At 29.6% G+C, this 72,089-nt stretch overlaps 1 protein-coding gene across 1 annotated transcript; it reads right to left on the bottom strand.

Moving 5' to 3' along the window:
* Positions 1–32,434: 32,434 nt before the first annotated feature.
* LOC119662660 lies at positions 32,435–36,571 on the bottom strand. The gene is made up of 2 exons (XM_038072335.1): positions 35,391–36,571; positions 32,435–32,528 (listed from the first exon to the last, which is right to left on the bottom strand). The coding sequence occupies exons 1-2, from the start codon at positions 36,427–36,429 to the stop codon at positions 32,458–32,460; spliced, it is 1,110 nt and encodes a 369-aa protein (XP_037928263.1). The 5' UTR covers positions 36,430–36,571; the 3' UTR covers positions 32,435–32,457.
* Between the last annotated feature and the right edge of the window lie 35,518 nt (positions 36,572–72,089).

The following is a 72,089-nucleotide window of genomic DNA, read 5'->3' as shown; positions in this document are numbered from 1 at the left end:
GTATATGCTTTTATATAGGCTTGGAATTGATTTGAATTGAAAATTCATTTCCACGATTTTCCGTCGCACAACATTTTTTTTCATGTACGCAAAGTGCGTGTGAATGTGTTTGTGTCTGTTTGGCGCATACTTTTTGATGTTGCGTTACAGTAACATTTTCAAAAGCAAAGGATGGTATACTCTGTTGCATATTTGCTCTAATTTTTCAGTTATTTTCAATTTCGATCAATTATTCTGCAAATAATAATTTTTTCACAACATAATTTTAAAATTACCAAAAAGACTACTGTGATTTCAGTTTTGGTCAATGGGCGTCCATGATAATATATAATTTTAACTATTTTTTGCTATAGTCTTATTGCTGGAAAATTATTGAAAAATTTTTTTTTTATTAAATTTTGTATTATCAGAGCTCTATTGCAATTCTTAAGAGAGATACAAAATTAAATGTTATTTAAATTAACATTAACATTTATATATAATATATATCAAAAATTCTATTCGAAAATAATGTCATTTTTCCTATTTTAATTATTTTTGGCTTTAAATAATATTTTAACTGATTGAATATTATAGCTATTTATTGTCTTCAAAAATGAAGATCGGCATTACATATGTATTTTCTCTTCGAGTTTATCGGGTGCAGCATATAAAGTATTCCACACACACAAAAATCATAAATCTCACAGACGTTTCGAGTTGAAACGGAAGTTCAACAAGGATGATTTCTGTCACGTACCGAGACAAAAATAATGTTAAATATTGGGTGCCAGCAGATAAACCATACGACATGCTAAGAAACCTTAGAATAGACCCGATCAAAAAATACATAAGGGACAGAGCCCTGAAATTATATGCGAAAACTGACAGGCTATCCTACTTACCACTATCTAATCTTAGAGTAATCACTCTCCGCACTGGGAGGTACGCAGATCTTAGATCAATCACTGAATAATTATAAAGCTTATAGGCAATACATAAATTAGTCAATGAGATGGGTGGGACCCTGTAGTGGGGTACTACTATCAAAGAGTAAACTACAGCTATCAAAGAGTAAAAGTGCCCAGTTGCGCTGACTCCGAAAAAAGGTTCAACAAACATACTACACACACCATTAATTTTAATTTTTATAATAATGTATATAACTATGTCTCTTTGAAATACTTTTTTTTATTAAAAAAATTCTATGTTTAAGCATATTTTATCTATACAGGATTCTATTCAGGTCGATTCAGGTTTGAATGATCCTGTATTCAGATAAAAACTTCAGTTTCTAGATTTCACCAATGTATAGTTTATTGCAGAAGACTACTTTAGACACGCTTCATTTATTTTTAGGAAATTAAGAAAAACCTGTATAATATTTTTCTAAAATCTCTTCTATTTTATAATATTTTTTGGCATTCATATATAATTGCAAGTATTCTTACCAAGTGCTACTTTCTACAAAGAAAGTTGAGTCTATCCACGAGTGACTATTTTTGTTTCACATACAAAACCTTTAAAAAAGTGATTTAGGTAACTATTCTTTTAATTAATCTACTACATTAAATGCCAATAATGTTACAGATTTTTTTGTATATTCATTTAAATAATAAAATTAATAATAAATATAACAAAAAAAAAATATTTTGGCATATATGTTTATAAAAGACTGAATTAGATTACAGTTTTAATTTATTCAATTTATTTCATTTTAAATTCATTCACAAGTATAACATGTATATTATATTCATTGACTATAATTTTATATTCATCAATAATTAAAATAAAAAAATAATATAACAATATAATATACCTCATATAATATATCTAATATATTAGTGAAATAATCAAAAAAAAACTCTACTCTATAAAAAACATTAAATATAATTACGCATAATAAACATAAATAAACATATATAACATATATAAACATTATAAATATAATTTTAGGAATATATATAAATGTTGAAAATATAATTTTAGGAATATATATATATAAGTGTTATTAAAATATAGTAAGAAATGTACAACAAAAATTACTGTAAAATATATTTAACATTTATAATAATACATTTAAAATTTAGTTAAATAATATTTTAAAACAATAATATTTGACAAAACAAATTTTTTATATGATACATAATCTATTCTGTATGGTTCGGGAGGTGATTCGTTGGTTCGGGTGGTGATTCGATGGTTCGAGAGGGGATTCTATGGTTCGAGATGGAATTCTATGGTTTGGGTGGTGATACTATGATTCGGGAAGTGATTCTATGATTCGGGAGGTGATTCTATTATTCGGGAAACTAAACTTTTAACTTAACTTGATAACTCTGAATATAAATTTTAATCATTATAATATATATTATTATATTACAAATTTAAAATAAATTCAGATAACTTAACTCATTCATTAGATTCGAATTTATTAAATTTCGTATTTGTATAGACTTTTTTCTCTAACAAACTTTCTTTGTCAATATATGTACATATAAATTGGATCAGAACGCTTTTGTTCGTTCCTTGATAAAAAAAAAATCATGGACTAAGTTATAAAATATTGAAATAAAACATCCAGTATAATTGATATCTTCAACATACATACATTTCGAGAGTAATTAATAAGTCAAATATTAATATTTTAGTAAAACTGATTATTTTTAAAGCTTATGGTAATACTAACATCCATTTAGCAAGAAAATATGACAAAAACCTACATTTAAGAAAATATCTATATTGAAAAAATTTTAATATATGAAAAACTAATTTTGGGTCAGTTGGCTAATTTAGCTTTAAATTTGACATGGTATAGACAGAGTATGTTGCAAAGAGATATGGCCCTTTATCTAGCTCCTGACATCAAAAAAATATGAAAAATATATATATATATTATATATATATTATATATATATTATATATATGTTATATATATATTATATGTATATTATATATTGAGTATTTACTTGCTAGAGTCAAGTGATCATTTGTCTAGCAAATTTGAGGTTAATTATGTCATACGATTCTTCTATCATATTTTTGAACTGATAGCGATGTTTAACTATATGAAGATACTTGCTATTGCTGAACACAGCCTATTCTTATCTCTGGTATATTGAATGAGTTCAATATTTTATCAATAAGTGCTTGTTTTTTACATGTTACTACTATTGTGTGTTAGTTGGCATACAGTAGAACTACTTCATCTAAGGAAGATTAACCCACCGATGTAAGATAAGGTATATATAATAGATATAACCATGTTCACTTGTAGTACACCTACTTCACAAAAAAAAAAAATGTTAATACTGTTGTAAGGTTTCTATTGCTATAATAGCTCTTGGATAATTCCAGGAAATTTTTGAAGTTACATTTATATTCAGTAATTATATATTAGTAATACATAACTAAAGTCGTGAAAGGGTTTTCAAATGTTATTTCTTATTACCTAATATTCCTTAAAAAGTTAGAGTTGTCCGGTATTGTAAGATTTGCAGTGAAGAACATTTAAGTGTTGTTGTATATCATACCTATTAACAATATTCAAAGAACATACCGATATAAAAATTTTTATTATTATTATTAAAGTTTTGACGTGAAAGCGCCCAGCAGCCGGTACTACGGTCAGAAGAGTCCTATTGTACCAATAATATACTAATTTGATATAAAAATTTGATTGATTATTAATTCAAATTTAATTTAAAAAATCAATTATAACGAAAAAAACCATGTTATTTAATTGAAACTATTGCTTTAATAAAAAAGTTTTTTGAATTACAACAACAAAATGTTATTATTTATCACTTAATTTAATTACTCATCATATCTATCATCAGTAGTATTGGTAAATAACTTTTAGAGACTGGAAGCACCAAAGATTGAACTCGTGACCTGAAAAATTTTAATTTCAGAGTCAGTGTTAGTTTACGTTTATGTTTATGTGTTAAGGGTTATCTTCAAAGTGGATAATCGTGTACATATAATATAATATAATATAAGTTTAATATTTAAAATGACTTAATATACGTCAAATTTCGGAATATTGTTTTTATAATTACATATTAAAATATTCTCTACTTCTGTTAAGTAGAAAGATGATTGCCAACAAATATTTGACCACTGGAAGGCATGTCCTTCTTTAGAATATCGGAGAATAAAGTGTATATGGATATCTTAAAATAAAATATTTGAATTTTTCGCACTTGTAACAGAAAAAAAAATAATAACTCAGTTTAAAAGGAAAGCTTATCATTGTTACAATTTTGAACAAATAATTTTCAGATTTGTGTTATATTTTTTATTTCCTGTTAATAAATTAAAAAAATAAAATGAGTAACGTGAAATGATTATTTTCTTTTTCTTTTATATAATTTGAAACGAAATATTTGTTAACTTAGTTACTTAATTGGGTATTAGAAGCATATGTTACACTGTTGGTTAAGTGTCCTTAGTCAGCGATGATATCAGTCAGATACAGCGAATTGTGATAGGTTAATATAGGTACGTAAATCAAAAACTTCGTTTCTTACTATATTTTTCATAGTTAAAGTGAAATTAAAAGCTTTCGTTTGAACCTCTTTAAAAATATTGATTTATATCTAAAAAATTTGTACTTGGAAGTAAAACAAGGTGCGAAACCAAAATTTCAATAGCCTCCTATTGAATTGTCTAAGTTCGAGGGGATGGATTTAATATGTATTTTCATTTCTTAAAGTTTGTTACTAGAGATATAGTAGTAAAATGCCGAAATATCGTTTATTGACGTTAGCCGAAATGTCATCTCTTGACCTGTCACTGCAATCAGCATCATTTTTTCAGCAATTTTCTCCTCCATTACAATATTCCACAATTTTTAAGGTGAACTATTATCTTCCATTAAATATTAATATATTTTTTATAATTTATTTAATTTACGTCACTTATTTATTTTTCTCATAGAGCAAGATTTCTTAAAGTAGAATTTATTTTGAAGTTTTTTATTATTATATGATTTATTATTTTTAATTCAGTTAAACAATCTTAATAATATTAAAATAGATCAAGAAAATTATAAATGCTTGTATATTACCTATATTAAATGGTTTTTAATTTTATTTATAAATTTATAAAATATGGATTATGTTAAAAATTGTTTATTTAAATGTACCGCTATCCATTATAAATCAATAGATACACCCATATATATATATATATATATATATATATATATATTGTATATACGATTTTAACATAATAAAGCGAATATTTTTAATATTAAAGAAAATTATGTATTATTATATTATATGAAATATTATTTATACTATAATATATTAATTATATAATAAGTTAATTGATCAAATAGTTGAGTAATTGTTGTTTTTTTTTATTTATTACTTTTTATTTATTACTATTTTTGTCACTATTTTACAATGGACTAGTTGGTAAATTGTTAAATTAATAAATGACTTCAAATTATTTTTAAATATTTTATATTATTTTTATTAATATTTCAGTTAGAGTGTATAGTCTTCTACAGGGTACTTACTATATAGACTATTGTTGAAATATTGGTAAAAATAAAATATAATTATAAAATTTTTTAAAATTATTTTTCGACCTGTTAAAAAGTTTTTTTTATATATTTTTAAACTAGCTGTAGATTCCTTCTTGGCAAATAATTCAAACGTTTAATATTTTTTATTGTACTCTATAATTCGACTCTCTTTGAGAGTCATCGTCAGGATTACGATCTACTATAAGTTAATATTATTGAAACTACATATAAGTCATTCTCTTTGTTCTATCGTCTATATTGCACTTAATAGAACAAAGACGATAGAACAAAGAGTATGACGTATATATATGTAGTTTTAATAACATTAACTTATAGTAGATCGTATTTGTGATGATGACTCTCAAGTGGAAAAATATTATATGTTAAATTATTTAACAAGTGGAGACCTATTGCCAGTTTAAAAATATATAAAAAAACCATAATATATAGTTTTTAATATAAAAACAAAACGTTTGCTGAAATATAAATTATAAAAAAAAAAATTTTTGTTTTTCTTTTTAACAGTGGGTTTTATGCAAATTATTTTAATTTATATATATATAGAATAAAATATATATATATATAATTTATTTATTTATTATAATTTGATTTTATTAAATAATTAGTTAGTTTGTTTCATAATTAATATTAAAAAAAATAATATAAATAAATAAATATTTTATATCTACTTATTTTATAAAATTTTTCTTAATCCTTAACCCCTCTACTTTCTGTCAAGTGAGATCAAGTCATTAATCAGCTCTGAAGCTTTTCGCAAAAAGTTTAATAAATTCGTATTTGATCGTAACAGGCGTGCACTGTGATTGGCTATTAGCAGCTGTTAAATCACGACTGGAAAACGACGATGCCTAACATATATACGACAGTCCGCCATTACTTAAAATCAAATCCAACTACAAATTATTAAATATTTTATAACAAAACTATAAATAATTATAAAACTATTATAAATATAAAAGTGAATATTAAATATTAAAATTCCAAAAAAAAAAACACAAAAAAAAAAATTCCCAAACGACCGTCCTGCTGTGACGAATCATTGCAATAACAGTAACAGCAACAGTACGAACAGTACCAACACTAACAGCCAGCAATAGCAACAATAATTATAACAGTCACAACAACAACAACAACAACAATGAAAACAGCAAAACCAACAAAAACAACAAATATAAGAGAATGTACGAATATACGAAAAATGGTAATAACAGTGTCATCATCCGGAGAATAGAAGTTCAAAAGTTAACGAAGTTTTCAGTTTCCTTAGCTCTTTTCGGTTTGTTATATTTGCACTCGTAACTTTATTTCTCGTTTCGTTAAGTTGGCAGCATAATTTTACTCGATGCGTGTGCAAATTTTATGTTATTTTAAAACAGTTGATTGAGTAAAACGGTCCGTGTTGGTTGGCTACACCATAATGTAGCCATTAAAATTGTTATGTTGTGTTGTGTTGTGTTGAGTTTTGTGTGTTTGGTTGATTGTGGTGAATAAAGTTTAGACTATTTTGATTCATATAAATTTGGTCTAAAGATCAACAAAACGAGTTAGTAGTACGCGTCTTGTCAACGATGCGAAATGTCAATATTGTGCCGTGCTTTTGATATTAATTTATTAACAAATTTCAATAAGAAACTGAATTGCATAAAACTTTTTGACATATTCAAATAAATAAAATATTAAATATTAATTAATGATGAATTTCATTACAAAATAAAATAAAAAAAATAAAAAAATAAAAAAAATTTGGAAGTTAATAAAAATATAATTGAAATAACTATATCACTCATATATATGATATATAAAACTTTATTAAAATTTTCAAATTTATTTTAAAAACAAAATTAAATTGAAATGCAATTAACTCTAAATGTTTATGTGTGTTTGTGTGTGCAAAGATTAATAATAAAGTAATAAGTAACACTTATAATAATATTTAAAAATTAGATGTTTATTAATTATAGTGCAATTAAAAATAAGTTATTCTGTGTTTTATCTCAGTGTACATGTTAAAAAATAAAATTAATTACTAAAGTATTAAGACAATACAAAATTACATTAAATTAATTTTCTGCGTTACTAATAGAATCATTAAAAAGAATTAAGCGAAACCCATAAATTAAAAATTAAAGGTAAATTTAAAGCTAGTTATACGAGATTAAACTAGTTTTAATTTTCTAAAAATTAATCAAATCATAATTGTAATATCAAAATATTTTATTTTCGAAAATAATTAGCGCGGAATAACAATAAATTGAGCTAAATTAATTTTTTTTTGAAAGCAAAATTATTAAAATAATTTTTATATATAATGCTTTCCAAAAAAAAAAAAAATCAAAATTTTATTTTATCACAAATTTAGTATCCAATAACTTAATCAAATGAAACGATTAATAATACTAAACAATATTTGCGGTGTTATTTTAGTTGAATCCATTATTTAGTAAGTTTGTAAAATAACTTATAAAAAAAATTTAAGGTAAAATTTAAGTATATTTAATACACTTATTCAACTTCACGAGTTAAACATTCATTTTGAGACATCCTTTTCAAAAGTAGGCCTCAATTATGGCAACCCCTTCTTCATTGGTATTAATTTTTTTAACTTGGTTCATTATTTTTAGGTTTTCATATAAGCACTAGTCGTAGGAAATCTGATTCGGAGCTTGCAATAGTTGGGGAACCAAATCAAAATGCATGTTGTGGCTTGCGATAAACTGCATTGAAACAGCACTTTTTTCTAATTCACTTATATTCATATACAAAATTACTATTTAACAATTACTGATTGTACTTTCTTTCTTCAAAAAAAATAAATAAAAATTGTGTGAAATTTAAAATATGGTAGGTAAAACCTTGCAATTTGATATTTGCTTTTTTGATAACTATGGACGGTTTTCGCCGGTTGCAATTAACTCACCCGACTCAGGATTTATTATTAGAACTACTGCCTAAAAACTTATACTTGATCGAAATTGATCGAATTGATCGAAAACTTTTTGAAAGAAACTAGCACTTAGGAATGTATGAAAGTGTAATAAAATAAAATTAAAATAATGCTGCAATAAGGCACTATACGGAACAAATTAACAGCAAACTAACAACACTTGTTGATGTTTTATTTTGTGAGAAATGTATAAAGCACATAACCAATGCAACATTAGTGAAAAACAAAATTATAGCAATCAAAAAATATATATTTTGAGTACTAAACTAGACTCAGCAATATTTAGTGTTTGTTAGCTACCTCGTCGACTTTCACTTCAGAGTCGACTAATATAATATCATTGATTTTTCAGCTTTTTCTGCAGTTATGACCAAATTCGGAAGTCTATAGTGTTTAACATTATCAGCGCTTGTGCGGTTCAGTCTAATTCAGAAAATCACGTAAAAATAGCTATTTTTGATAGTGTGAAATCCACTTAACTGGAATCAAGTTATAGTTATGTTCTACATGAATTTTTTCTATTGAAAAACAAATGCTTTGTTAATGTAGGAAATTCTGATTTTTCTATTGCTTTTTTTATTATATTTCTATTTTTATTTTTCAATTCTATTGTTATTTGAAATATAGCAACTCTTCAGAAATGATTCGATTTGTGTATAGCGAAGTTATCTAAATATCATACTAAGAATTGAATGATTAATATATAATAATAGATAAATTATGTATTTTCCGTAAAAAGTGGTTCTATTTAATTGATTCTAAGTAATAAGGACAAAAATTAAATGTTGACTAAATTGTTAAATAATTGTATATCTCTAAAAAATTTCATAAATCTTTTGAAGCATTTCTATTTAATTAAAAAACTTTATTAAGTTAACATTTAAAACTAATTAACCACTCAAAAATAAATTATATAAGTATTTGTCTATTAAAGTACTATTAATAAAAAATTTGATTTCTTATCTATTTCGAATAGAAAATAAAGTAATAGGTAGATAATAGAATTTTTAAGCTCATTATTACATAGACTTTGGAAACATTTATTGGTTTAATTGCCTGTATATAATTGAGGGATTAGTAGTGTTAGGAATTGAGTCCTGTGAACTGAACTTGATGGATATTGATATGGATATGGATATTATTAATCCGGTTATTTTGTTTAAACTTGATTGAAAGTATTTGACGCTCATATTTTCACTTTCTGGACTTAGATTTATTTAAGAATTAATTGTGATTAAATCCTTATTCCTTATTTGAGGTCTTATCTCTGCATTAAAAACAATGTTATGATTCGAGCAAAGTTAATTAAGGTTTAAAATTTAGTCTGATTAAAAATTTAGCAATCTGTGTTCATCGTACAGACTTAAGATTTTGTAGACCTACCCCAAGTATGGATATATAGTGTCACATAGTGTCATGTGTCATTAGTGAACATATTTTTTCTTTCTATTAATTATTTGAAAATAAATTATTTTAGTTAAAAGTGTTTATATTTTTATAATATCACTTACTCTATCTCAAAAGGTTTAAATGTTTGAGGTGGTTTTAATGAAGAAAACTTCACTCTATACAAGATATTTGCGTGCTTTAATATCTGAAGCTGATTTCTTTATTCGGAAAACGAAAAAAATTATAAATATATTTAGGGTATTTATTTGTAGTTTATTCATCGATATTTTTTTAATTGTTTAACTTAACTAATATGTCATCGGTCTTAAATGGGCTCAAAGGTTTAGGTGCCGTCATTTTACTCAAATTGTTTGTTTGCGATATATTTATTATAATCTTTCAATCTTTTCTGTGGCAGTAATTTTTCTTCTATCTTCTTCTTCTTTTTTGACACTAGAGTCCAGTGTGAACCTTGGCCTTCTTAACGATTTTCCTTCTACCATGCACCGTTTTTCTGTGATTGCCACTAGAAGGAATCCAGCTACGTTTATTGAAATATTAATGTACAATACTATTTAATTCATATTTACTTATATTTAATATTTTATAATATTTAATAAATATTTATTTATATATAATATTTTTTAAAATTTAATAAATATTTAAATAAATATTTTTTAAAAAATAAATATATATTAATTATTAATGTATTTATCCTCATACGAACATATAAAGTGTTATTTACACTCCACTTAGAGTCAATATGTAGAAAGATTGCATTATATTTTAGATTGTGGGCCTGACCCCTTCGTATTTGCCCATATTTCACGTTCTGTGCTAAATCTCATCGAATTAAAGATGATAATTTTGGTACTTTTTACGTTCCTTTAATACAGTGGCAGCAGAATAGATCATTTTTATTATTAAATCGAAGTAGCAGTCTACTTAGACTAAGTAGGTATACATTTAATAGCAATGTCCACCAGTCGGTTACGAATTCCGTTGTCTCATGTATATTTTTTCTAATCATACTACAGTTTGGAATTTTAGAGAAATGCCCTTCAGAGTTTCGTTACATTTCTGTTATCCGTTTCTGATAGTTGTTCGGATTTTCTAAGATTTTCAGTTCTGCTTCTTACTAATATTGGGTACCCAAACAATTGGTAAGAGTCTTGAAATCTTCTCTCCTAATCTTGACAGAGGCCGCAATTTTCGCCAAGTACAGGTCTCTGTGCGTGGTTAGATCTCCATAACGTCGAGGTCTTTCTAATTTTTTTTTTTTGCTAATACAGGTCAACATTTTTTTATTGTTTTTGCATTTGCAATAGTTTTTATTTTAATTGTTATTAAATTTGAATTCAGTAATTTTATTGATGCACTTTTTTATCTATATAGATATTGTAACTATCATGTTTTTGTCAATCTTTATGGGAATTTGTTTTTCTCTAAAGTGTGATAAATATTAATACTTTACGCTTTATTTCTACTTCTATTATTGAATGGAAATAAGCGATAACACTTTTTTTTAATAATCAATAAAACATAAAATTAGGTTGCCTACAAAACTAAAATTTTTTAGTAATTATTCTTAAATTTTAAACCTACCCATCAGCTTCACGAGATATGGGTTTCTATGATTTCTTATAATCATATCCTAATATTTGCAACATTTTTTGTTGCTGATGCGCTGTGTGGACGTTCTTTACGTGAATCGTCTGTGAGACCTTTAGAACCACTTATACGAGTCCACATTCATTGGCCATTAATGTTGTTTTGGTGAAGAGTTAATTATTGGATTTGTTAAAAATGCACTGATATATTATTTTAATACTAACTAAACTTTGATTATGTTATTATAAAATATATATCAATTATATTATAATAAATATATCAAATAGTTGTTAAAAATGTATGACAGTTTAATAAAATAAAATTAAAATAGTGCTATAATGCTGCAAACTTATACCAGTTTTTAATGATTTATTTTGTGAAAAATATATAAAAGGACATTACTATTACAACCTCAATAAAATTTTTAATAATCAAAAAATATATATTCTAAGTTCTAAACTAGATCCAGTTTTGACTTTGTAGTGGTCTCTACCTATATATAAAAAATTTATAACATATTTACAGTAAATTGTTGAAGGATATTGACCAGGAAATTATTTACTTTTTATAGATTTCTTTGGGCAGTGACTTCAATACCTTCGTATAATATGATTAGATATTATAAATATATAATAATAATATGTAATATATACTATTACTTAATAGTTTTGCTTATTATAAAACAATATGTATTGTTCACTTTACTCAACCACGCGTAAATATAATTTCACCTTCTAGATCGTCACTAATTTTGCTATAAATTATTTGCCGTTCCTCTCTAGAATTAGATATTTTGCGGTTTTGTGTGTTCTCATGGTATAAATAAGGAAGAAATTAAAAAGCTTCTGCTTTTTCTATTCTTCTGCTGTAGTCATCACATTTAAATATTATAATACCTCCCTGAAGTCCTTGAATTTAGCGTCCCAATTACTACAGTTTATGTATACTGGTATAATGAAAACTTTTTGTCCTTCTATTTTTAACTCAACCACCATAACATTTGCCACCTTACTAAATTGAGTTGTATACATATTTTTTAAATACCATAGAGCATAATATTTTTGGCACCCTTTTGTTGGTTTCTTTAATGTTGAACCTTTTTCGAGTTAGTGCATTTATGCACTTTTACTCTTTGATAGCTAGGGAGTATCTGCAGATTTCCACCCATCTCACTGTCTCATTTGTGTATTCCTCATAATCTTCGTGATTATTTAATGACTGATCTAAAATCTGCGTACCGCCCCGTGCGGTTAGTGATTACTCTGAGATTAGATAGTGTTAAGTAAGACAGCCTATCGGTTTTTACTTATAGCTTCAGAGCTCTATTCCTTACGTATTTTTTGACCGAATCTATTCTAAGGTATCTTAGCATGTTATATGGTTTGTCTGCTGGCACCCAATGTTTAACATTATTTTCGTCTCGAGTTAGAATAACTAGGTAGGTGACAGAAAACATCCTTGTTGAACTTCCGTTTCAACTCGAAACGTCTGCGAGATTTATGATTTTTTAGGCATACCATTTTCTATAACACATACCAAATAAATTTGCTGTTGATGCTGACAAAAGAAAATTGTATATATGGGTGCTCGAAACTCATTACTTTGTTAAAAGATGATTTTAACAGTTTTAAGGAATTTTGAAATTTATCAAAATATTTTGAACGCTAACTCTGAGCTTTAAATTTGGCAGGAGACGAGTACTGGGTCCTGGGTACTTATAGTCTAAAAAAATTATTTGCGAATATTTAAACACAAGAAATAATTTTTTGACCACTAATAGGTCAAATGACAGTACTAGAAACAGCTATATGTTTAGCCAAAAGTTTTATTAATTAAAATAATATATAAAAAATTTTTGTTGTTGTAGTTCACTGCTTTTCGACATCTCTTTACAAAAATATTTTATCCAAATATTCTGCTCAGAATATCCAAATTTCCCATATATATAGGTATATCAAATTTTTTATTAAAAATTCTTGTAAATCGTGAGAGTTTTTAGGCACATTTTTATTTATATATTATATATTGCATTTATATTGCACATTTATTTATTTATTTATATAAATATTCATACATATATAAATACACATATATTAATATATACATTTATTATTATGTTGAGGATAGTTGAGTCAGTACACATGAGCACTTTTACTCTCTATTAATAGCGAGGTTTCTTCATAATCCGTCTCTAAGCCTTGAATAGTGCATTGTTTATCACTTCATCAGACTATCTGCATACCTCCCTGAGGAGCCTGTAACCATTCTTTGATTTGATTTGATAACGCGGTGTTGGTAACTCTGTCAGTTATCCTAAATAATTTAAGAGCTCTATCCTTTATGTATTCTTTGATCGAATTCATTTTGAGGTCGCTGAGGATATCATTCGTCCTAATGTAACATGGTACCATGGAACCTTTGTGCAAGTTTTAGCTGGCGAATAGTAGTGTTTGAGGCTTTGCTAAACGCTGCACATCTATATAGAAGTGACGAATTATTTGGTCATATAATAGCTTCTTGTTCTTAGTAATGAGATTTTCATTTTTGAATAGTGGTTGGAAGTGATGAAGAATTTTGGTACAACTAATTCTTTTCAATTGAACATATTTAAGCCATGTGAATCATTTGTCCACAGTGATGCCTAGATATTTAATACTATCATATATACATTATTGTGTGTATAATCACATATATATTTATTACATATATATATATATTCATGTATATATTTTTATATATATTTATACGTGTATTAATATATACTTGTATATATTCATATGTATAAATATATTTATATATACCTATATATATATAAAATTTTTCAGTTTCTAGCATATACTCTGCATTGAAACCTGGTTAAGACCTGATATATTTTGTTATGTACCTCGTTTAAAGTTAAAAAGTTACTCAATTCTATTCACAAATTAACATTGGCGTGTTTAACAACGGACCTTTTGTTTCGGAATGTCCGATATTTGCAAAGTCAATTTGATGTAACATCCCCAGCCTATTTGAGTATGAAAAAGATGTTGCTCTGCATTGTCTTCTCGGGCCAACTAAATGAGCCAACATTAGCTTTAGTATTAAATAAAATTTTGATACATTAAAACAAAGTACAATTTTATTACATATCTTTACAGAAAACGCAAAAGCAAACCAGAGATATACACCGTAATAAAAAAAAACGACAGAACGGACATCCGGGAGGAAAACGGACAAAAGTAAAAGCATAAACAAAATAGAATAAATTACAAGAAAATTGCTAAAGTAAAGCACTAAGAAGCTGCATTTAATAGTGAAGAAATGGCATGAAACAATGGCATAAAGTGAAATGGGCAAAGTAGGTGGAAGGAGGAAGGTGGAGTAGAAGCAGATACAGCGGAAGAAGTACATAAAATGGTTGCAGTGAGAAACCGGATAAACTCATTTATTTAAAAAATTACCAAAAACAAAGCATAAACTTAAAAATAGTTCGGAGGAATAAAAAAAAATATAATTACAAAACAATTATCGCGAGAATCGTCTAAAGTGTTTAAGTGAAATGTTGTGAAAAACTGAGTAAACTGAGTAAATTGAGTAAATCTGGATGTGTATTCCAAACCTAAATCATATTGTAAATAAGTACTTTTCAAAGGACACAATTATATGAACTCATATTGCATTTGTATGTGAGAGAACAATTATTATTACAAGCTAATGTGTAAGGATTTTGTAATATTTTTCAATTATCTAGATACACTAAGTGCAGCAGCAACGTTTAAATTAGTTATTCAAGTTCATAAACTAATTGAAGCATTATCAGTGTTTTTAATTAAATTCATTAATAATATAAACTTACAACTGAGGTTATAAATTATAAATTATCAATTATAAATTATAAATTTTGCAGTTGTTATCCTATTTGGCATTTATAGAATTCCCATTACAGGCAGAGAATTACATAGTAAACATTTCGTAATAAGTAAGCAGCACTCGCATTATAATTAATTAAATTGGTACTAGAGAAAAGGAAGATATACTAGATATACTAAAATTGACTTAATCACGCACAACACATATTGCTCATCATCAATATAAAATATAATATATAAAATATAAAATATAAAATAATTACAAATTAAAAATAACATATAATTGATAAAAATAATAAATTTGCATTTGCATTTGCATTTACTTCTCCCTTTAAACATTTAATATTTTAACATTATATCGCATTGTAAGTGTTAGTAACTTGGAAGTGTGTATCTCTATATATACATGTATATATATATATGCACATATGTATATATATGTGTGTGTATGTATGTATATAAAAAGGATAATAATAAAGAAAATTAAGATTTTCCACTACATTAATAGCAAAAGTTGAAAACAACAGAAAAAAAAAATAATAGTTAAATTACCTCTACGTGTCTCTTAATTACATTTAATTACTGCAAGCGCATTAAAAATCTTTTTATCACATAAAAACCATATAAAAACAATTAAAAAAAAGTTAAGAACGAGTCCTCTTAGCGATATTTGCAGCATTTTAAGATTTAAAAAAATAGCATTGATTAAAATATATAATTGCCATTCATTTTGTTCTAAAGTCTATAGTGACAAACTGAAGACACATCATTTAGCATTGCATTAAATCATATTTTTAATTAAATAAATTCAATAAATTTAAAATAAATAAAATCAATAGGAAGGCAATTCAACTCCTGGGAACAGCACAAATATTTATACCGAAACGATTAAATTACATCAATTTTATAAAATCACTAAAATTGGTTAAAAAACAATAACGAAAATCTATACAAGCAAATAAATTTCATTATTGTATAATTAAAAAACAAACAAATTATATAAATTTTACAAATTTATAACTGAAATTTGAATTAATTAAAATTTTATCACACGTCACAAGCACAAAAAAGTTTGGAAAACGAATTACATTATAGATAAAAATACAAGGTAAGTCACACAAATTACAAATAAATATATTTAAAAAAAAATTAAAATAAAAAAAAAAATAACTAATATTTTATATACTTATATAATACTTCCATTTTATTTTGTACATACATTTTTGTACAATACATATGAAAATACTATATACATATATATTAATAATATATTATATACTAATATATATATTATATATATATATAATTATATATATAATATATATATTATATTATATACATATATATTAATATATATATTATATATATATATAATTATATATATAATATATATATACTTATATACATCCTTATTATATATTAATACGTTTATTATATTAATGTTTGTTATAATTATATTAATACATATCATATAATATTATTATAATACTAACCATAATTATTATTATTATAATTATTATGCATAATAATAATTATATTATATATTATATTAATATATTTTACATTGTTATATATTATTATTGTACATGTATAATATATATAATATAATATTTATTGATAATAATAATAGAATAATTATATTATATATTATATTAATATATTTTACATTGTTATATATTATTATTGTACATGTATAATATATATAATATAATATTTATTGATATATATATATATATTAATTAATATATTATTTTTATATATATTATGTATACATTATATTATAAAAATAATATATTAATAAATATATATATATATCAATAAATATTATATTATATATATTATACGTATACAATAATAATATATAACAATATAAAATATATTAATATATACATATATATATATTGAAATATGTTACATTATATTATTTATATTATATATATATATATAATAATGATGTACAATAATCTAAAATATATTAATATATAATTTTAGTATTGTTCAGTGATTTATTTAAATTGTTTTTTGTACAAAGAAATCAAAAATAACGATTTTTATAATTAATTAAAATCAACGAAAAAAAAATCAAATTAACTATAACATTGATTAATTCTTATAGTAAGTAGTAGTAAGTAAGAGTTTATTAATTTATCGCTATTATAGAAATGTTTTTATAGTACAATGATCTTAACAAAAAGTACATAAAATAGATAGATAGATTAATTAGATTATTTGAGACAATAACTATTAAGTTGTCTGTCTTATTTATTAATATATACAAGTGTATATATATTAATTATTATTATTATTATCTTATTATCAGGAGACTGAAAATATTTTTGATATATATTAATCGATAAGTGTTGTACATAGTCGATACACTGCCAACTCAATGCTTTTTTTATGACTTAAGCGACAATATTTAATCCACAAATATCCGTTTTCATAAGCTAATTTAACATAGAGTAACTTACTTGTTGGGAGTTGTATCTGCTTATACTATCTATCAAAAACATAGAAATATATTCCTATGTTTTTGCTATCTATAGTGACTACAGTGACTTAAGAACCGCTTAATCTTCTGGTAGATGCAGTGTTTCAGTTACTGAAATAGATCAGTTCTGTGTTACTAAAAATAACAAAAATAAAATTAATTTAAAACATTTAATTATTTATTTCTAAGTTAACACAAAAAATTACTTTAAAGTTAACTAAGATTAAGGAACTGGACTACTAGGTCTTTCGCGCTAACAGATCCAAGTGCCTCCATATCGTTGATTACCTAGTGGAAGATGCGAATGCCTTCTACCGCATTTTTACGCCAACAGGTATCGAATCAAGCACTTTAAAGATTTTTCCACATATTTCAATTTACCGTTTATATAAAATAGTTTATTTTTAATTATTTATTTAATTAAAAATTGAAACAGCTATTAAAAATTTGTCGGAGTAATTAATAGTGTAAGACCAGCTAACAGGACGGACATTTAGTCTCGAACTCAAATGTAGCTGCCTTTACGTAAAATAAGTGAGAAGTGAAAAGCAATATACGTCCTGGACAATTTTTATTGATTTAAATATGTGTTGGGAGTTTAAAACTTAAGAAATATTCAAATCCAAATAATTTATTTTGCTATATTTCAATGAATTTTAAGTACTTATAACACTACGAAAGATAGCTAATGATTAGTAAATCATACCATCTATCAGATTTCACATCAATACTTCAGACAGAAATTTTCGCCATTCTTACGGCATGTGTTCCTACTTTCAATATGGGGTTTCACGGAAAAGAGGTCTACATTCTTACTGATAGTCAGACAGCTATTAAAGCCTTATCAGCAGTCTGTATATCATCCAGATTAGTATAAGAGTGAAGGGAATTTATCAATGCACTAAGTGAGAGGTTCAAGGTAACTCTAGTCTGGGTTCCTGGACATATTAATATTATGGGAAATGAGCGTGCTGACCAGCTTGCTAGACTAAGTACCTATTCCATGGATACCGCTACTTCGATCCCTGCCCTACAGCTATAGGTTGATCTATGACCATTTTTTGCGACAGACAAATAGTGAGTGGACCCTTACTGCCTCAGTAATCAGGTCAAGAGCAACTTAGCCAATCTATTTCAATATTGGAACCCCTAACTTAATTCGCAGAAGCCAATCAGAGGTATCTAGGTTTATATCTGTCTTTACATGACATTGGTCCATAGTACGCCATGAAGTTCGATTGGGCCTACCCTGTGGTACGTGTTGCAGTGCGTATCTACCAGCTCTTGAAGAACACTTGATGTGTCTTTGTGCAGGTCTGGCCAGAAGTAGGTTTAAGTTTCTAGGGGCCGCCTTCTTTTATTTACTCGACGATATCTACAGCATTAGCATTAGCCAGATTCTTGCTTTTGTAAATGTCTCTGACTGATTCTAGACCTTTTCTTTACTATCCACTATTACGAGGTTTTTGTGAATTCGAAAAGGGCTTTTTAGCTAATTGAGGAGGACTCGTCCTCCTTTCACCACAACTAACAAACTAAGTAGTTGTGGTGTAGTTATTATTTCAAAAAGTAGTAGAAAAAAAGTGACTAATAATTAAGAAATGAATATCTTTTTAATTTATTATACTTACATTATCAAATGCATTACTTCATTATTTCATGATACATGAGATATTGGTATGCACTTAACAAATACTTGACTACACTTTTATAGAAATACATTTCTCATACTTAAGTTTCAAATGTAAAATATTTCAATTTTTAAATAAAGATTAAATTTTTTTTTTTTTAATAAAATTTGATTATATCTTAACAGTAGAAATTTATATCGTTTCTATAAGATACTTAAATGGATGAGAACACACTTATGTGCACGCACAAGAATTTATATATTTTTGCTAATATTTTCCATTCGATTAAATCTATATTTGTTCGAGTAATCTAAACCGAAGAATTTATTGTCATAGCAATGATGTATGTTGGTTTTCTTTAATCTAAGTATGAAATTTTCCTTCCCCCTGGTTTCTAGTGTTGCCAACCGAACACGTAATTGTTGCTATCTGAGGACACGTCAATATCAATTTAAATGATTCCCTGTAACAACACATACTCCTTCAGACGCTCGTATTCGTACCGAACGAGAAAAACACATATTTTTGTTTGCCGTTCATAGTTGGAAAAAATATTAATTTACCATGAAAATTGGTCATAAATACAGGAAATATAAATAAATAAAGAAAATAAATTACAATTAAATAGAAATTGAAATCATCATTGTGCGGGAAACCATAAAATAGTATCGCTTCAGATTTTTCTTCAGATTTTTGAGAAACAATTGATGTGAACGACGTTTAAATATGTTAAGTACACAAATATGTATAAATAAAGTATTTATTGTTACTTAAGATTTATTTATTAATATTAATAAGCAAATATCATTTTTGGATATGAAAGTAAACTCGATTTAGGCTGGGATGAGGAGGAGTATGTTTATCGGAAATGCTAGGGAAATTGTATATCAAATATAATTTTCATCAAAAAGGACGTAAATTTAGAAAAATAAATAAAGTTGTTTATTTCTAGGTTAAAAATACACATCATACAAATTTATTTCAATTTTATTTATTAATAAAAATAATTTGTTATTTGACAAAGCATGGAATTCCAAGTATTAAGAAAGCAATTTTAATTAATGTAGCTAGCAATAATGACTCTGAAGAAACTAATAAGGAAGCGTTTTCTTTAAATCATTCTAATAAGGAATTTAAAATGTTTATGTTATTTCATATGAGGTTCAATAATTTATGCATCATACAATAAACGAAAAGCTAACCCATGCCACAGTCATTTTGGTATTCTGGTCACTCTGGTAGGTCACTCTGGTTTTCTCCAAATACAGTCAAAAAAACTGCTTAAAATAACACTATGCTTACAGTACATCCCTACCGTTATGATAAGGTATCACAACAGAGTTACACAACAGAGATAGCACAACAGAGTTAAAATTGCTGGTGGGATATTTAACTGGTCATCATGGAGTGCCTTATTACCTTAACAAAACGAACAAAACATCTCTGTCCGATTGATAGATTGTCGGCCCTGCTTAGAAGCAGACGAGACTTACAGTTACATTCTGTGACTGCCCAGCCTTGATCTGGTCCGGGAGGAGAACACTGAATCGAGAACTACTCTCCCCTTCTGACATTAGGAGGTCTTTAATGGCCGAAATTCTGGCTTTCCTTCGGTAGACGGAATCTCTTCTGTTTGATTAGGAGCTGTTGCAGCACAAAAGATCAACCATGGTCGCAAAGCTGGTATCCTGTTTATTCCTATATCTATGACTATGCCTTTAATGATAAATATATTATTAAATAATGTATTGGTTGATCAACTTGATAGTACATTAGAAACAAGCACAAGCATGAACCACATCCTAAAATGAAACCTGCAAAATTAAGATGTCATAGTTTTAATGAAAACTCTCTATAACTACTAGACAAACTACATGAATATGATACTTTAATGGTATATTAGTTCCTACTAGTATTTTTTTTTATTTTTTGTGATCATGAAGTGGAATACTTTATGGACCGTCAAACTGACCGTCGTCGGAATGATGTGCTCGATTAATATGTAGTATACAGACTACATATTAACAGTGCGCTCCCTCTTTGGCGAGACTTATTTCCACTCAGAATCGCTTTCTCATTACTTCAAAGAAGGTTCTTCTATGTTGGCATTTCGAGCCATGCTCCTGCGTTTTCGATCTGCGTACAGACCTCCATTTGTTTGCACTATTTATTATGCTAGTTTCTGATTCTTCTTTATAAATCTAATTTCTACGTTTTGAGAACTTGATTCACATATGACTCTATCATTTGCCAGCTCCCTGTATTCGCTCTCATCTTTTTCACTGTACTTAAAAGAATTTATTGGTGCAATCTTTGCTATTATCTCTTCTCTAAGTGTGAAAAATCTATTACAGTTAAAGAAGGTGTGCTATGCCTCGTCACAGTCTCCGTCGCCCATGCGGCACAGGTACTTACAACAGTATCCATGTGCGGTCAGCATCTGAGTGAGATAGTAATTTGTGTCTCCCGATTTCTGTTTTGTTACCACATGCCGGTAGTGTACTCCTGATCTTCTCTCGCCATTTGCTGAGTATAGTCGCCGGTTGTTTTCCTGTTGTATACTCTTTGGCGCTCCTTGGCTTGAAGATCAATTGAAGTCACACTTGTTATTACAAAAATTGCTTCCTACATATTAAAAGCTACATATGTGAACATACAACATTCACCTAATTATATAGAACCTAAAGTCTGAGTTTTGAATTCATTAAAACTATTGTTGATAATAATCTTTTAATAGTAGTCAAAGAAAATATAACTCTTAACAAGAAGCCTGTAGCCTTTAGAGGCTGTTTAATGATTACATATTTATATTATTTAGATTTCTATCAGCTTCCAGACACGAACAGTGGAACGCATTTCTTTAGAAATGTTTGCAAATATTTCATTCCTTATTTGAGAACTTCATCAGTGCTATATAATTACATAAATTAATTTAAATACAAAATAACACATCGAACAAAATAACACACAGACAATAAACTACAATATATCAATATACAAAATAAAGGCCTCTCTAATTTAATTAACATGAAATTTGGTCATAATAACACATCACTTTCGAAACATGTAATGGGTTTAAGCAGAACTTTGGCTAACCTCAACTATAGAAGAATAGTCTTTTAATATAATAATATATTTAGAATATCCACTGACAATCCCCCATATAAATATGCAGCTGACGAGTTATTAAAAAAACACAGACTATCAATTTTGAACATTGAAATAAAAACAACAACATCGAAACTGGATAGAACAAACAGAGAAGTAATTAAAACTAAATCAGAAGTGAGTCGACACATAGATGTAATAACTTTAAACAACTTCTATGGCAGATTAAAACATAGATATGTTATGATTTTATTTTTGATAAAACAAAGAAACATAACTGTAGGAAGTTCCAAAACCCAACAATAGAACATGACCAAAAAAAGTTTATCAATATTTATACTAACGTTCAAATACCAATGCAAGTCCAACGTGTAATAGGAATTGGTCCAAAATTTTCACTTCAGATAGAAGCAAAAGATGTCAACATGAGTTCCATTATTGAAAATTTTGAATATGGTGAAAGACAACATCCATAAAATAATAATAAATTAGATCAATTAAGAATGAAAGAGATAAACGTTATTACCAATTTCTACTCTAATGTACAATGTCTTAATAAATCAAATAACATAAGACGAGGTGTGAATTAATGAGAGCAGACAGAGAAAATTCTTCAGTGGTTGCATATAAAAATGAATACATTCAAGACATGACCGAAATGTTTAGTAATGCTCATCTATATGAGTTTGTTGACAAAGATCCAACTTTAGTAATTGAAAGTAAAAGCAATTCAATTGTGGATTTGCTGTTTAAAACAGGAGATATATCGAAAACCGAATTGTATCAATTGAGAAAACATAATAGTGTATGTCCTAAAGCTTATGGTTATAGACCAGTTGTAAGTAACATCAACTCTCCAACTTATAACTTACCATCTTATGTTCACAAGAAATTTTCCCAAGTAAGCCTAACTTTTCAGAGAAGTGGAAAGAGTTCGTTTGAAGCAATAGAAATTTAAAAAACAACAAGTATTCCTGAAGGATATATATTAATTTCATTGGACGCAGTCTCTCTTCTTCCAAGAAATCCCAGGAATATTCCCTGGAAATGATAAAAAAACATTGGAATTACTGAAGTTTCTACACTACAATCACGAAAGCTAAAATCATTGAAATTGTAATATTTATTTTCGACAATAGTTTTTCCACATTCCATCAAAAAGTAATACACCAATTAAATGGAACATCAATGGGAAACCCATCTTCACTATCATTAGCTAATTTCATTATCAGATGTTGAAATTATCATATCAGATGTCTTAGAAAAATTACCATATGAAGTCAAATTAGCAATGTATTATGTATATGATACTCTTTTTGCAATACCAAAAGAAGAGGTAGAGAACACAGTAACGATTTTTAATAATATACATCCTAGTATTCAATTCACATATGAGATTGAATGTCATGGAAAAATCCCATTTTTAGATATAATGGTGATAAGATCGAACAACAATAAAGTTATCACAAACTAGAAAAGTCATCGGAAATGTTACTCATTTTTATCACACTACCCAGTTCACCAAAAAATTAATAGGTTAGAAACCTCATTAGCAGAGTTGGAAGTCTCAGTGATGACAGGTTTATGGAAGGGAGCAGGCAACAAATTAAGAAGATATTTATGAATAATAATTACTCTAAGTATTCTATAAATAAGATCTTCAAATCATACAAATAGATGTAAGTTCCCCAACATACCTGGACTGTTTCAAAAAATTTCAAAACTTTTCAAACAAGAGGAAATAATTAATATTGTACTTTACAACTTGAGAACAACAAATAATTTATTCTCGAATATTAAGGACAAAGAAAAAAAAGAAAATTTATCAAATCTTATACATAAGATCAATTGTAATAATTTTAATAGAGCCTATATAGGAACAACTAAACAAGGATTGGCAACGTAAAGATTATTGGAAAAAACAGCTCTTTCTGAACATTCTCATTCTAATGGACATAGTTTCCACTTTGATGAAGTATTAATTCTTGAAATCGAAAATAATTACCAAAAAAAGATTAATGAGTGAAGTTATTCACATAATATTAAATAATGAACAGATGGTGAACTACAAGAGAGACACGGATACTTTTAGTAAACTTTACTCTAATTTACTGGATAAATATCAGTTCATCAAAAATAAGAGATAAAAGCAAATTAAGGTTAGCTGTGTGGTTTTAATTTGTGAATTTTAATTTTCTATTTCTAATTTTCTAATTTAATTAATATTATTAATGCCTATGGTTGAACAACAAATGAATGCATTTTAAAGAAGAAGGTATTTATATTTCGACGTGTTATTTTGTATTTAAATTATTTTATGTAATTATATAGCACTGTTTATACATGATGCGATGCATGCATTCGTTCTCACTTTCTATTTCCTATCATATCTCCTTCATGACTCAATACCATTACACACCGATCAACTGATTCAGCCATTAATGCACACTCTCTTATTCACTACGATAGCGCCACCTACCCGTGATTAACGACCGCATTCAAACATACGTGTTTCACATCACTACCTACATACATACATACATTTCCCTATGATGTTTCTTATATATATGTGCCTAAACTAACAATTCTCATTTACTTTAAATCGGAAATATTTTACATTAGCTGGTAATGTTCCTTGAAATCGAATATGATGTTAATATAAATTTTAAATTAATGATATGGAATTGTTATTAAAGTAGTTTATTATATTTTGGAATATCTCTGGTAGGAAGTTGATGTGCCCTGTATATTTGATGGGCCATATAGTATATTTAGTTAACATAAATTTGAGTATAGTGAGGTGTGTTAAAATCAAATGTGATGTTAATATGACTATTGAAATTAAAATTTGAAATAGTCTTAGACCACTTTCTTATATTACATTTGAAAGGGAGTTAGTTTGAAATATCTGTATTTAAAAGGCGTATTACGTGTAACAAAAATGGAGTTAATCGATTCAGACATTTGAATTTCTCAAAGTGTTACTTTCTAATTTACAATATGGATATCTGCCACAAAAGAGAATATTCGTAGTAAAAATGATAATCGATTCAGTTTTATATATAGTTTTATAAAGTGACATTATGCGTATTTCCATTCGCAACTTCAATAGTTCTAATTGGTTTTATAATATGTTGTAGTATATATATATGTTATTATATACTATATTATATATAAGATTATATGCAATTAGTTGGTTTTTAATTAGTTGTCTATGTTCCTTAAATCGTTTTAGTTTAGAAATCTCTATTTGTGATTTCGATTGCAATAGCTATCAGAGTAGTTTTATTTTATGCTCCTCTTCTGATCAAATGTGTGTGAAAAAATTACGTGCTCTCTACCTACAGAAAAATTTCGATATAAAGTGTAACTTTCCGATAACTGAATCTGAATACTTTAGTATATTTGTCGGATTTTTTTTTAACTCATAGGATTCTCCAAACTTATGGGTTTCATATCTGATTATTTTCGAGTGCTATGATTTATATGGATTTGAAAGACTCTACAATCATTCAGTTTTGGATCCTAAGGATTCTGGGTTACTTGAAAGTTACCAAGAGGGAACAGTATAATTGTTTATAGACCCGAAGTCTTTTTGTAGTTAAAGTGAAGGTCATTTCTTCTCAGTTATTTGACAAAAAGAAGAAGTCGCTTATAACGACTTTAAATTTAAATCAATTTAAGAATTGAACTTAACCAAATAGAAATAACTTAGGAATTATTACAACAATTCTAATAGCCTATTGTAAATTGAATTATCGTCTCACAGAACTGGTAAATTAGTTTAATCACAGACAAATGATACACATATTGCGAATGCAAAAAAAAAAATGACTCCCTCTGATTTCATAGTAGCCGGCTCGAGTAGTCAGCTAAAAGCACAATGAGCTTTGGATTGTAGAACAATTAAGGGATTTAAGATAATTAAGTCTGTGGTTTAATTTAATTTGTAGGTTATAGAACTATACCTTAAAATATATGTTAGTAGTTTGTCCGCCACTGTTGTATATGAGATAGAAATATTTAAGCGGGTACCTTATAACGGAAGAAGAAAGTTGAACTTGGGGGATGAAAATACTCTGAGTTTATGAAAGCGGTTTAATAGATCTCTAAGTCGCAGTATAAAAGCTACAAGCTTGTGCACTTGCATAGCAGCTCTGTCTATGTTATTGTATTGTATTAAATTAAATATATGTTCTTATATAATATATATTATATTATATATATATTATTGCATATTATATAAAATATATGTTCTCTAATATAATTATGCAATATTATATATAATGTAATTAAATAATTTAATATTCAATATGTAATATATTATATGTATTATCATATAAATGAGACTCTCAATCTGTAGGGGTTAGGAAAACAGAATAAATAATATCTTCGATAAAGGCAAAGCTTTTTTGTTTTTGTTTTTTTCTTTTTTTTGTTGGATATCAAAATTTAATAAAATTTTAATGTCTTTAAATACTGTAGATATCGTTTATATACTCAGATTTTTTCGAGGAATTTATTAAGGCTCTTCTATTGTCTTCAATAATTTGTTTCGTAAGTCTTCCTCTTCTAATATTGAAGTTCCTAACGTTTCGAGTTGACAGTCTTGATTGATAAAGTGTACGACAAAAGCACATTTGTTGATTGAAGATTATTGTTTCCGTTCTCCTTACAATGTTTATTTAATTCAAGTAATCAAAAACTATTTTCGGAATACTTAGCGCAATATTTAAGCGGCATGAAAATAAGAATTACAAAAAATAAAATTACAAAATTCTAGTGGCAGTACTTGTATGAGAGTATAAGGATACTTATACTTTACTCTACACCATACTACACGATACTACACCATACTACACGATACTACACAATACTCACATATAAATATATACGAGTACGAGTGTGTTATATAGATATGGACGAATATGTGATTTTATATTTACAAATATTTAATGTACATTTCATTTTCTGATAAAGAGAAATTTTGTTAATCTTATGATTTTCATTTATCGTCAGACTCGTAAAGTACAAACTTAACTGTGCATGTGCCTATATACGAGGCAAGGATACGATGCACACACATATGCACACATAAAAGTATCTCAATATTTTTGTAATTATGTACGCAGAGCTATGTACTTGTATCTTGTATGTTATATATCTTGTGTATTTGTTGTTGTTGTTGTTGTTGTTTATGGAGTAGTGCTGCAGTACATATGTCAACGTGTGTGCATTGATGTATGTTGCTACATAAAGTTTCACTTGTATTATTTTCAGTTTTTTCCCTCCGCCTTCGTAGATACTCGTATATATATAATTTTTGTATTGCCGTGCATTCAATAGCGCACATGCTAAGGAAGCATGTATCGCTTATTTTCGCCTCATTAAACTCAACTCGAGTGTCTCAGGATCACTTCAATGTCGTAAATTCCGCACAACTAAATTTTTACCCACCCTTCTAGTAGACGGTAGTCCTCCTGCTAAAAGCTGTAGTTAAGGGGGTAAAATTTATGACATTTATGAAATGCTACATTTAAAAATTAAAAACAGAGATGATACCAACATATCAACCAGTATTGATATGAATGTAAGCTCGTATGCGTGAGTAGGCCCGAGTAGGCCTGAGTAGGCCTGAGCGTTTGTCTTAAGATCCATAACTAAATTCACTTCAAGAAGCTTCAAATAAAAATGCCTTTTCAATTTTATATTTATTAAGCAAAAAGTTAAAAAGAAATCAACTTTCTATTTACCAATTGATAGTAAAACTCAGTAAGTCCCTTATATCGGCAGTTTAATTATAAATAAAATTATGACGTATGAGTAAAGCTGTGGTGTAATAACATTATGAACAAAAATTACAATATTTAGTCAGTAAACAAAATATAAAATATAAAACTTTTAACTGGCTGTTTATATTATTATCATATATGAGGGTCACTTTTTATATTTTGAGCCTTCGCAACACTGATTGTTGTCAGGTGTCATCTGATATTTCCATACTAACCTTTGAACATAACCTAACCCATCTTAGACTTTTTGTCACAAAAGCGTTACGAGTATTTGTGTTATTTACACTGGTTTGTAAATTGAGTGTTCCCACAACTTTCACAAGATCAACACTGCATCACAAGACAACACTGCATCGATCAACTTACTTCCACATTTGGCAATGAAGGTCCATCCCTTTCCACTGTGAATGTACAATGATTTTAATGGTGGCCGCTTATCATGGTTCACTCACTGACAAAATTTACATAATTCGTAAAGGTCATGAGTTGTTAAGTTGTTGTGCTAGAAAACATTGATGCTGTACAAAAACTGATACGAGAAATGCTAGATCGTCATGTGACGTACTAATACTGTGAGGTTGAGATTGAGGGAACCCTAAGCATTAGTTTCACTAGCATATATAGAATATTGCATGAATATTTAACCGTGCCATGGTGAAAGGTTTCATCTCGTTGAATTCCATCATCCATTATTTGACGAAATCTCAAAAAGATGCACGTATGATCGTGTCGATCGATGCACACAAAAGCTCAAGAAGTACAATAGCGTTGCTTCAAATGACATATATTTATATAAGATTTTAATAGGTGACGATATATGTTACAGCATCGACTGTACTCGTTTGGATGGTTTAAGATACACCAAATCCAAATTCAACAAAAGTTTTTTGCGCTCTAAGCACTTCGATGGAAATGGGCGTGAAAACTGGTCATGTGGCAACTATGCAAACGTAAAATGTTCTTTTATTGTTCGTTGGATTTATTCTAACATAAGATTTGTCTATATTATAGATTCATTGTTCACGAAATAATATTTTCCCTGCAAAATAATTATTAGATTTATTGTAAAAACAAGTATTCCCAAATAATACCAAGTGAAGCAGAATAAGTAAATAAGGAAAGAATTTTAGTCAAAGACTTATGATATATATAATGAAAAAAGATTTTTGGAATATGTATTTTAAAAAACGCAGTAGAATATTATTGATCAGAAATCGTTCTCAACTGATATCAGGTCCTGAGTGACTGTTTTATACTTCCAAAGATAAGATTATTATTTCAATGAAATCGTTACGGAGAAAAAAAACATTTGCTGTTAGTTGGTCATTACAGAATTTAGTCGTCCCTGTGGTGTCCCCAGTTAATAGTACCGAGTGCCTTTACATCATTGGTCACCTGCTACTTCCACAAAAAATGGAGACGTCCGCTACCATGTTTTCCAATTGCGAGACCTAATCAAACACTTTTCGAATTGGAGCAAAATTTTCTGTATTTGAATCAGTCTACGAAAAATGTTAGGAAGATTTCATGATGCCATAATTGTATAGTATTCGATGAGGGTTCTTTCAAGCCGAAATAATAAACGTTGATTAATCAAGAGTTCTTTAATGTTTTATTTGATAATTTGTGATATTTTGCACGGATTAAGGAGGCACATGACAGCTGCAATAGAATATGTAAGAGATATTTCTGATGGAGATATTTTTGTTTGCATGCTAGAAAGAGAATATTAGAATATTGAATTGAAGTATTGATATATAAATATACATAAAAGTTTAATAAATTGTATTGAATTTATTTCATATCCTCGACACTTCTAATTTTTGAATTATTTTGAAATAATTTTTGTGGAAAGGCAGCATTTGTTGTCTAAGAAACAATTAATTTTAATATTAATAAGGACAGATTTTCAATAACGAGTAATAAATTATTTAAACAATGAAAATTATTTATCCTTAAGTATCCAATTTGAATAAAACTGAGACAATGGTTGTAAGGCTTTCAGTTCAAAAACAAAAAGTAAAGTTTATCTGATGATGAAAAATTTCATGGAAAAAACTTCGAGGATTAACTTTATTCATGAGAAAGTTTAACGCTAGATGAACTCTTGACGAATACGTTTGTCTTATTTGAACGCAATTCTAATACCTCACTATTATTTTGTATATATATATATATATATATATATATATAGATAGTTGTGTATAATATATTCTTATGCTTGTGACATAATTTCTTCTTAACGCATTATTCTTGTTGCTGGCTTCTCTGTCTGTACTATGTCATATTATGTATTATTATTATTATTATCATTATTGTTCTTGCTGTTGTTGTTCTTGCTGTTGTTGTAGATGTTAGTGCTGTTGTCTTAAGTAAATTTAATTTTATTACCAGAAATGATTAATTTAAAAGATTTCAGAAAATTAATGGTCTTTCTTGCTATACATATTATTATTATTGCTCTTCAAGTAAGTGGGCTGAAGCAGCAGGACAAAACACAACAAAACACAACAAAACACTTCACATCATACAGATTTACATAATAACTTTAATGTGAATATCCTGAAAGAAATATGAATTGGTAGAGGAAACTCAGTCATTTTGTTTTTTTTGTTTTTTTTTATTATTTTTTGTTTTTTGGGATAAACAAAACAAAAAAGTTGACAAATTGTTCTATGAACTTACCGAGTTTAACGCTAGTTTAAAATTTGTCCTGTCCTTGTGGGTGTTGGCTTGCATGAAATCAACGGAAACAAATAAAATGAATAAATAACTTCATATTATTTCATTGTATGTATATGTTTTTTTATTTGAAATTACAATAAGAATAAATTAGGACTCTAGATATTCAGAGAAATGGAGTATTAAATCATTAATAATTGCAAACCTTTGCAGTATAATTGTTTCTAATCGAACAGAGGGCATTCCATTTAACTAATGAATGTGAGTATGTTTTCTTTTTGTTGGTAAGAAGCACTACCCTAACGACAAACTGAAGAATTGCTGTGGCAATATTTACCCTAACCGGAAAAGAAATAGGTTTTAAAAGAGTTTATTATTGTATCCTATACGCTCTATGGAACCTACGGCAACAATATTGTAAAAAAACAGCACCATCTGTATTTATAGGCCCGAAGTCTTTCTGTCAGAAAAGAGGAATTGATTTTTTCTCTCTTATTCGGTAAGAAGAGGATTAGTAAGAAAAGCTCTTTCAATCCAAATCGCATATGGAAACTTTCAACCTAAATCGATTTAAGAGTTTTATAAAAGAAATAGAAAACAGCATCAGAAATATTGTAGAAATTTTGAAAAGGCATTGTTAGTTAAATTGACGCTTTACAAAACTGCTAACTTAGTCTTATGTAGTTTTTAGGTTTTGTAAGTTAGAATAAGATAATGATAAGATAATGTATAAGAGAAAGATATATTTACTTGGGCATTTCATATCGGATGACATGAAATAAGATTCGGCAAGGTAGTTCAACAAAATATTTTTTAGAGTAGAATTCAAAAATACTCTTAATCCTTGCAAGGAGTACCATAAATTTATAGCTCCCCGAAAATTGCAACTTCGTGGAATGATTTTTAATATGAGGTAGCTGGCTGTGATAAAAGTTTGGGTCAATAAAGTCACAAATTTATCTAACCAGTTAAAATGTGATATATATCACTAATTTGTTTATTACATATAGTTTACAAACATATATATAACAATTTCGTTGCAGTATTAACCTTAAAAGTGAGAGGAAGTTATTGTTTATGAGTATGAAATCTACTGAGTTCTAAGGGATTACACTACCATTACTTTCAAATAACCTCACAAAATTTGCGTTGTCTTCAAAAAAATACTTTTTTTTAATATTCATTTATTTAATTAGAACTATAAGTTTTTTGAAAATTTTATAAAATTATTAACAAAACCGTTTTTCTAACATTTATCACTTGTATATTAACAATTATCAACAAACACAAGAATACTTAAGAAATTTATATTAATAATAAATAAAAATAAAAAAACACTAAAATTATTTAAATATATTAGATATTTAAGTAATTCTATTATTGTTTTTATCCGATCAAAAATAGAGAGCTCAGCATTATAATTCACTCGCATAATAGTGTATGCGTTGGAGTAAGGCCGGCATTGTCGTAGGTACACTGCAAATTATTTCTACCTGAAATTAAGAAAATAATAATTATTGACTTTACAAATAAGCTAAATTCATTCAAATTAATGAATAATACAATTTAAGCAGAATAAAGAATATTAAAAAATTTGACAGAAGTAGTTCTCATTTGAAACTAAATAAATAAAATTATTAAAATAAATTACAATATTCATATAGAAAAAGGATGAGAAGCATTAAATAATTTGTACTCTCTCCAAGTATAGTCCATGTTCTACACCTGTTATATTGTATCGCTCCATCTATAGAGTGCTGATCGTTTCCCTTGTACATACATAACATATATGTACCTATTCAGCAAGACGTATTTTTGCATAGTATTTATTCAGATACAGTTCAAATAGGTTATACCTTTGTGTGTTTGAAGTTTAAAGCTACTACATCAGTAGCTGATAATGTTATCGGTACAATAACCACTTCCACAAGTCTCCAAATTTTCCTAGCCCATGGTATGTAGTTGGTCATCTTTTCTACATACTTTTGCTCAATGTTGCCATTATGCGAAATAGCAGCTTCAATCAGGTATGCTGAAGCATTCCTTCTATCAACCATTTTATACTATCTCTGCACTATCCATAATCAGGTTCGTCGTTTTAGGGCGAGTGCTTCAAGTATTACCTAATAAAGTTTATTGTAATGCCAAGTTAGACACATGACCTGTAAACTTATGCAATGAATGCATATGTTCATCACGAAATTTCATGTCCTATCATACTATAAGATTGTTGGAAAGCAACCCATCACGTTACCATGGTGAATGTTCTTCTTCTTCTTTCGTAGCATAACACTCCTAATTTTCTTCATCAAATATTTGCCAGCTGATGTCTTGATGGCACATCTTTCTAGATCTGTCTCTTCTTTAAGATGCAACTCGGTTTCTTACAAGTACTTGTTTTACTAATCGTTCTGGATTCATACGCTGAGCGTGTCCTAACTTAACATCTTAGTCGTTATGATATTATGTTTCGTATTAAATTCTGTTTATTGATTGTGTTCTGCAATTCGTGATTGTAACAAATACGATATATGCCATTATCTAAACGTATTGGACAAAAAATCCTTCGCAGTACTTTTTGTTTGTGGAACATTAGTTGGCATGTTTCGTTTGCTTTGGGTATCCATGGCCTATGCTACTATCTCAATAATATGAAACAATCTGAGAAGACAAATGGATCTCTTTGCTGAAACTAGGTTTTATCTGGATTAGTGATAGTAAGTCTTTCATCTTCGTCTAATATTTAGAAATTCTCAACGGATTATAACTAATTTTAAATGCGTAAGTACAAACATCAATTATGACGAATACGGTGGTTCGCCAAAGGAGGTAGTGACGCTGGAGGAAACGTCAAAACGGTCCAAAATATCGTTTTGGCAAACTGTAAAGTAACGTTGTAGAAAATGTTTGACATCTTAAACACTTCAAAGAAATGTGACTGCTTCATTTCATATGAACAGATGTTTACGAGAAAGGTCTTTTCGAAGTGGCTACCGCATTAGCTGACAGTTAACCAAAATCAACAACATGTAATGTTTTGGTAGAACTGTTTCGAACTGTTGGAGCAAGATAAACTATACTTTTTGTGCTTCTATATAAAAATAGACGAAACTTGAATCCACCACTTCGCTCGAACTAGTAATCAGCTTCATTAACAGTAGACAGACAGACAGCTAGCAAGGTTATGGTGTCTTTAGTTTGCCATGCACATGAAATTTTGTTCATTGACTACCTTAAAAAGCCTAGACTATACATAAGGATCGTCCTCTTTTACTAAGACAATATGCAATATCACAAATCGTTGCATCCACCACCATATTTACCAGATTTGAGTTCCAGAGGTTACTACTTATTCACAGACCTCAAAAAAGTACTCCTACAATACTGCCGGCGCTCAAACAGAAGACATCTAAACAACTGTTTTGCTTATGTAAAAGCTTAAGTTTTAGCGAGTCCCAATCTTTTACATACTCGGCGATTTTTACAATATTAGTATACTTATGTATATAAAGCCAGCTGGGTGGGTTTTTATATTTGTATGCTCTACTTTCAATCCACAACTGAGAGGAATATAAAATCAAAACGGCTATCTTATCTAATTGGAGAGAACTTGCTTTTATTTCTACTTCACTTAGTTACTTAGTCTATGCCGGACTGTCATTTCGAATTAGTGATTAGAAAAATTTAGATCATAACTTAAGTCATGATGAAGCCACAAACAGTAATCCCAGAACTATTTGCTCTCAAGATATATGAATATGAAATAATTTTTGTTATGGCGTTAAATTAAATAGTCCTTAAAAAATATTAAACATTAAAAAAATTATAAGAATTGAATAATATTATATATTGCATATTCCCTAGGAACGTTCCTTGAAGAAACTTAAAAATGAAAAGAAAATCGTACAAAGTACGAAGATCTCATTTTAGTATTCATCGAGATATATGATATTAAAGAAAATTCTACCTAAAAAAGGTTCTACCTTCGGCATAAGAATACATCATCCTTCCATATGTTCTTTTTATTCATTCCGTTCATTCTACTTTGGACCACGAATGTTTACCGGAGTACCATGACTGTGCTTCTTAGCTACATATGCAGAATTCGGTCACTGATAGACAATATTTATTTTAGCATTTGATTTCTGATTTTAAATCATTTGTGAATAATTTCATTAAAAACTAAACCCGAAGTCTGTTAAAATTGTGATTAATAAAATAAAGTGATTTTTTCATAGTTTTTCAATTATTCTGTGCCCAGTTAAAATTGTAATTAATAGAATAAAAATTTCTTGATAAAAAAATAAAAAAAAATACAATAATTTGGATTTTTCAAGCGATTGCATTGCACTTACCCTCAACGTCCATTTTTCCGCGTTTTGTCCTCATAAGCTTCACAGTTAAATATAGCGCAGCACATAGTAGGCAACCTGAACCAAGGATGATGAAAAATAGATTAATCCATTTGTTGTCTGCTTGGTGCGTTTTCGCGGTTTTCACGTTTTGTGAATCCTCATTTAGCTGAGTTAAGCTAATGCAAACAAGTTCCGCTGGTTCTATACTTTCAGTAGTTGTTGAAAATTCATCTGAGTTGATTGCACTTTCTGTGCTCGTGGAGCTCATATATTCTACATTTTCCGTAGTTCCATTATATTCGAAGTTATTTAACTGCAACTTTTTTGGTTTTTGTGCTACGAATCCCTGCTGGCAGGCGCAAGTGCCATCCTCTTGACAAATTGCATATTTGGCACAAGGCTTAAATTTGCAATCAGCTTCAGCGCTGGCAAAAATTTCGGGACGACACTCACCGTGGTAATATATGTAGCCAACGGGGCATGCATTTGTTGATTTTAGTGGTTTCTCTGTAGTGCTTTCATAAGATCCCGTGTGCATCGTATGCGGTGTGCTCAAATAGATTTCCTTATATTCAGTCGAGTTAATTTCATAATCAATGCCTTGGTTCTCTACTCCATTCGCATTAGCGTCAATAACTTGGTCTCTTAATTTTGTCATTGTTACTGTTGTTGGCGTTGCTGGTGTTGTTGGTGTTGTTGGCGTTGCTGGTGTTGCTGTTGTTGTTGTTGCTGGTGTTGTTAGTGTTGCTGTTCCTAGATGATTTCCTGTTTGTACATTAGCACATGTTGCATCCCCACATGTAACCGCTGTTGCTTCGCACACTTTTGTTTCATTATTCCAAGTGCTACCCAGTTCGCATTTACAGGCTTCCGGTTGCAGACATATGCCACCATGGACACAACCTGAGCTACAATGTGCAACACACTTGAGTTCTTCTAAATAATAGCCACTTTCACATTCCCATTTTTCTGGCGCTATGCATCGTCCATGTACTGGGCAGTTCTCACACACTGGCTCACATGTTTCGTATGGAGTCATTTTAAAGCCTTTACAACATTCGAGAACAGTTTCTGATATGACTATTTCAGTAAAGTCCCGAATAATCTCAGTAACGATCTTATACTTGTTATTTTTCACAAATTTCTTAGAGGTTCGTTCTTTTGTTATTTGTACAGGTTTTAGTTTTGTTTGATTTCTGTAGCAGAAATTATCATTGAAGCCGTAAACATTTTGCAGTAAACACAATATTCCTAACGCTCCTAAAATGATTTGTGTAACTGTGAGCATCATTTCTTCAAGTTTATTTTAAGTTTCCGATTTATATTTGTTTTCTAAAAGGAGTTTTATTTTTATAAATCCAATGGTTTTTATAGAGATTCTCGCTACCGGAACATCAGCTCAACACTAAACACAGACTGAACTATTTTCGTTGCTTTAGCTGTTGAATTATAGTTTGTATTATATTTACGCATTAACATCCGGCTTAAGATAATTTATCAGAATCGTGCACTTCTCTCTTTACGCCTTCATATTTTAAGTATGCGGCATTTATCGTAATTACTGTGAACTATGAGTCCTATACTCAGTATTATAGTATATACTATTAAGAAAGATGTTTCACTGACACATACATATGTATATAGTATACATACATATATGGCATCGAAGTTTGTATAAAAATAGTATTACGCATATCAATATAAAATAGCATAAAACCAAATACGAGCTACATTTGGGACACATCGACTTGTGTATACCCTATATAATATATTAACATTTCTTTTTCATAATAGCTGTGATGGTAGATTAAGTTCGTGGCGATGCACAGTGGAACAAACTCAAAATTAAACGATCAAAATTGAGCATTTTTGGAATAACGTAAGCCCGCTTTTGAGTGTAAGCCCACTGAGCCCATTCGGCTTATTGACATCTTCTGAAATTTGAGCTCAAACATGGTTAATTTTTAATTTTTATTTTTAATAACATTTTACCAAAATAACACAAATAGGCCCACGAGTGTTCAACTGTTGAACATTTTTTAAATATAGCAAAAACTATAATAGGTAGAAAAATTAATTTTGAGATACAAAATATTTTTACTATATTCATAAGATTTAAAAATAGTCTGGCGCACTATGCAATATATGACGTTTAATAAACTTCATATAGAGTCAAACTTCCATAACTCGAATTTTCTATAACTCAAATTTTCTGTAACTCGAATTTTCTATAACTCGAATTTTCTATAACTCGAACTAAATAGAGTGCAACAGGGTTTAAAGAGTAAATTAGAAACAGAAAAAATTCCTTAACTCGAAATCCTAACAAGTCGAACCTTTTCTTTTTGAAAATGGTACTACGAGTTATGGATATGTGACTACATATAAACTAAAAAAAAAAAATAAATAATAATATAATGATAATTATTGTTTCATAAGTGTTTCATAAATTTCAAGTACGCTCTGCAGCGTATATCTCCACTGGTTCAGAAAATATCGTATATATTTTGTTCGTCTTATTTTAATTCTGCTCCACTGTGCGATATTTGTTTTATAGTAACTAAGGCAGCGCAGGTTCTATGATGTTTGTAAGGATGTATATCTTTCCCAAAATGAATCACGTAGTCAATAATTTATATATATGTTTGAAACAAAAATGACTAAAACTCATCAAAATAGATTAACGGAACCGATTCTTTTAATGCTGGAGCTAAAACAATAGTGACAAAAACGATAAGAGCAGAATAGTTGTCATAAATTCCGAATTATGGAGGACTTTAAAGTGTCTGAAACGTCCTGTTACATATGTTGGTCGGTAATGAAATATACATGTATGTACAGGTGATGGCCTTTGCCAATAAATTGTTTGATTCATATTGATTGATTGTTTGCAAGGAGTAGTGGGTCTAAAAGGTTATTACACGTTGCGATCACATCTCATTTAATTCAGCTCAATCAAATCGATAGGGATTTTTTGCACTGCACTTATGTAAATATTCATTTCTTTATTTATTGCATTTACTTATGATTTTTAGTTAAAAGTTTTCATATTTATTTATTTATTTATTAAACTTCTTATAAAATTTCCACAATGGTAATACCTAATTTAATTAATTTTTATCTAATTTACACTACTCGAAATTCTGATAAATACCAACATTCGCTGCGATTCAACATAATTTATTATTTCTTTCAATTTACTATCAATTTACTCGAACTCGCACACGGCCTGAGGTATTATTCAAACATCATGAGATTTGTAGCTACTGGATTTTTTGTCTGTGTTTATGCAAAATAATGTTTTCAATCATTAAATTTTCGATGCCAATTTCTTGAAAACGCATAATTATCTAGTTTCAACCCACCTACTGGTGGCTGTATGTCGACATTTCAGTGACAGCTGTGTAGACAAGATCCAGTTCTATGAGATATTCGTTGGAGGACATTTTAATAATGTTATATTTTAGACCTAATGAAATAAAAATTTTGATCGATATCTTAATTTCAAGTTGATTATTTCTGTTTACTTTTGAAATCACTTAATGGATAACCCTGTATTATTTATATAGCATTAATACTTGACTATCATGGCAATATCTCAATCAAAAATTTGATCGTTACCTTAATCACAAGTTGATTATTTGCGTTTACTTTTGAAACCACTTAATGGATAACCCTGTGTAGTAGTATATAGTATTCAGTATAGTATTGAGTGTTGATTTAGTCTATAAGTATTTCTATAATTATATTATTATTATATTATTACATATAAGAAAAATGTAACATAACAACTCTTGTTTGTTAAGTTTGACTCTTAAGGAAAATAAATGAGCCAGTAGATCGCTGACAGACAAATAGTATAGGGTCTATCCTGAGTTCTATCCTGAGCCGCTTGACTGCACTTGTATTATTTATATAGTATTAATACTTGACTATCATGGCAATATCTCAGTCAAAAATTTGATCGTTACCTTAATCACAAGTTGATTATTTGCGTTTACTTTTGAAATCACTTAATGGATAACCCTGTGTAGTAGTATATAGTATTCAGTATAGTATTGAGTGTAGATTTAGTCTATAAGTATTTCTATAATTATATTATTATTATATTATTCCATATAAGAAAAATGTAACATAACAACTCTAGTTTGTTAAGTTTGACTCTTAAGGAAAATATATGAGCCATTGATATGAACCATGATCGCTGACGGACAAAAAGTATAGTGTCTATCCTGAGTTCTATCCTGAGCCGCTTGACTGCACTTGTATTATTTATAAAGTATTAATACTTAATCATTTTGGCAATATCTCAGTCAAAAATTTGATTGTTACCTTAATCACAAGTTTATTATTTGTGTTTACTTTTGAAATCACTTAATGGATAACCCTGTATTATTTATATAGTATTAATACTTGATTATCATGGCAATATCTGAGTCAAAAATTTGATCGTTACCTTAATCACAAGTTGATTATTTGCGTTTATTTTTGAAATCACTTAATGGATAACCCTGTATTATTCATATAATATTAATACTTGCTCACATCATGGCAATATGTTAAACAATATGTTAAAATTTTATTAAAATCTCAATCAGAAGTGTGTTATTTGGATTTACTTTTCGAACCACAGAATGCCATATGTTACCATATGTATTGAACTCCCTATTAACTTTTTAATAACACTACTTTTTTAATTAGTGAGTGTATGTAGCGCATTCAACAACTCTCTGTCGTCTAAATTATTCATAAAAAAAGAGAACATTTTTTATGTGCAGGCAGACGGCAGCACTTTATGAAGTACTAATATAGCACCCACTATTTAAGCAAATGCACACAACAACGCAAACACAAACAAATAATTACTGCCAAAGACTGTGTCAACAATGCTGTAACAGCAACCACAACAACAACAACCACAGCAAATAATTTTGACAACAGCCAAACAATTACAAAACCAATAACAAACACAATAGTGAAAGCACTGCCACAAATGATATCATAAGCAGCACTTCAAACCAAAAAAACCAAAACAAAAAAAAACAAACTCATGAAGAGAAACCAAACAATGTCCAACCTACCTACAACAATGACAACAACAACAACAACAAGAGTAATAGGAATATCAATATCAGCAGCTACAGCTACAGCTACTAAAAACAGCAGCAAAAACAAAAAACAGATAAAATAACAAAAACAAAAACAGAGACAGAAACCAAAACAAAAAAAATTACATTTATTATCATTAAAATGTCATAAAAATCACTTTCCCTTTTAAAAGCAAAGTTGTTGTTTTTGTTTTTGTTTTGTTTGCTCTTCTTCACGGGCAGGCTACTCTTTGTTGATTAAAAAAGGACAAAAGCATTGAATTTTATGCAGACATCTACCACCCATACATGCACACACACACACATATATATATACATGTATATTGTAAAATATTAAATGATTGTATTTTTTAATTGTTGAGAAAACAAATGAGTCACATTTCGAAGTGCATTTCCCTATCGATTATGTTTCGAATATGACTTTCTCATCTTATCACTACCAACGGCGCTACCAAAGTGGGTCACGTAATAGTGGATCTTAGCATCCGTAACCACATCATCTCTTATCTGAATTAGTAAGAAACTTCGAGTAAAAAAAATGCTATATTAGAAATGAGTTCCGCTTGATTTGACGAAAATAATTTATACCTATTAATAATAATAATAACATTCAAGCATGGATTGATCTTTAAAACTTGTCCGATTTACCAGTATAAACCCATTGCACGGTGTTAGAAAACACAAATTTTCGTATTTACTATGATCGACTGATAGCCTTACATCCTGATAGCATGATATGGTTGATAGAAGGAATAGTTTAGTATATCTTATTCATATTGCTATTCCGCATAATGGCAACATTGAGCAGAAGTATTCAGAAAAGATAGGCAACTACTTACCACTGGCCCGGGAAATCAAAGAATTTTGGAGATTTCAGCGATTAGTTATTGTACCAATAATACTATCAGCTATAAAATACCGAAAACACTCACACACTCTATGGATATGCTTGAACTCTCTGAAAATCCAATAAATACTATGCAGAAATCAAAGAAATTTGGGGACTTCAACAAGTGGATGTAGTACCAATAGTACTATCAGCCAGTTGTATAGCACCCAAAATACTCACACACTCTATGGGTATGTTTGAACTCTCTGAAATTCCAATAAATACTATGCAGAAATCAAAGAAATTTGGGGACTTCAACGAGTGGATGTAGTACCAATAGTACTATCAGCCAGTTGTATAGCACTCAAAACACTCACACACTCTATGGGTATGTTTGAACTCTCTGAACTTTTAATAGAAACTATGCAGAAATCAAAGAATTTTGGAGATTTCAGCGATTGGTTATTGTACCAATAATACTATCAGCCATATAATACCCAAAACTCTCACACACTCTATGGATATGCTTGAACTCTCTGAAATTCCAATAAATACTATGCAGAAATCAAAGAAATTTGGAGACTTCAACGAGTGGATGTAGTAGCAATAGTACTATCAGCCAGTTGTATAGCACCCAAAACACTCACACACTCTATGGGTATGTTTGAACTCTCTGAAATTCTAATAAATACTATGCAGAAATCAAAGAAATTTAGAGACTTCACCGAGTGATTGTAGTATCAATAGTACTATCAGCCAGTTGTATAGCACCCAAAACACTCACACACTCTTTGGATATACTTGAACTCTCTGAAATTCTAATAAATATTATGCAGAAATACGTTTTGTTGCATACCTGTTCAATAGTGAGGGAAACAATCAACATTCTTTTCACATATACCCAAGTGGTTTGTAATTCTTAGAAAGACTACAAATCTAAACATTTTGTATATAGCTTAAAATTCTCTAAAAATTATATATAAATCATTTTAAATTATTTTTTGCATTTCTCAAATACTTTTAAAAATTTTTTTGTGAAAAAAAACCATGTGGAATTTTACTCTGATAACACTTGGAGTAATTGGATTTAAAAATAAAAATAGTTTCTAATCTCGTCATATATATATGATGCATAAAATAATTTTGTCACAATATTAATAACAAAATAATGACCTAACCACACTACTCTCTCTGCCTAACTACGGACTTTAATGCAAACTACCGCTTCAAGTTGTTTTATAGACAAGGAAAATTTTCAATTTATATAAGAGTGATTCAACTTAAATAATTTTAAAAAACACTTTGAACTGAATATGACTTTTTAAAAGTAGACATATATAGTGAGGCCACCATCTATTAATAATTACATGCCTCAGAAAGATTGATTATTCACTTATAATAAATGAATGAGCTCTTGCTCTGCCAAGATAAAAACAAGGATTCGTATAAGATTATCATTTTATTTTGGGATCATTTCAATTTTATCATAGTGATTACACGCAGGGTAGGTGTTCATCATAATACTAATATGATAATATATTACAAATGTGTCCAGTACCTCATTAACGCTAATGATGTCTACATAATTGGTTAGGCAGGAGTTAGGAGTGAAGTTACTGCTGCTTTTAAAAATGAGTCCATGAATATCGGCCGCTCATTTATTAACCGCTCATTTCCATGTTAGCCTGATTACTGACCACTATCGAGAATGTTATCTGAAGGATTTTGATTATTGATTGAGAATTTAAGAACCAATGTTAATACGAAGAATGACTTTAGCCTAGATATTCAACAAAGCATGACATTTGCCAATAGATGTTCTTTCGAACTAAATAGCCAAATGTAAAACAAAGCACACTTTTGACAAATAAAAATCCTGCTCTATAAGTCTTCTATCATACTTGTCCTGCTATATGGTGCAGAAACTTGAGGAATAATCAACAGTGATTAGGAGACACTAGAAATATTTGAGATAAGAATTCTTTGGAAGTTATACGGTCTCTTACACATTAGCAAAGAGCATCGAATTGGATGAAATCTTGAGCTGTACAAGCTATACCACAACATTGACATAGTTAAGCGTATAAAAATTTAGCGGTTTCGCTAGCTCGGTCATATCATGCGAATGGAAGAAAATGTTCCGACTATAAAGATGCTTGATGCGGTGCTCTCTGGTGAAAAACGCCAGTAAAAAATGTTCGCATCTTTGACGGAAGGATCAGATAACCAACGATATGAAATCATTCGGTATTACTTACTGGTGACAACAAATCTCTGATTACGCTATCTGACGAACGCTACTGAAAATAACTAAGGACGGCTTACGTCTGTAATGTTCAACTAAGTTAGTAAGAAATCATACAAGCTTTTAAAAAAGAAATTATACCTTTTTTTAATATATATGAAATTGTTTAGTTGTTATATTTTGGTATGGATTGTGGAAAGCCTATCATTTATATGTTGAGTTTCAATCCATTCTGAATTGGACCGCCATGGACAAAATTTGAACTTACAGTTCGAATAACGTAAATAGTAGTTTCGTATTTGCTTTAATTTAGTGCTGTTTATTAGTCATAAAAAATAATTTTGTTAATATTTATTTTTATTTAATCTTATAAAATTGATATGATACTTTTTATGTCTCACTCCCTGAGTACTCCATGGAATACGATTTCAGACGATTTCATTCTTAAGAGGTGATTTTAGTGGGTTAAAGTCTCACTCACTGATAAGGTCTTATTGATTATCATGGTGTGCTGTTCTGTAAATTCTTTCCAGAGAGACACAAATTAAAAATGGTCTAATAATTGAGGACATGATATGTTTTCACTAGATAAGATTTCTGGAAAGTCATTTCATTAATTTTGTACTATAATAATACCGCATCACAGATTGTGCAACAAAATTTGTCAAAAAAATCAACGAATGTAATTGGAGATTAAACCTATGCTTCTTCAGGCCATAAAAAATTAACAACGGATTGAGTCACTAAGTGATTGGTTGACGATTTTTTTGTGTTTCATTTACTAAAATACAAATACAGAACAGAAACAGACAAGATCACTTCAATTTTAGAACAAAAATGATTATACTCCGGGCAGGTGCTTACTATAACGGTACACCATTTTACACATTTTAAAACTCGCGAAAATAGGCTTAGAAGAAGGCAGAAATGTGTGTTTCTTAGATGCCAAACTAGTACTTTTGACCTAAAATTGCTCCATCGTCACTTTTAATAACGAGATAAGCCTGGAGCCTATATAAAAAAATCCCCATTGTATTCGATTGAGTCCTCGAAAAAAAGGTGTTAAAATATTTCCAGTGTAAGGCATGAAAACAAAGGAAGAGGATCGTGCTCTTAGTAATCTAGCTAAGAGTACGTTTGAAATTAGGAAGTGCGGCGCCTGCAGAAGTGGCGGCTGAAAAGTAGTGATGAAACAGATCGGAACTGTTTAATGATTTATAGGATGGAACATAAGTAAGTTAATAGGTATTTAACGACATGAAAACATTGCAAAATATAAGCAATGTTTAGGGCTGTGCGGATACACTTCGTGATAAGTAAAAACAGTTCTAAGTATTCGCATTTCTTCAATGTTATTATATTAATTGACGCTATACTTAAGCGGATGAAATTGTAAGTGGTTTGAAAAGCTATTCTGACAGTTTCTTTATTTACCATACATTGTAGTACTTTTGGTCATTGGTAACGTTTAGCGTCTAACTTGCTCTTACTGTTAACCCCATAGTTCCCACCTTGTTTTTTTTTTACAAAACTACTTTGTTCAAGCAGTATTTGTTCAAGAAAAAAATTTGTAAATGAAGAACATTTAAAGTTTCGTAATACAGTAGCTTCTGCTATAACACTATCACAGCAGTTTAATTGTAGGCGACTTTAAGGCATTCTCAGGAACATTAACTAGTTGTTTTATTTTAAATTTTTGATTTTTATTAAATTTTATTATAACGTCAATATGAGAGAAGTGACTATTTTTATTTTAACAGAAACTTTGGTATTAAATAGAGAAGTTTCAAACAGTAGTGAACTATAACAACAAAAATTATTTTTATATTATTTTAATTAATTGAATTTTTGTCTGACCATACAGCTGTGTCGAGTATTTCCAAATACCCATCATCAGAAGTCTTGGAAATAATTGTTGTGTTTAATTAATAGTAAATAATTTTTTGTGACTACAATTAACATGAATCGAACTTGTGCCCTGTAAAATTTGAAGCTCAGAGTCAGTGTTCATTAATCAACCGATCCAAAGGCGTACTTGACTTTTATGTTTGCACATTTTTCTGGAGTTTTGTTAATTTGCTGTAAATGATTAATTAACAAATTCACTTGCTGTGTTTATAATAGAACGAAATCATAAACCAACTGTAGAATAATTGAATTAATTAATTTTATTTTTATTTTTACTTTTAATTGTTAAATTTATTGTTATGATTTTTAACAATAATGTTATTATTTATCTATTATTTGCAAACTTTTCATTAGTTATGTTCAACTACTGCACAGTTTTTGTCCTGGCAATAATAACTAACAATCTAGCAAATATACTTTAACTCGATTTCAGCAAATAAAATTTTTAATCCTTTTAATCCTTAAAACTCCCTTTGAGAATTGTTAAAAATATTTTCAAGCCATTTTGTGTTTACGAAATCATTTTTTATAACAAGAAAATGTTGGATATCAAATTTTTGACCCCAACAACCTTTTGATCAGAGTAAATATAGGCATTCACATCTGCATACACCTACCGACAAATATATGTATGTGCCTACGAAGCCTACGAAGTCTACGAATAAACAAGCATATTTCTATTTAAGCACACAGTTATGAATAAGAAAATATATTTCATGAAGACTCAAGTGAAAATATTGCCCTTTAAGAAGAAATAATAATTTAAATTCAATTTCCTTACAGCACTTACATTTACAAAAAAAAAACAAAAAAAAAATAAAAAAGTAAAAAAAAAGAAAAAACACAAGCACACAAGTAAAAAGACTGTCAAAATATTTTTTTACAGTGTCTTTAACATAATTCGGAGATGCTCCCACAAGAGGCACAATAAAAATGATGCCCCTGCAAATATTTTTGACAGCGGAACATGCGTAGTAGTACGCAATTTCATTAAAGAAACAAGAAACACGAACCTCTTATACCCAAAAGTCACAAACCTTTACTTTTTTCTATTTTCGGTTTTCGCTTCTCGCTTTTCTTTATCCTTGCGCTGGCAAAGGCAAAGGCAAAGGCTATGCCGCACAGTTACGCATACACACAAAAATAACTGTTTACTTTTGCTTATATTTCCACAAAAAATTTCCGCGATTTCCCAAATAAGCCATAAAAATTTCCTTCCAGCGGCCGAACACAACAAAATACAAAAATACAAAATAACAAAAAACACAAAAAAAAGAAAAAATAAATAAATAAATAAATAATAATAATAATATAAATAAATAAAGTGAGAGGAAAAAAAAACAGGCCATAGGCAAAGGGGCACATACTGGCGCCTACACAAATGCTGCAAAGCAAAAATAACGTTTAAAAGTGATTTGGAATCTTAGAGCATCTGTCAAATGGAACGCTTTGAAAGCTGAAACATGGCGTTTACATTTGCGTTCGCTTGTGTGTGCGTGTGTGTGTGTGTGCGTGTGTGTATAAGCGTTTAAGTTGTGCTTCTCGTGCACATTTTATTTTCATTTATTTAGTTTTGCCTTTTTTCTGTCATTTTTTTTTCTTTGGTATTTTTTGTTTTATTTGGCAACAAATCAAATTTTTAACAACCCAGCGGCACCATTATGCCAGCGCTGAAAAAGTAAGCGAGGAGGTAATAGCTCTTCGTTTTTATTTTTCTTTGTTTTCAACATTTGTGTTCGACACAGGCAATTTCGGGGTTGAAATTATAAAAGAATGAAGAAGAAAAGCAAAGGAGTATTAAGAATTTCTTGTTTTGCCTACATTGTATACATTTAGTCTGCTTTTGATTTTAGTGAAGTGCGTACAGTGAACAATTTTTAATTTTTAAAATCAAATAAAAAACAAAAATATAAATAAAATATAATTTGTAATTTCACATAAACTCACTGTAAGTATATGCAAAATTAAGTAAATATATTTAAAATGATAATTGAAATTTTTGTTTTGTATTATGTTGATGCTACTGCGTCAAGAACGATTAATTGACCAATGTGCTGCGAATGCAGTGATTCTAAAGCAATGGGTAATCAGCTGTAGTCATGTAGTCAGCTGTTTCAATTGGAAAATTTTACAATTCAAACTGAGGAGGATTTAATTCAGTTTAACGAAAACATCACTGCCGTTGAAGTAGTTGTAAGTTAAATTATATATGTTTCTTACTTTCAATTTCAACTTATTAATATATTCACATGTAACAATTTTACTAATTCATACATTTCTTTTCATCTATTACGTTATTTATAGACTGCATCAATGAGACGCGTTATTAAAAAACAACCAATTACGCGAAAGATTTCGTGAAATTTTGGAGAATGGTACCCAAGGCAAGAAGTCCTTAAGAGCGTTAGAGAATGTGACAGCAGCACTTTTTGGTATGGTATATTGTACATAATTAACTTTAGCGTATACAATAACATACTTTTGTATTTTCAGATGCTTTAAGTACAGATGGTAAGCCGGAACAAGTGATCGAGTCGAGTCTGGAAATCTCTTCAAGGTTTTAGTAACAATTTCCAGAAAAATATTCATATATATAAGTATGTTATATTTTTTTATGTAAATATTAATATTTTAATTGTATAAAACATAAATATAACATATAATTTATTCAAAAAAATTTATAGTATTTTATTTAAAAATCAATAGCATAGGTAAAATTGAAAATTTAAGCGAACATATCAGCGCTGATATGTTGCATTACAAATTCGAAAAGGTAAGCTAACATGTCAGCGCTGATGATGTTGCATTACAAATTCGAAAAAGTAGCGAACATGTCAGCGCTGATATGTTGCATTACAAATTCGAAAAGGTAAGCGAGCATGTCAGCGCTGAAATGTTGCATTACAAATTTGAAAAGGTAATCGAACGATTCAGCGCTTGCCCGCAATGACATGCACGTGTTTAAAGTAATTAGGAGTTTCCTTTGAATAATCAGCGCTAGGCATTACCATTCAGCGCTGAGGGAATCGATTCCCTCAGCGCTGAAAGTCCCGCTGGGAAAAAGCAGCAACACTGTTTCATCAATGTAACTTGCATTGTACGTGCGTATTTGTATGGGCCAGTGTGCGTGTGAGTGTGTGTGTGTAACTGCAAAGAAATTTGCAAAGAGGGAAACTTTATTCTTGCGGTTTATGGCATTTATAAGCTTGCAGATGTTCATCTGTGTGTATGTATGTATGTATGTATGTGAGTGTGTGTATGTGTGTGTGTCAGTTTATATGTGTGAATTGTGTTTATATAGCTGGGGTTAGCTGGAAGCATGCACACAGCACACCAAAGACATAGCACACAACCCAATAAAGTGATGTGGAGTGTAGAGTGTGGAAACAAAAGAAAACAAATAACAAAATAAAAATAAAAAGGAAAAGAAAAAGAAAAGTCAGGAACAAAAAAAACAAAAAAAACAAAAAAATGGAAAAAAACTAAATCATAGAAATCAAGCAAAGCAAACAAGCATCAGTTGCAATTTGGTAACAATTCAATTATTTCAGATTACAATGGTACTGTCACTCTTCTTAGTTTCCGGTTTTGTCTGTCAATTCATATACGTGCACACTTCACTCTGTGTTGGTGTCTGAGTGTGTACATTATTATATGTCTCCATAACTGCTGTAAATGTCTACTTGACATAACCATTCACTAGGTTGTGTGCTCTCAATATAAGCGTATCTGCATATCTATATATCCCATGCCTCAGCCTCATCTATTAGTGGTGCAAGAAGAAAAAGTAAAAGTTTTGTGTGTCAAAGTGCAACCTTTTTTTTTTTTGTGCTGTTTATTTACGAACCAAGCCTTTCTTCCTAAAACTTATTTATATTTTATCGTCTTTTTGGGTTATCGAATAACAATTTAAATTTTCTTGCTTTCTATCAGACTCATGTGCTTGAGATATTTTTTTTTTTGTTTTTTCGCAACTTGTATCTTTCGTGTTAGTTTTTTTCTTTTTGACACTTTATCTTGTTTTATATGCAGAAGTCAAATTTCATATCTCAGCGTAATAATCACTTATACCAGAGCATTAATGTTCGTTCAGTTATGCGTGATATGTGCAAGTTCAATGGGTTTGCATCTCAGCACCTCGAAGGCTATTAAGTTTCGTTTACCATACATTGTATGAAGCAATAGTTTTTGATGTACCAAATTGAGATTATTTTGGGAGCCTAAAAGAAAATGATTTATGTTATTAAATGAAAGAATTTTTAAGGTAATCCAAAAAATTATGTACGGTTCTGCTTTGTCTTATACTTAAGCACTGATTGGTTGGTTGGTTGCAGTCGAAAGGTGTTAGTTAACTTCCATGTACCTCTATTAGAGTTTTTATGCCGTTTTGCTACCACATTCCTCGCAAGAACCTCTAATATGGGAGAGTAGAGACTAAATTCATTCCACAGAATTTAGCTAATTTAATAGACTTAGGGACTTATATATTTTCTATACAGAGCATATATAAAAACACAAAACATTCATTACTTCTTCAGAACTTCATAAATAGGTGCAACATGTAAATATTATTTCTATATATAAAAATTATCACATTATATAAGTGTGATAATTATGTTGAGTCTTTTCCGAGTAAGTGCATCTGTGCACTTTTACTCTTTGCTAGCTGTGGGGTTCCTGGAAATTTCCACCCATCTCACTGTCTCATTTGTGTATTTCTCATAAGCTTCGTGATTATTCAATGACTGATCTAATATTTGCGTACCGGTTCGTGCGATTAGTGCTAACTTTGAGAGTAGATATTTCGTGATTCCTAGGTATTTAATGTTGTCTTCCGAATTAATCACTATGTCAGCAACTCTCACTTACATTATATATTAAAGTTATAACTACAGAACTGTAATGTAACATATGTATTAATAGGTTATGAAGATCTTTGGGTTACAGCACCTAGGTAAAAAATGCAACTTAATCGCTTAACTTTGGAGTTTAACTACAACCACGTCGAAACTTTCTTTACGGAGTCAACATAGTGCCCAAAGTTATTAGCACCTAGATACATGAGTACTACATTTCAACTCTGGTATGGTGTTGCAATTAAAAACCACATGCTACCACATGAAAAAGACATATTAATGTGACTGTCTGGTTGAAATATGCCCAACGTTTTGCCTATAATTACAAGGAATTAAGATGGCTTTCTAAATTAATTAAAGAGAATTCAATCCTCCTTTCACTTTAATTGTCTACCTACGTACCTTCGAAATATTCTAACCTCTATTGTAAAGGTTCTGATATGCTCATTATTCTATTCACAGCTACAAGGTTTGTTGGATCAAACCAGCTTTTTTTTAGATAATTGACAAAGATTTAATTTGTTTCATATTTCAAGGCTAAATTTTTAACTCGAAAAAGAAGACAGCATCCTCCAAGAGTGACCGTTTGTGACACGGAGATATGGTGGGAGGATAATATAAAATATCTGGGGGTGACTTTTGACAAACGGTTCAATTGGCTTAAACATTTGAAATACAAACGGAATAAGTTCTCAATTCTACATTTATTAAAGCCGCTATTTAATAGTTATCACTTCAACTTTAAAAGCAGAAAGTTACTTTGTACGCAAGTAATTAGACCAGCACTACTGTACGGATGTGTTACATATAGCAAAGTCTCAAATACTACTATAAAGCAATTACAGATAGCACAAAACCTGGCTTGAAGAAGACTGTTTAAGATTCCATGGTATATTAGATCAACAGACATACATAGAGATCTTAGGATTGACTCAGTGAAAAAATATATCAGAAGCAGAGCTCTAAAATTATTCACTCAAGTTGATGCGCTACTTAACCCCGCCCTAACAATCCTCAAGTCCACTTCTGGACTCTCAGGAAGATTTTTTAGCCTAGTTAAAGCCTAGTGTGGGGTAGAGATAAGCTCCCCAGCCATTATAGAGTAAAAGTGCGTAATAGCACTAACTCAAGAAGAAGAATCAAGAATGATGATATTTCTCTTATTTTTCTACCTATATTAGACAGATCTGACCTTTGGAATATTTTAATTCCTATCCAAAGGTACTAATATGTCAGCTAAAGCTGACCATACTATGCTTAGGTATTAGGAAATATTCGAATTTTTTTTTAATTAGCTTATAGTCCGTATATAATTTATTTGGACTGCAAGTGCCAGGCTTAGAACTCGTGCCTGTCAAATTAAAATCGATGAAAAGTGCTAAGCACCTCTAAAAATAAATATATTTTTTAAGTTTTTTAAGTTAATTGGGATTTTAATTAATCATAAAATTTAGTTCAATAAAAGTGAAGTTAGTTTTTCTAAAATAATACCACAAATTTAATTTGTGGTTTTTAGTGTAGGATTATAAGAGTATTAGAAGGAAACCTTGAACTGTTCTTAGTTTTTAATAATGACTGATGATAACTAATGATAAGGAGTAATGGTTAGTAATGATTTGTTAGAAAATATGAACAATTTTAATCTACATACTTACATATAGATCGAGTTCAATAAAAAATCAAACCATTTTATATTAACTGTAATTATTTATTTTTAGGTTTTCTTATTTATACCATTCTAAATGATCTGTATGCATTGTTAGCTTAAGTAATGAGATGGCAGTTAGGGAGTGACAATATACGAATGCCCTATTGTCTTGTTAACAAACAGCCCGCTCTTTATCTCTCTGTCATTGGTATATCAGCAATAATATTTTATATGTTAAACCTCTTGAAATTTGGTACTAAATGGAAACACGACACCCACTGTTTTCTTTGACATTTTAACAATGTTTTCCCTTAGCTTTCGAATACTGAAAAATTTCATTTAACCCCTTCGAGTAAACTTTTATGTCGCATTGTTCGTTCAGTCGTCGTTCCTCTGTTTATGGTGTACAAATGGAAACATATTTCTGAAGTTTTGTTTTTTTTTTGTTCTTTAGAGAAAAATATTCCCACTCCAAGAAGGGATAATATATCTCTTACAATAGCACACGCACAAACAATCTCATAACTACGTAGTGTAAGAACGACATACATTTAAATGGATATGCTTTTTTATACAAAAACATTTACTTTTTTCACATAAAAAGTAAAAGTGAAGTAAAAAAAAAAGCGTCCATAAGCTCGTCTATACCAAACTCCGCAAACTCGACAAACTCGACAAACTCGAGAAACTCCTGTCGTTTGGTCGACATACATTGGTTCATGTTGACGCAACAATCGTTAAGGAATGCTTCCGTAAGCATCATTCAAACACTCGTAACGTTAAGGAGATTTATGACTTTTTACGTTCAGCCATTCGTTTAGTTACTTATTTCGGGTTTGGCTTAAATTTTTTATTTTTAGAGAGGTTTTCGGGTTCTGGGATCCATTTTCGTTGCTTTTGTTTTGCAGGTGAGTCTGTTTGTTACTATGAATGCCACTAACTACGACTACGACCACGACTACGACCACGACTACGACTACGACTTCGACTTCGACTTCGACTACGACTTCGACCTCGACTTCGACTTCGATTTCGGCTTCCAAGCGCTTTCAATTGTTAGGATATGAACGGCGGTAACAAAATAGCGAACCGATTTCAACGTCACACTTGGCGGAACATTTATTATGTTTGGAAAAAAGCAGATTGAGTAGGAAATTTATGAGCACGCGTTTCTTGTGCAAAATAATAATTTGATTTAAATTATTAAGAACCACACGTACACATTTACACATTTACACACATGCACACATGCACACATGCACGTATGTACATATATACAAGCATTCGTGGAAAGGAATATATGTATTTGGGTGTGTGTGGCTTCAGTTTGCCACAATAAAACATTTATTTGCAGATAGACACTGCCATATAGCCACATTCTCATGGTTCTGGTTTGTATTCGATAACCGCTCACTTATGGAGGTAGAAACGTGTGGTGCAGTGCAAATTGGACGTATCGGAAGTTGCCTTCTGACTCACATCATATTACCCCATGCAGAATGCGATTATTTTGAAAAGGAATTCAACTTTGAGTTTCAGTGGATTAAGTGCGATTGAGGCGTGAAATGTAAATAGGTTTACGATATTTGCATATTTCTTGTGTATTTAGTAATTTATATGCCTGAGTAGTTTGTTTGCAATCAAACTAAATATACTCTTTGAAATATAAATACTAAATACTTAATTGGAAGGATTTTTGTAAAATAATAAACGTTGAAATACAAGAAATTTATAAGTAGACAAATCGAATACAGATTAGTTAAAATATGTTAGTTAAATATCAATATAAATTTATGTAAATAAAATAAATTTATTGAGATAATACAGTTTAAAAAGAAGCGCACATTACTTTTGATAAAGCAGAGTTCAGATAATATTCATTAAGCCATATATGGACTTGAAAGGCTAAGGTAGGTAGGTTGGTAGGTTGCAGTGGCGGTCTTGTGTCCAAAAAGCTCACTTGAGCTCAAATGATGCTCCATTGTGGTACCACAGGCATAGCATTGGTACATATATAGATTTAAATCAGTATATAGCCAACGTCGAAAAAGGTGATGACTCCTCCATTAGGTAAAGGAAAGTCAACCTGCCAGTTCTATAAATTTCACCAGGGCTTAGTAGCCATTGTTGTAAAAATAACAAAGATAGAAGCACTAAAATCACTGCAACTTCTGAACTAAACGTCAAATTGTGATGAAATTCTATATATGATTCTTTGAAAATAAGTACTTTTTAGAAAATATATTGACTTTTTGATATAGGCACTACACATCCTTTTAGACATCTTGTAAAGATTCATTAAAAATGAACCAGTTTTCATGTACTTGTATTTCTATGCATACACATCCAACTCAAGCTCACTGCTGCATTTCGTCCATGCGATGACATTGAAATGGTCTGCAGACAATAATGGAGATTTGTCTAACACATTTATCTATAAAAGAATGGAAACAAATAAAATGCAAAACATTATAAAATGTTAAACTTGGATGTGAATTGAGAAAGAGCAGCGGGTGAAAACCCGTTAACATTAGGCAAGTGTAGAACCTCACCTCGTGTAATAAGTTTAAGGTCCTGCATTAACAAATACCGGATGGATTTTCTCTAGTGCAATGCAAACTCGCGGCACATAATTAAGGCCAAATGCATTTGTTACTGTAAGCGGAGACAACGAAAGGACATATGCATGCATGCCAGTGCATTTTTTTTATTTTTCGCATTAGACGAGGACATCAACTTGGGCACATGCAAAAGCAAAGAAAACACTATAAATGCAAAAAACTCTGTTGTAAGTGAAGCATATATAAAGCCTTTCATGAAAACAAGGACCGCATGAAAAATGAGGATAATAAACAACTAAGCACCAAAATGCGAAATGAAGCCTTGATGTTTAGGACGCGCTACAAAATAATATATGACACACACCCACAGCTGCACGCACAGTCCTGCCTGAGCTGGGAGACATTAACACAGAGAACAAAATGGCAGAGTAAAATAATGGGAACAACGCAAAACTATGTCATGAAGAACATTATTACAATGCAACTGTTACAACCGCAGCAACAGCAACAGTAACAGCAACAGCAACAGCAATGGCTGCAGTAACAGCAACAATACCAGTGCTACCAACAGCAGTGACAACAATAATACCAACAACACTGAAAGCAACAATCTGAGCTTTCTTAATACCGACGTGAACACTGCGGTGCTAAGATGTGGAAAAACAAAGCAATGCGCCGAAACTGCAATGCCGTGACTAGTAGTGCAACGATGCAACGGTGCAAGGGTGCAACGTTGCAACGGTGCAACGGTGCAACGGCGGGAGGCAGCAGTCATTAGCACGAGGCGTTCTTATTGTAGCATTTTAAGGAAGTTTTTGTCACAATTTCGCTTCTTTCACTTTTCTGCAACACGAGATATATTTTTTTTTGTCTCTTGACTTTCTTTATGTGCTTTAGTGAATTTCGAAAACACAAAATTTAATATTCTCTCCCTGATAAGGATAATGAATAGAATTTTTCTGCGTTCTTTATCACTTTTGTTTGGATTTTCTTGACTGGAATTGAAATTTAACCGGGAACAAAAACCAAAACCGGAACAATGTCATAAAGAAGACTTATTTCATTTATTAAAAATTTTTCATTTGTTTTATGGAAACTCTAAGAAGACGAGTTTTTAGTGTTTTTTTTATTTGGTTGTATATTTGGTTATATACTATATATATTTAAGTGTAGAGAAGCAACTATGTCAAAAATATAGTATCACCACAATTTCGTTCTGCTGAATTTCACTCTCTTTTAAAGGATTTGTTTAAAATCAAAATGTAAGTGAATGTAGATGATAAATACGTGACAGATATGTGAAGTTATAATAATGGCAGTACAATAGAACATCTGCATACTAATAAGACGAGCATCAAAATTACTAAAAGCTCATTCGGAGATTGAATATAATTACTAAGAACTGCATAACAGCAGAACGATATACAAAAATTTAACCGATATAAATATATTTAATCCTTTTATTTCTAAATGGAACATTCCTAGTTCATTCGGAGATTAAAAATAATTACTAAGAACTGCATAACAACAGAGCAATATACAAGAATTTAACCGATATATATATATATTTAATCCTTTTATTTCTAAATGGAACATTCCTAGCTCATTCGGAGATTGAAAATAATTAGTAAGAACTGCATAACAGCAGATCAACATACAAGAATCTAACCGATATATATATATATAATCCTTTTATTTCTAAATGGAACATTCCTAGCTCATTTGGAGATTAAAAATAATTACTAAGAACTGCATAACAACAGAACAACATACAAGAATCTAACCGATATATATATATATAATCTTTTTATTGCTAGGTGGAACATAAGGCCATCCTACAAGAATTCCACCGAATTTCTATTTAAAGAATGAATTACGGGAACTATAATACAAATATACACAAAAATAGAAGAAAACCATTTCACTTGAATCAAAATAATGGTTTACGGAAATAATAATACCTATAGACAGAAAACAGTAAAAAACTACTTAAACCGAAATAATATATGTTCTATATATATAATATATATATGAAAATATGTTCTAACTAGTCTAGCGACTAGTTTAATTGATCTGATCAAAAGTTATTGTTAGAGAAATCTTAGCTCATGTCGTAAAGAAGATATGTAAACCAATATATGGCATTGTTGAACTAAAATGATCGACTCTTCCAAATCACTATACCATGGACTATTTCAAGTTAAAGTTATTAAGAAAAACCATTAGGCAAAAGTTGATTTAAAGTTCCCACATTTTCAATACAGAGTATTGTTTCAGTTCACTTCTATAAGCTATATAGCGTTATAAATTCTTGATTGAATAATAAACAGTTATTTTGCATTAAAGGCACATACAAATAATTTATTGTTAATTTTTCAAAAACGTTTTAAAATTTTTAAAAGTAATTTTAAAACTGTTTGAAACACTTAAAAATGAAACACTAAATTAATTTTAAAAGAAATATTTTCTTCATATGCATATACTTACCAGTATAATACATTTAACCATTTTATTAAATTATAATTCTCATTTAGTATGAACATATGTGCATGTATATAGATTTAGTGCAATTGTGTACAGATTAAAATGCTTGTTAGTTTAATATAAATTTTTCTGTAGTCTTGGGGTTCATTATTATTACTATTTAATCCTATTTTTTGTTTTCTTAATTAAAGAAAAGTTATACTAAAAATATGAAGTAGATGAAAAAAGTTTATGATTTGTTATGACGATTTTTTTAACCCTTAAATGAATTACTAATTTGTTGGTTATGGGTATTTGTCACGGTTTTGCACAAATGCCTTAAAATGTGCCTTATAATTCAGATACTTCTGTTGAACATATAGAATATTTGATTTGCTTGGTCTGCAGCTTAAAAATATTCGAACTATCGGATGTAAATCAGTTTTAATAAAAAAATATTTAAGAGAAATAGAGATGGATAAACGAACAGTTTTAAAATAGTGAGAATGTATCTAATCCTTGGCTATGAGTTTTGGGCAATTATAGTTACTGACAAGAAACCACTACAAATTAATTAAGAGTTAAAATTAAAACTTTTTATGCAGATTTTTTTTTTATTTAAGTCGTGACGCTTTGTAGACTAGGAAGAACTGATGCAGCCACGGTTGCCACTTGAAAATTTTTTCCTGTACCAAAATTGGTTTAAAAAGGTATCATTTCTGTAAAAAAAGGTCCAAAATTTTTTTGGACATTTTCGTTTTTTCGTTCTGTGTTATAAATGACCAAAAAAAAATTTATTGGAAACATCCACAATAAAGTTGGGTCGTCAAAAATGTATCATTTTTTGAACATGAGTACCAAACGAAAAAAAAAGTACCAATTTTGGTATTAAAGTACTATAAGTGGCAACCGTGGATGCAGCTAACAAGTAATGAGATTGTTGTAATATATCACAACTCACAGATTAAGATAGATAACATAAAAGAAGATTTCATGAGGATATAGAGTATACTAATTAAAGAAGATGACTAGAAAGAATACTGACTGAATTGAGAAGAATATATTAATAAATGATAATCAACAGAAATTAAAAACCATAATCCATTTCGGGTTTTTCAGTTAAGTGATGATGTAGGTAATACTGTTTTAATTAAAGAATACATTAAGTGCATCAATATATATCAGTTGGCATATACTATATATGTAAGATGCCATAAAAATAACAAAACAGAATTGGATTATCAAAAATCCTTAATATCAATCAATGATAGCACAAACCAGCTCTACTAAATTTCTTTTATTTTTTTATTAATAAATCTGGTAATTAACTTCTGCTTTCTGAGTTATTTCAAAATCTTAAGAGTTTGTCAACACTCATGAATTCGATTATAATGTAGTTTTCTGTGGGATGAAATAAAATGAAGTCTAGTTTAGAAGCTTTTAACGCCTTCATATCTTTCAAATATATTCAATATATTTAGATTCAACCTTTTCCAATAATTTATATAAGCCAATATTATGCTCGAATGAAACGCATAGAAAGGTTTAAAGTAAGTCAACTTTAGCTTGCATTCTCTTCTCTTCTTTTTTCAATTTTAAACAGAAAATCACAAAAACGCAAGAGGCGCAAATACGCAACCATAGTTCTTTCTACTTTTTACTCGTGTAAAAAAATATAGAAATAATACTCTAATACGAGGCTCTTTTGAAACATTGTGATCACTTTAAATCTCCTTAAATGTTTGCTTAAAAATTTCGATATCGATATATTTCGCATTGGCTGAACTTCGAACTTTGAAATGTTTAAACCCTTAGTAGCACAAATTTTTACCCCTTCAGAAATTAGAAAATTCATCCGAATATGAGAATATTTCTACCATGACTTTTCAGTTGTATTCACAGTTGCCACTTATGGTACTTTAGTACCAAAATTGGTACTTTTTTTTTCGTTTGGTACTTTTTTTACAGAAATGGTACTTTTTTAAACCAATTTTGGTACAGGAAAAAATTTGCAAGTGGCAAGCGTGGTTGTATTTTAAGACTCCTTAAATGTACGCTTAACAATTTCAATATCGATCATTTTCGAATTGGTTGAACTTCGAAATATTTAAATATTTTTTCGCATTTGTATTAACCGTTGAGAAATTAGAAAATTCATCCGATTATGAAAATATGTCCACCATGACTTTTCAGCTGTAGTTTAAGACTCTTTAAATGAAAGTTTGAAAATTTTAATGTTCTTTTTCGAATTGATTGAACTTCGAAATTCTTAAATGCTTTCCCGCACTTGTGTTAAGCCTTGAGGAATTAGAAAATTCATTCGAATAGGAAAATATGTGTAGCATAACTTTTCAGCTGTATCTTAAGACTCTTTAAATGTATGCTTAAAAATTTCAATGTCGATCATTTTCGAATTGGTTGAACTTCGAAATGTTTAAATATTTTTTGCATTTGTATTAACCCTTGAGGAATTAGAAAATTCATTCGAATAGGAAAATATGTGTACCATAACTTTTCAGCTGTACCTTAAGACTCTTTAAATGTACGTTTAAAAATTTCAATATTGATCATTTTCGAAATGGTTGAACTTCGAAATGCTTAAATGCTTTCCCGCACTTGTATTAACCCTTGAGGAATTAGAAAATTCATTCGAATAGGAAAATATGTGTACTATGACTTTTAAGTGGTTTCTTTTAAATTCTTAATCAACATTTTTCTTTGTTTTTCTTTGCATTTTGCAATTCTCTATCACAGTTGGGCAGGAGTATTAAAATGTCTTTATCTTGCTTTTCTCATATTTTCAGTTCGAGTATTTTAGAAATAACAAACTTTTGCCTTAACAAAGTACAGTACGAAAGAAATTCAAATTCTATTGGCATTGAAGCAATGGAGAAACTAAAAAATGAGAATTATTTCATGCATCCACAAAGGAAATTGTTGCGTTGTTTAAGTGAAAATTATGAAATATTCCAAATCAAAGAACCCTTGAGGTTTTCTTTGTATGATATAAATGCAAAAATATTAAAACAACAGGAATAAAATGAAATAGAAGAAAACAAAGATGGTATGAATCTATTTTCTTCACATGGCCGTTTGACTTAAAAGTCAATTTGGTTAATGCAATTTTGTATGCTAAAATTGTAATCTGGCATTCACAAACAAAAAAACAAAAAAACAAAAAAAAAATAAACAAAAAGAAACTTGAAAAAAAGTTAAATTAAAATAAAAAAAAAAATTTTAATTTTCTATCTAAAATTTTGCTTTGAAAGTAGAAATTTCAAATTATGTCCTACCTCCCTCCTCCCAACAAAAATCCTTCTAAACACTTTAGATAGAGATAAAGAGAATTTTTACACGCACATTATAAACGTATACTTCTTTCTAGTTTATTATTAAATTTGAAATTAATTTAGCCTTTGTAAATTATATTAATTTTTAATTTTTTATCGTGGTTATTTATGAATATTTCGTATTAAGATTATAACAACGACAAAGTACAACGAAATTAAAGAAAAAGAAAATAATAATCAAATTTACTATTGCTCTTTTGTTGTTGTTGTTGTTGTTCTATTGCTCTGTCGTGCTGTTGTTGTGCTTTCTTTTTGTTGGTGATTTCGTCACTCTTTCTTTTTGCTGGTTGTTATTATTATAATTTCATTTTATTTTTTTTTATTTTTTCGTCTTCTTCTTTTCTATTGTTGCTTTTTTGATATTACATATTAGCATATCTAACTAGAACACACACACGAATTTGCATTTTTGCACATTAAATTATATATATATATATATATATATATATATGTATATATAAAAAAGGCACATTTAAATTTGACACATTGTGTAGGCAACATTGTGTAGGTACACACACAGCCATACATAAACATACATCGCACACAACGCACATGCACTGAACATATCCTTTCACATACATTTCACATACGCAACGAAGACTTAAGCATCAGGAAAATGTCAGTCGTAAGCTGTCAAAAGTACAACATCAAACATTCTCCTCTTATATTTTCATAAATTTATTTATTCTTTTAAAATTTTTTTAAAATTTTTTTATAAAATTTTCATTTTTTAAGCGTTTTTTTTTTTTTGTATCGTATACTACACACACACTTTATATATTTATATTTTGTTTTTTTTTTGTTTTTTTTCTGCACAAGACACAATTTTGTTGATTTTTATTTATTTTTTATTTATTTAAATTTTTTCTTTAATATTCACTTTGCTACAAATGACTTTTTCCGTGTTTATGAGTTTGTCGTATTTGGCTGTATGGCGGTCCTTTCTCAAGTTCACATGAGACTCTGATACGCCATCTTATATTTTATAACCAACACAACCGCACACATCTACACATACACATGCATACGCATTCACATACAGCCGCAAAGCCTCATTCAAGAGTGTCACATGCGAGCAACTTGCTTGCTGTCAGAAAGCGTTTTAGGCCTTTTCAAACTTTTTTTTTGTCTTTTCAATTTTTGTCTTTTGTGTCTTATTTATTTTGCACTTTATTTTATTTTGTACATACACACACATATATACATATGGACGTATATTTAAATAATAATATATATACAGATATATATATATATTTTTTTTTTTTTTGTGAATTATTTTATTGTTTCGTTCATCGTTCATAGTTCATCGTTCATCGTTCATCGTTTTTCGTCTTTTAAAAATGCGTAGGAAGTTGCCGAAGGACTTGAATTTGTTGCGGTCAAATTGTTGAAAATGTGAATGAAATCATATGAATTGTAATAAAGTTAGCTTTGTTTAGGAAAGTTTTCGTTGCGGCCTGATTCGTACCTCGTGCACCTCTCACTCCCCTCGAAAAACATTTAAATTGTTTGCAAATAAGTAAACAAACAGCAACATCCAAGAAGAAATAATACACCTAACCAAGGAGGAGCCCGAATTTATTCAATAAGTATAGATTCGAAAAGTTTCTTAGGAAAGTGAAATTTGCACGAATGACAATGTAATAATTTAAAAGTAATAAGAAGAAAATCTGTAAATTTAAATCGAAGAACATGTTTAATTTTATTAATAGCACTATATTCTGTTCACGTAAAATTATGATTTCTCTTCTAATGATGGTTCAATAAGAATGTACCTTCTCTGCTATTATCTTAGCACTTCTTTTTCAGTGGCAATTGATGGATTCACTAAGCGAGTACGTTCCCTGGTAGTATCTTGACACTTCTATTTAATTAGTAATTGACTGATTCAATAAACGAGTACCTTCCCTGGTACTTTCTTAACACTTCTATTTTAGTAATAATTTAATGATTCAATACGCGCTTACTTTCTTGATATTATCTTACCACTTCTATTTCAGTAGTAATTGACGGATTCACTAGCGTGTACGTTCCCTGGTACTATCTTAACACTTCTATTTCAGTAGCAATTGAATGATTCTATAAGCGAGTACCTTCCCTGGTACTATCTTAACACTTCTATTTCAGTAGCAATTGACTGATTTAATAAGCGAGTACCTTTCCTGGTACTATCTTACCACTTCTATTTTAGTAATAATTTAATGATTCAATACGCGCTTACTTTCTTGATATTATCTTACCACTTCTATTTCAGTAGTAATTGACGGATTCACTAAGCGAGTACGTTCCCTGGTACTATCTTGACACTTCTATTTCAGTAGTAATTATAATAATTTTTTTTTGCCGATAATGACGCATCTTAAACTATTTCAAAGTTAGAAGGGTTCAAATAGCAAAGAAAAGACAAGAACAAAAATTTTAGTTAATTTATTGAAATTTGACTGACCATTCTACGCTGTTTCGAGTATTGCCAAGTACTCATCATCAGTGGTTTTAGGAATATTCGTATTCCATAGTACCATCTGAATTCTTTGGAATTTTAATGCATTTTACTGTTACCTGTGTTAAGGGCACCAGCATGTTGAGTCTTTATGGTATGTAATCATGTTGAAAAATTATAGATTTTGTCATCTTATTATGAGATTAAAATATTTATTCACTATGCACCATAAGTAGTAAATCTAATGCCACAAGGTGGCTGTCAGGATTATTTTAGTGAAACATAGAGAGTCACAATCCAGATAATGGTTGAGTAATGGTTATCAAATTTCGGTTTGAATTGAAATCGTTGATTGCGAATATCTCAGATCAATGACACAAAAAAAACATCAACATAATCTAATATATTTAGATATGCTCTGCTAATACTAAACACTGTCTGGTAGCTGAGTCACCTAAGAGACTGGATTGTTGCTCCAATCTTGTCTGTACATTATTTAAACGTGCATTAAAAGATCAAGAATCGATTAAGGTAGATGAGGTTAAAACAATAGACCATCTCATTTTAAATGCACGATATTATCCATCTAATAAATTAAAGACAAGGAACGACAAAATTATTATTTTCTCTGATTAGACCCATTTATATACGTTTCCATTTGAAAGAATTTCTTTAAATCCTACTACCGCATTTTTTTATTAACTTTATTTGAGAAATACATATATATTTTCAATTTTTATATAAATTTATTAATAAAAATTCATGAAAAATAATTACTTTATTTTACGAGTAGTAATAATTAATTGAACTAAATTTTTCTTTTTGCAGGTAAATATTTGAAATCATCTTGCATAGATATATATGTAAGTAATATAACATAGTACTTAAATATTATAACCGATATGTTATTACTGCTAACTTACTTAGTGCTGTTCCTCTTTCCTAGTTGAGCATAGGGCCTCTAAATTTGATGTTTCGGTTTCAGTCATCTGAATACTTAAATGTGATTTTGGCGCCTCCACATGCGATGCACCCAATTTGAGCTACTTATTTGGTCAATGCGAATTAAAAATAAAAAATAAGAATTTTGAAACATCAGTCATACTATTTGAAACAATTTATATACGTTGGTACATAAGATTATAGAATATAATGAAAGAGTGGAGAGTGACTTACGTTTTCTTAAAGGGTTATTTTTGACATATCAAGGGTTTTAGGTAAATTTGTTATGAGCAACATTTTCTTTAATATTAAGTACTTCAGGTCAGGTTTTATCGGCGATTCTAACAATCCACTTAGGTCTGTTGGTCAGTTACCTTACCGTATAAAACACGCAGAGGTTTCTAAAACCACTTTAAATCTTTAAGAAAATCAAAGAAAAAGGTCCTAAAGTTGATCAAGATTCTCAAAAAAAGAAACCATTAAAATAGTAAAACTGCGCCAATCTGGAGGCTATAGGTTTCAGATAAGCTATAGCCTCAGTAATAGCCATTTATGTCGCCAATATAAATAGGAAATCCTTAATAAATTCGGGCAGTCTTTCCAAGAAAACTACAGTGCCTCCACCACAAGCTATTTATGAGTCTTTAGTAAGAATGGTAAGACCCTCTTTTTGATATTTAACATAATACCGTGGTTAATACTGAAAACTTACCTAATCTCTCTCCGTATAATTTTTTTCATTTTTTAATAAACTAATATTTTCTTTTTATTTTTTTATTTATATTTTATATTTATTATTTATATTCAGTATTAATTATATAATATAGAATAAAATGATATGTAGACATGTGCGGGACACTCAGTAGTAAACACCGCTAAAGGGTAAATTACAACTAATAATGAATAAGTAGTTGGCTTTACATGTTTAGCATCAGTGAGTTTACATTTGCGATTCATGTATTTTGGGATCTATTTGGTAAATCCGATGTAGAAAATCTTCTTAGTCGACGTGAGTGGTTGATATTTGATAACAGCTCGTGTGCTAGTGAGTTCGGGTGATTTGATAGCCTTCTTCGGTAGTTTTTGCAAATTCTTTGTATTGTTTCAAGCACTGATGGTACGTGGAGATCGAACTGCAAAGTACTATTTTGCGATATACCATGGAGCAGCAGCAAAAAATTGAAGTAGTACTAGTAGTAGTATTCTTTAGTAATAATTTAAAGACATACAATAATAATCCATATTTTATACATTATTTACTTAGAGCTTTGACCTAATGTTGTCAGCTTAACCTAGAGATTGCTTACTCTAATTATACCTCTAATTTTGAAGAGAGTTTGATATTATACTTAGTAACTATTATTGTTATCCGTACCTATGTGCGGTTAAAAGATTTCATCTATAATTTCTTGTCTATATTTTAAGGCTTGGGTACTATACGCGCATAAATATGGTAAGTCCATTCCATTAAGGACACTGTGTAATTTTAAAATCCATAAACGAAGTATTTTTGATTAAAATTTCTGTAATAACGCTATATTAGATTTTGCAGCTGTTCCCCAGATCGAGACACCGTAAGTCCATATTGGTTTTAAAATTACTTTACATGGAAGCATTTTATTGTGCAATGATAGGTATGAATATTGGCAAAAAAGCCAGTACATGGAGCATATTTTAAAACCCAGTTGCTTGCGTTGCGGTGAGACGCTGGATTGTAATATTATGTTATTATTTTGTGTGACTGATAGGCAGTAACCATGGCGAAGTGTGAAAGTGGTGATGAATTAATATACCATAGATATTAAATGTTGAAAGTAATGAGACAAAAAGATATTAATATTTTTTAGTATATTCTTCTTTGAGACTTAATATCTTGTAACAAGTTTTTTTACATAGAACTTATTTTGTGTTTTGGAACTAGGTTTGACCTCACGATGTAATACCTGTCTAGTAAAACCAAAACTGTGTAAATTAATTTTATCTCACTTTCAGAAATTTACGTCGCCTACTTTGCGGCGCTAAATTATTATACGTAATTTTTATTAATCCTTAAATGCTTCAAACTAAAATGGGTGAAAATTTATGAACTGATAAAAAGCGCAGAGGAAATGTATGTGTATGTGTATTTTATTTTATTTTCCACTTCTGCAAGTAATTTTTTTTAATTTGTCTTCATTACTTTTTCATTTTACGAGTATTACTGTTTTTTATAGGAAATGCAAATTTTTTTTTTAAGTGCTTAACTCATTTACATTCATTACTGCAAACTTAATAATGCAGAAAATCATACTCGTAAAATGCATTTATTGCACACTTATGTATACAATTAAGCACACGCATACAGCGCCAAATACACAAGCCCCTAAATATTGAAGCTCACACACACGCACATTGGCACACACACCGAAATACGACACTGCAAAAACCACCAAAGCCGGAATAGCATGCATGCAAGTTAAGTGAAAACGTAGCTCACGAACAGAAGAAACGAAAAACAACGACAAGCAACGAAAGCAAACGAATTTAAACGACGACGCGACTACCACTTGAAGTTCTCTATGCTCTCTGTGTGTGTGCAGTAAACTTTACACAAACTTAAATACACATGTATACATGTCATGCTCCTGTACATTCGTACGACTGCATGAGGCAAGCCAGCATACGAATATTAGACAACATACACTGCAAAGTGGTTGTAGTGTAGTGGGCTTACAAATGTCAGGTCAAACGCATACAAATTAAATTTACACAATTAAATATTGTGGAGGAAATGAAGGCACCTTATAAGCGTCTTGTTGTTGTTTTTGTTGTGAATTTGGCCGAAGTGGAGTAAAGTTATAACAGATCACAACCTCACCAGCACTGTTTGTGATAGTGTGTCCATCATATCGCTCGTCTACAACGCCAACAACATCATTACTGACATCCTTAGTATCATTATTAGTTAATGCAAACATCATTATCGTAATGAACATATGCGTTCGCTTTTAAAGTTAAAAGCGTTCACAACTTTAATCGTTAAATAGAAGAAGTAGCAATCGACTTGTACCAAGCAGCCTTGCTTGGTGGTATTCGTCTAGGTTCCTATGTTCTGTTATGCTCTGACGTGTATAGGTTCTATTATAGGTGAACATATATATATATATATATATGTATATTAATATATATTTATATTCGTCTATATGTAGAACATAAGTATTGCCATATAATCATCAACATAAGTATTACCCAGAAGCGATGATTATTGGGGCAAAAATTAATTGAAAATGTTGGTCAATTACTTTGGAACGACACAACACCAACAACTATAGCAAAAGCTGTAATAACACCAACAACAACACCAACAACAACACCAACAACAACACCACCAACACCAACGTTAACGCTAACCAACTCAAACCAATACCAACCAACCAGGCAACGGCAGTAATACCAACTCCAGCGAATTCACATGCAAATAAACAGCTTAAGCGAATGTGTCAGGTATTTGTGCGCTTAACTAGTCCGCTATATCTGCATGTGGGCGTGTGCGTGTGTTTGTGTGTGTGTAAGTATATGTTTGTATATATGCATGTGACGTGCAGAGTTACGATATGCGAGTGCATAAATTTAATCGCACTTAATGATTGTAGAAATGCTGGATTTTCAATTCGCCCACAAATTAAAAAAAAAAAAAAAAATATTTATTAAATAGTGCTGCTTCGACGTTTGCTTTGCTAATATCAGCATTTATCTATAATTGGTTAATTCTACATAGACCCAAAATAAATAACCACAAATCAGTTATTGAGTTGTTGATGCAAGACTAAATGATTAAAATAAATTAATTTAAATTTAACAAAATAATTTTCAATGGTCAACTTAGAGAAAATGAAAATCATATAAAAAATTAAAAGTTTGAATTGTTGTTGTAAGGGATATGTTAGGCAGACAGTCATATGACAAACAGACACGGCAATTTCACGATCTTCTTGGTCATGACCAAAAGGCGTGTTATACAGAGAGTAATACCACAATCCTTTATTAATATTTGATACATTTTTTTTTACCTAAATTTAGAAGGAATGTGTTTTAGTGTGGGTTTTTGTATTTAAACAATATAACTTTACAATATAAAATTTTCAAAATAAATGTCGGAATTTGTGCCTATTAGTAGTAAAGCGTAAGTTCTGACATTTACTATTAATTGATACTCTTTTGTCAAACGTGACGAAACGACACTTTCATTTGTAAAATTTAAAATATAATTTCCTGATCAAAAATTATATATGAAAAATAAAACCAACAAATTTTTCCAAAGAGTACTGAGTAAGAATATTTGGCGATAACCGAAATAGCTATATAACCAGCCTAAAAATTTATTTGATTACAAAATTTCTCTAGATTTGAAAATTTCGTCACATTTTTTTTTCCTAAAAAATTTCTTTAAAATTAAACATTTTTATTAAACTTTTAATCTCTGTCAAGCATCGACAAGAAACTGACTAGTCAGTGTTACTTCAATTAAGGCGGAACCTGAACCACGGAATCTGCGCCGACGGGACACTGCATAATACGAGACTAGGTCCAACCTACAATGATTTTTGTCGAGCTTATAGCTCTGAAGGAGACCGTGCTTTATCTCATATGTCAATGCTCTTCTTTGACTAGATGAAGATTAAAAATCTTCATGCTCCTTTTCTGACCGACCTGACCGAGCTGTCATCCTATAATATTTGGTTTTCATTTACTTAAGGGGGGAAGCGTCACGTTTTTCGGCGTTGGTTGTATACAGATTTCAATCTATCTACGTGGCAATACTATTTCTGTGGTACCATAATCATTTCTATTATTTGAGCTCAAGTGGACTTTTTGAAAACCAGGCCGTCACTCCAACCTACCTGCCTACCTTATGTCAAACATCACAAATTTTTTTTCTAACTTTGTTTATATATATTTATTGTCATTTTAAAATTTTATTTTTATAGAAAATTTAGTGAATCTTAAATTAATATGCAAATAAATATAATCAAAATAGCGACTGTGACACAAAGTCGTCCGTCGAGTTATAATATAATGCAAAATAGTATAATAGTTAATATAATAGTAGTATAGTAGTATAGTATAATAGAAGTAGTACAAATGATAGTGTAATAGTAAATATAATAGCAAATATAATGGTAAATTAATAAATACACGTTATAAATAATAGATAAGCTAAAATATATATATAATATATATAATTTTACTCTGCATATTTTTTTTTTACTCTATATGAAAAGCCACAGTGTGAGACTTGAAGCTACCAAAAACCATTTCTTAAAAATGATTGTGATAGTTTGCAGCTACTTTCAGCGGACACAATTTTATTCCAGTAATCAAGGGCATTGAGCAGACTAAAAATGGCCTTGTATTTAATAAACTAAATTTTTTCGAAGCAGAAAGCATAGTCGAAGTCACTTATTAGGGACTTTGTTCATAAGAGTTAAAGTACTTAATGCTTTGAAGTCAGTGAAAATTATAATCACATTTTTTAAATCCAAATATCTATTAAAAAGAACATATGTATCTTAGTTTCAGTTGATTAAAAGTCCGAGTCCATAAGCCTACTCCTCTAATATATTCACCTTCTCTGATATTTCGAAAAGTCTGTTGTAGAATAATTCATCTGCAGCCTTACAATATGACTAAGATACGGCGACAACATTCAAATTTCGACAGATTCGAACTAAGAGTTGCCACATTTTAAAGCTGATGTGGATTTTTCATTAGTGGCACTGGTGGTACCAGTTGTCATCCCAAGAACCTATCAACCAATATGCAAAATCAAAAAATTTAAAAATATTTTATTAATGTTTTAATATTAATAAAAGGTTGTGTTGTTTAATTTGTGTCGGTAGGTAAGTATTGCGAATTAAGTATTGTTTACTGCCCCATAAAACTTTTGCAATGAACATTTTGAGCTGAAGCGCAAGAATTGCACTCGCAATACAAAACTTATTAACATACTTTAATCGCATTTGAAATGGGCTATATTTAATTTCGTTGCAAATTGCATGCTTACGTTGGGGCAATCGGAATAAGAGGGGGAAGGGGGGGGGGGGGATGCTGCGTTTGCACGTAAATGCGCGCGATAATCAAAGCTTGTGCAAGCAAAAATAGTAACGTTATTCGAAGGACGAGAAAGGCAATGAGTGTGGTACTAAAAATTGCTAAATGCTTCTTTGGAGGTGTTCTTGTTAGTAGTCGTTTGGTCTGCACATCCATACAAAATGTGCATAAATATGCACTAATGCTTAAATGTGTAGTATACTGCATGTATATATACATACATTTAGACACACATATATGCAAAGGTATTTATGTATGTATTTGCGAGTACAAACAGTAGTTGAGTTACAAACATTATTCTTGTTAATACCTTCAATTGTTGTCGCTGTTATTGTTGTTATTGTTTTTGTTGTTGTTGTTGTTGCATTTGTTAAAGTACCCATATCTTGGGTATTACAAGTGCACGTAATACGTTCCTTATTTTTCTTCTGCAATGCATTTTTACCCATTTTTTGCCATTATTATTACGTTTTTTTCTTTTTTTTATGTTTTATGTTTTTGTGAGAATTTCATTTTTTAAATTTTAATTTCTCTGCAAAGAAATAGGTCAAATGTATGCAACACTCTGGCAGCAATGCGCGTTGTATTCCTTACTCATTCCTTCACTCCACCAATCCACCAATCCACCACTCCACCACTTCATCACTACATCACTACATGACTCCTTGTTGAAACAACTAAGCGCAGCAGAAGACGTAAAAGCATTTAAACAGCTTCAAGTCTCTGTTGATATACAATATAATGAAAATTGCAGTTATGTGCGTCTATGTTTGTGTATGTGTATGCGCATGTGCATGTGTATGTGTGTACGCGCAGTCCCCTTGTGACTGTGTGAGTTTCATGATTTTGTACTATTTTACTGAATACCGTTTTTCTGTAATGTACTTATTGTTTTTACAATATTGTAGACAATATTATTTCGAATATGTTTATATATATCTATATATATATATATATCAAGAGCTACATACACACATACACACCCACACACCCACATATACACATCAATATATAGTTTTCATATCTAACTTGGGTGATTGACTGCAAACGCCAGCATCCATTCGTAGCGTTCTTTTATGTATGGTTTTTTATAGTGTATTATTTTTTTTCTTGTTCTTTAAATTCTAATTATATGTATATATTTATTTATTTTTTTATTTTTTTGACTCAGTTTTTACACTTTCTACGGTTGGGTATGTTCAGCGTACAATAGTCCTTTATGTGCATTGTGAATAGTAGCAATAGCAGTGGCTGTGGCATGTTGGGAGTTTACTTGTGTGCGTTGTAGCATTAAAAACTGTTGCAGGCTTGAATAAGTTGTGACAGGAAAGATGTGAAGAACAGAAGAGAAATTCAGCAGCGAAGCTGCAACGCTTGCAACGCTTGCAACGGTTGCAATGGTTGCAAATTCGTACGTTTCTGTGCAACTAGTGGTTAATATTTAATATATGGAATAGTCCACACCGACACAAGTACACGCTCGCATAGGTACATGGGCATATGTGGTATGTTCAACATGCATTGTTGCATCAACAAGTATGACGGTTGTTTGTAATTTACGCCTTGCTGAAAATCGCAAAATCGCTTTGCATTACGTTTACAACGTGCCTGGCACGTTTCTACAATGAAACTATAAATATCGATATACTATAGTATATTGCTATATACTAACAATGCATAGGTATATTTACCATATTTTCCAGTTTTTAATAAATTCTTATGGCTTTGCATTTTCGTTAAAATATTTTAGGTTTTTTGTTTTAAATACAAATACCTTAATAAATTTATATAAAACTATTTTTTTTTGTTCCATTTTGTATTGCTATGACTATTTACATTATAAAAACTAGTACCTTGTATCTGATCAATCATATAAATACATTTACATTCTAATTCGATGACATGTCACCATTTTAGTCGTCTTAGATATATATAAAAAGTTGAATAAAATTTTATTAAGCCCTTCACGAATCGCGCGGTCGACTTTCTCAGTATTACGCTCCTAGCTTACGTTCTAAACATAAGAAAGTTTATATAAATCAAGCAACAAATAATGCCTCTACAAACAGAGTAGTTTTCAATATTTAACAATTAAAAATAAAAATATAATTAATTAATACAATTATTCTACAGCTGTTTTATGATTTCTGTGATATAAACACAGCAAGTAAATGTGTTAATAAAATTTTCACAGCAAAAGTAACAAAACTACAGAAAAAAGTGCTAACATACAAGTCAAGGAACTCTGACTCTGTGCTT

The sequence above is a fragment of the Teleopsis dalmanni genome, chromosome X (assembly GCF_002237135.1).
Source record: "Teleopsis dalmanni isolate 2A chromosome X, ASM223713v2, whole genome shotgun sequence".
In the NCBI taxonomy this organism is placed as follows: Eukaryota; Metazoa; Arthropoda; class Insecta; order Diptera; family Diopsidae; genus Teleopsis; species Teleopsis dalmanni.
This window is presented reverse-complemented; position numbering and strand designations above follow the sequence as displayed.

Excerpts from the sequence above, each read along its gene's own strand:
- LOC119662660 (XM_038072335.1), bottom strand. The coding sequence starts at position 36,429 with ATGACTCCATACGAAACATGTGAGCCAGTGTGTGAGAACTGCCCAGTA. Across the intron at positions 32,529-35,390 it reads CGGAAAAATGGACGTTGAGG|GTAGAAATAATTTGCAGTGT; the intron begins GTAAGTGCAATG and ends TCTTAATTTCAG.